General features: G+C 41.3%; 1 protein-coding gene and 1 long non-coding RNA gene across 5 annotated transcripts; one reads left to right on the top strand and one right to left on the bottom strand.

Annotated features, from left to right (window-relative positions):
- Window positions 1–15,782: 15,782 nt before the first annotated feature.
- Window positions 15,783–35,186, bottom strand: LOC112542378 (uncharacterized). 3 transcript variants are annotated; one of them, XR_003086153.1, is made up of 5 exons: window positions 35,013–35,186; window positions 23,102–23,464; window positions 20,138–20,194; window positions 18,428–18,504; window positions 15,783–16,709 (listed from the first exon to the last, which is right to left on the bottom strand). It is a non-coding gene; the product is annotated as an uncharacterized LOC112542378 (long non-coding RNA). The 3 variants fall into 3 exon arrangements; XR_003086151.2 differs by lacking the exon at window positions 35,013–35,186 and adding an exon at window positions 28,393–29,947; XR_003086152.2 differs by lacking the exon at window positions 35,013–35,186 and adding an exon at window positions 28,194–28,385.
- On the top strand, window positions 32,126–64,042 carry SLC14A1 (solute carrier family 14 member 1 (Kidd blood group)). 2 transcript variants are annotated; one of them, XM_088152745.1, is made up of 10 exons: window positions 32,126–32,263; window positions 39,658–39,841; window positions 40,233–40,377; window positions 43,517–43,706; window positions 49,005–49,133; window positions 50,032–50,224; window positions 58,109–58,256; window positions 59,421–59,555; window positions 60,649–60,698; window positions 62,276–64,042. In XM_088152745.1, the coding sequence occupies exons 2-10, from the start codon at window positions 39,668–39,670 to the stop codon at window positions 62,456–62,458; spliced, it is 1,347 nt and encodes a 448-aa protein (XP_088008871.1). In that variant the 5' UTR covers window positions 32,126–32,263; window positions 39,658–39,667; the 3' UTR covers window positions 62,459–64,042. The 2 variants fall into 2 exon arrangements, with proteins under 2 accessions (XP_088008871.1, XP_088008870.1); XM_088152744.1 differs by lacking the exon at window positions 39,658–39,841.
- Window positions 64,043–72,089: the final 8,047 nt, after the last annotated feature.

The following is a 72,089-nucleotide window of genomic DNA, read 5'->3' as shown; positions in this document are numbered from 1 at the left end:
AAAAATATCCTGGAACAAGGCAATGGCAAGACATGTCCATATTGCTGCCAAGAAACCTACATGGAGAACATATATTCACCAGAAGTCAAGCTCAACTTGAAGGAGAATTTACTGTGTGTGTTTGTTTAACTAATACATCTCTTTTGTAAATGAGCTAGCTGGGTAATCAAAGGAGCAACTGAACAAATGAAGTCCAGGCATGGTGGAAATGGTACAGTGAGGATTCATGGAAGCAAAAAAACCCCAAAAACTCTGCAGGTATATATTTGAAGGAAAGAATATATTCCTGTAAAGGAATGTCCCTGGAAGGAAATGAAAAACACTGCGAAACTTTCTGACATTTGAATGATTGCAAGAAATGGATGAAAATACAGTGTGAGGGATGTTGGAAGAAATGAAACTAATAAAATGATTTGAAAGAGACCCATCTGAATGAGCCTTTATCGTAAGAATGGTGGGAACACAAATTAGGCCAGGACTGAGAAAAATCCATTACTGTATCTGAAAGAAGTTTAATTCTACAGGGCCTTCTTCTCATTGCAACACCTAAATAAAGTACAGATTGGCCAACAATTTGTTTATATGTATGTTGGAGTACTGCTGGAATTACCAATAATACAGTAAATGATCATGTTTTGAATAGAAAGGATTTAGATGTAATTCAATCAGTATATATCATTATTCTCTGATCATGGCAGTGAATTAGATGAAATCTTTCTATGTCATAATCTGCTCTGTTCATTAATAATATCCCATCCTTCCAAAACCCTCTAAGATGAATATGACTTATATATCATAAAATCCTTTCCACAGCCATTACAACCATCATTAAATTGTTTTCCACCCCATAGTTGAAAGACATTGGATTTTAAAAAGTGAACATCTTCATCTGCTATTCCCTTTTACCTTGGTGTTAGTGGCGCTGTCCTCTTCTCTAACTTCTTTAAACATTCAAAAGTGATTTAAAAAAAAAATCAAGATCTTCAATGATCTTTCAATATACTAAGGTTTGCCTCTCAGGCAATCCCAGCATTGAGTAAGAGAACTTGGAAAGTCCAAATGAATGACAGATGCCTTCAAAAGTTTACACGTAAATCAAAATAGCCAAGAACTCTCTTACATTTCTCCAACTATTTTTTAAAAGTGGGAAGTTCAGGGCTTAGTTCCAAATTTATTTATTTATTTAATAAATCAATTATGCCTGGGCTCGTGCCCGGTTCTTAATAATATTCAACCCATCCTTCACGTGCATGTACTTGTGTGTTTATCATTTCTGTATAAGATCTGATTGTATTACGTTTTGACCGATGGATCTATTACAGTTGAAATGAGAACTCTTAGCTAAACCGATGCTTGAAGAGCTGACTCCTGGATGGAAATAATTTGCCATGGCTACTCATTTTTCTAACAAACATGGAACACACTTGAAACATCTGTTATCCTGAAATCTAGGCATTTGTTAGAATAGCTCCTCTCTTTGAATAAAACCTTTCTTTTCATCTTCATCTCGCTTATCTCATTTCTCCAACATGCAAATATTCCAATCTGCCACAATCTTTCTATAATGGTAGATAAAGAACCTGTGATATTATTATTATGATCAGCTATGAATTTATCTAGGCAGCAATTCTGGATTTCTCACTTCACAATTTCTCATTTGGCAATGAACGGAGTTTCCCAACACAGTTTATAAAATCGTTTCTTTTGCTCCACTTTCCAAAGGGTAGACAAGTCCAAATCCCACGGGGTACACTTAAAACAGTCTCCCCAACCTTGCTGATCTCCAGATGTTGGCTAGGAATTATGGAAGCTGAAGTTCAAAGTCTCCGGAAATGTACGTCCTTGGGTGTTTTTTGTGCTCAGCCCTTTCTGTAGCTGGCAAAACGGCTTCGTTCACAGGAATGTTTCCACAATCCACACCACATTGCTTTTGATCAGTTCCATGCCTGCCTTGGCTTATTAATTGAAATGTATTTTTTTACTGCTTTCGGTACATTACATTGACTGTATCTAATGAATAACAAGTTACATTTCTTCTCAGTGTTATTAACTTTCCCCCCACCCACATAACAAGTTGGAGTTCGGCTCGACTGTACACTGATAATGGCTCAGGCGGCCATCGTGACACTTGATTTTCATGTGCTCTTGTAAATGAGAAGCACTCAAAGTGACGCATTTTGATTAGCGGGCTAAACATAAAGAGACATATCAATTGGGAATGCCAAGGCAGTTCTCTGTCAAATAAATTTATCTCACCAGCAGAATTGTTCCAGCCAAATCAATGGTCTAGATCAGTGTTTCTCAAAGTTGGCAACTTTAAGATGTGTGGTCTTCAACTCCCAGTTGAAATGTCTGCCATGAAGCTTGGTAGAATGTGTGGAGATGAAGCTTGGCTATTTTAGAGGACTCAATGATTTCTTCATGAACATAGACCAAAACATGAGTCTGGTTCCACTGAATATAGCAGTGTTTCTCAAAGTTGGCCACTTTAAGCTGTGTGGACTTCAGTTCCCAGAATTCCCCAGCCAGCCATGCTGGCTAGGGAATTCTGGGAGTTGAAGTCCACACAGCTTAAAGTGGCCAACTTTGAGAAACACTGGTCTAAATCATCCTTAAGGAGAAACACTGGTCTAGATCATCCTTAAGGAGAAACACTGGTCTAGATCATCCTAGAAGGTTATCAAGCCCAGGACTTAGATAATGAAACTTTTCCTTCACTGGAAATGCAGAACAGTTCTTTGAACATTCAGATCATAGAACTCAAGATTTGGAAGAGCCAAAAAGGCCACTGAATCTAGTTCCCTCCCAAAGCAGAAATTTAATATTTTCCAGACAGATGTGAAAAAAAATTCTCCTAAGAGATATGAGAAAGGTCTGGCAGGGAAGGGTGGGGGAGGAACATTTGAAGACTAGCAGGGTTTATCTTTGAATTTTTGTTTAATTTGCCATTCTAAAAACATTATCAAAATATTAAACTGCCTAAAACGTTACCATTTTCCTGAGTCTTATTCTACCTAATCAGCTGTTCCTTTCCTTGCAAAAGGATATTATGTTTATCTCATTCTCATGCCAAGTTTAAAAGAATGGGTCATTTTCTCATAGAGCCATGACCATCCTCTTTTTCAGTGGAAAGCTGAGCTTTTTGAATTTTAGATAGCCCTGTGTTAAACTGTAACAAGGAGGAAAGTGCTTAAAGGTTGTTGTCTGAACCACATCTGACCACAAGCTGGAGCCATCTGACACACAGAAGTAAAGCACAATGTCTTCTTATTATGGTTAATACAGGTAGTCTTCCTTTAGCAATTGCCTCATTTAGTGACCATTCACAGTTATGACAGCGATGAAAAAGTAACTTTGCGACCAATCCTCGCATTTATGACCTTTGCATGGCTGTAACACAAAAGAAAGCTGAAGTCAGATCATAAGCACAGTCGTGGTTTCACTTCGCTTAACGACCGAGTTGCTGGTCCCAATTCTGGTCACTAAACGAGGACAACCAGTATTTACAGCAGATTGTTAAATTACAACCCAACCAGAAATGCGTAGCATGGTGTAGATGATTCTAATTAAGGGCATTTAAAAATATGTATAAAATCCCTCTGGACATTTATTTTCCCTGGATTCAGTGCACAGAACGATTAAATGTTCTTTTTAGGAGCACTTGACAATCTTTTAAAAAACAGAGCCCCAAAGAATGTGTGTGACTGCATGTGAGAGTGTCAGTGTGTATGTTTATGTCACTGAGGTAGAAAAAAAGAGACACAAAGAGGCCCTTTGTTTCTAACATGGTCTACATCCAAAATCTGTGACCATAATTTTGTTTATAGGAAATCCTTTATAATGTTGGTTTAGTGTTTCCATATGGAATTCTCCCAGGACTTTTTTTCCTTCTTTTTTTATTATTATTTGGATAAGGCCAGAGAAAAGTGAAGGCGCATTCCAAAGACACATACTCATTCGGGATCAGATTCAAGAGATTTTGGCAACAGTTGAAAAGCACAGATGCACCGTTTTAGGGTCTCCCGCTGTGTAACCTCAAACTGAGTCTGTCTGGTCGAAGCACTTTGTAAAATCATGAAAACCCTATTAAAGGCATGAAATAGGATACATCACATTTTTTTCCAGGCTAACTTTCCACTGAACTATCCATGAAGATTGAATTTAGCTGGCCTGTTTATACTCCTGATTGCTCTATTCTATCATATTGTTTATTGCATGATCTTGATAGCTAATAGCTGGTTCCCAGCATTCACTATTGCTATCATGCTCTTAAAAACTTGGGGTTCTGTCCCCCCTAAATATTCTTAACAACCTGCCACACATTAGTGTTGTCTGCGAAAGAGCACCCAGGCTGTGACTAGGCAGAGAAGGGATGGGCCCCATCAGCAGGGGATTGGTTCAATCTCAGGGGGTTTCATACAGATTATGGGGCAAAGCAACAAAGATACCATCAGGAGCCCAGGTTAATCAAGGGACAAACTTGCTCATCACCTATGACAAGAAATAAAATATAGGATGGAGGTTTGCAGATAGAAAATCTATTTAACAGGTGCCCATTGTCATTCTTCATAGTCTGGAACCCACTTGAGCAAGAAGTAAAATATGTCCATCACCTCAACATAGAATTCATCAGGATCCAGAGAAGTTATTGCTCAGTCCCAGTAACTCTTTTCTGTTTATCTCTTCTTACAGGACAGGATGATCATCATTATGTTTTATTTAGGAACAAATTAAGTAATTATGCACTTACCCTTTCTAAACATTCCCCTTTCTTCCTGATACAGATTTTTATTAAGAGCTCTGCTAAAGATTGGTATAAAATCCTATTTAATTACTATTTTCCAGGGTTTCTCAACCAGTGCCAACTGCTAGAACTATGGCTAGCTCGGGAATTCTGGGAGTTGAAGTCCACACAGCTTAAAGTGGCCAAGGTTGAAAAACACTGCTATATTCAGTGGAACCAGTCTCATGTTTTGGCCTATGTTCATGAAGAAATCATTGAGTCCTCTAAAATAGCCAAACTTCATCCCCACATGTTCTACCAAGCTTCATGGTAGACATTTCACCATTGTATTATTACAGATAACGTATTTTGACACACTGGACTGACACCAAAATGTTAGAGTGTATCCTCTCTCTCCTAAGATGAAGAAACCAAAGTTCAGGACTTTGCAAGCCTCTCAGCACTCCAGTGTATCCCCCAAAGTATCTAGAGCATTTCCAGTATGTGCAGGACTCTTGGAGAGGGGCATTTGGAGTAGGGTTATGGAGTGAAATGGCTCCTTTCCATTTCTGCAGAGGCTTAAGGGACCCATCTCACCTCTAACATCTCCAAAATACAGGCCAAAGTTTCTCATTTGAAATTTTAGGGGCAAGATGCCGACCCCAGCTTAATGAAGGTTTTATCTCACTTTTCAAATTCTACCTGAAGAAGCAAAATATCTGCTATAATACTGCCTGAGTCATGTAGAAATCCCTTTCTTGCTACCAACATTCCTGGAATGGGATTTAGGTGCTGTTTTCATTTAAATTGTATTCTGATGTTGACTGAAATCAAAAGGACTCTAGCAGCCCCTTTTCCATCTAACAAATATTATTAAAAGGCTTAAGCTGTTGTTAGCTGCAGCATTTAATAACATTTGTTAGTCAGAAAAGATGCTACCAGACTCCTTCAGATTTTTGCTACCATCCTCCTCCAATGTCTGCAATGATATTCATCTCCTAAGTGATATTTCGATAAATATATGGAATTTTTGTTTGTTTCTTTTTTCTTTGCCCCTGTAACTTCAGAAGCTCTTTGATATCTCCAGTGCCAACTGCTAGAACTATCAGTTAATGTTTATATTTGACCAGGTCCTTCAAGGCAGCCCTGAACCAAGGAGAGTGCTCTGGGCACCAGGATGAGGCAAGGAGAGAGTTTTCTGTATCTTGTTGCTGCTACCTGGTGGCCATCTGGATTACTGCAGCCTCACTTTCTCTTCACAAGGAGGAGGAGGAGAGTGGCCAGCAGACCTTTGGTGGACTTTGCTTCTAATATACAGTGGTACTGCTTCTGAGAAGATGGCTGACTCAGAAACAGCAGAAGAAAGCAAGGTGGTATCAGCAGCTTATGGTATCAATTTAAAAAAATATATATTCTAAGTCCATTATAATGCATTAGTCATCAAGAACTCTACTATTTAAAGTCTAAATAATAACCTGAACCTGCAGGAAAAAATAATTATAATGTTCCTCCCCCTTACCCATCCCCCATGGATGCCTCTATGTGGGTTTGAGTGTAGGTTTGTGAACATTAATATTATGTATTGATATCTTTACAATCATTTTATGCCACCTATTCTCATGACTGTGAGGGAAACAGATTATGACACCAGAGTTAAGGGGCAAACCACACCTTATAACAGGATTCCCAAACATTGGGCCTGGTCACTAAATCTGTAATTTGGAGAGAATCATGAGTTCTCTCACAAGAGGGCAAACATTAGGTTGCCCATTCAAAAAGTGACTACCTTCCCCAAATCCAAACTGAGTACAGGAGAAGGCGAAGGGGAAGGGGAAGGGGAAGGGGAAGGGGAAGGGGAAGGGGAAGGAGAAGGAGAAGGAGAAGGAGAAGGAGAAGGAGAAGGAGAAGGAGAAGGAGAAGGAGAAGGAGAAGGAGAAGGAGAAGGAGAACTTTGCCCTTGAACTTAAATACAAAGCAGAACTAAAATTAAGGTTCAAAATACAAAGCAATTTCTCAGTGGGGTTGAACCCACTCTTGTGAGACTGAAGAAGTTACAGAACCTTAGAAGCTAGAATTGGGAGAGATCCTTGAGGTAATTAAGCTCAACCTCCTGCTCAGTGCAGGAATCCAAATGAAATCCTCCAGCTTCACCTTGAATACATCCAGTGGAGGGGATCACAGCACCCATCTGGGTCACTGGTTCTACAGTATTCTCAAACTGCACTCACTGTTAGAAAGATTTTTTTAACACTGAATTGGAATCTCCTTTCCTGTAATTTAAACCTATGTCTTGCACTCCGGAGTGAGAGAAAACAGGTCTTCTCCTTCTTCTGTGTGACATCCTTTTTGGTATTTGAAGAGGGCTATTCATATCTCCGCTTTATCTTATCTTCTCAAAACTAAAACTAAACATGTCCAGTTCCTTCAATTCCTCTTAGTTTCTGGCCCTTTGATCATCCTAGTTACTGTTCCCTAAATCTGTTCCAATTTCTCTGAATTATTCTTGAAGTGTGGAGCCCCAAATTGATACAAGACTCAAGGTGGGGTCTCACCAATGTAGAATAGAGTAGAACAATTGCTTCCTGTGATTAGCTTCCCTTCTCCTTCTCCTTCTCCTTCTCCTTCTCCTTCTCCTTCTCCTTCTCCTTCTCCTTCTCCTTCTCCTGGCTTAGGCATGGATAAATTAGGATTTTGAAAACAGGGATTTCATGCTGGTCAGTTGAAATGCTTGCACCAACAGAATGTCTGAATTGTCTCTCATTTTGCTTGTCAAGTGTTAAACTGGTTAGTGAGGAACAAAAGGGAAAATGAAAAGGACACTTGGAGTCAGGGATGTCCACAGAGTACGGTCCAAAGAGTCAAGATGAAAGCCATGATGATGCAGTTAAAGCTCCATCTGTTTTTGATGTTTGTCACATGTGCAACACATATAAAATATGGGTGGAGTTTCAATTGTACTGTTGTAGCCACCATCCTGACTTTTTGGACCACACCCTGCAGACACCCCTGCTTGGAGTCATCCTTAGCTGGCTACTTTTTACATTGTGGAGTGCAACGTCTTTATTTAACCAATTACATATATCCTCCGCTTCATTACTTAATAGGGTGATGCTGCACGTACCGTGCCCACTTCAGAAATGGAGAAAGTGCTTCTGACTTTGGCCATGTAGAGCTTCTCCCTCATATTTATTACGGCAGACCCTCTTTTTTCGGGCTTCTGCGCCAGCCTCAAGAAAAAGAATTTATGGCTTAAAGGCAGTGCATCTCTTAAAGCAGACATACCCTTTTTTCAGCGTGACACAGAAGCTAAAAAAGAAAGAAAGGGGCTTCTTTATGGAAGGGCAGAGAGATGCTGTGGTTGCACTCGCATAAGATCTGGGGCACTTCCACCTAATCATTTTGGAAATGCATGTAACCCTACGACTTAATTATAATAAAGACAAATACTTTTCAAAAGAACAAGAAAATTGTCCCAGGGATGCAGAGCCAAGTATCTTTGTCCCAGCAGTGGTGTAAAGCAGTCGCCACCATCTTTAGCCCACTGAGGCTGCAAAAGTTGTAGAACTATTTATTTATTTTTTTTTAAGTCAGTTCTGGAAAGAGAAAAATATATTCAGGCTGAAAGCGGTGTGACCTCTTCTAAGTCTACAGTCCTGCTCTAAAAATGTGCCACTGTTTATGGACAGAAAACTAACATCACTCACTGCCTGGTGCAAGGGAAGGACTGTGACCTGGTGCGCTCGCACACACACACACACACACACATACACACTCCTTCTCTCTTTCCTTCCATAAAATCCAGACTCTGCTGCTCTTGATACAATTCAGCATAATTACTTTCATTACTATCTATGACTTGATTGGGGTTAGGTAAGGTTAGCCATGTAATTAAATTCATTTCTTTTGGAAGTTATCCATTAAGAAGCCCTCAGTACAAAAAGAAAACGATACACTTGTGTCTTCAGGGTTTGAGAAAGGTTTATAGATGTGTGTGTGTGTGTGTTTGTGTGTGAATACACATAGTTATGGAAATGTTTATTATTTTCTCCCTATCCTTTCCTGATTTGCCTCCCCACGCTGCTTCTGGTTTTTGTAATCTCTTGGATGGAGATTGATCCAGGAGAGGAGAAAAGCAGAGTTCTGTTTTAGGCCATTTTCTGGATATAAAAATAATAAATTAGGCAGTGGCTGGGAAAAGGTCTGTCTTGAAGTCACAAAAGCTAATGTGAAGGCAATTAATGGCTGACTTTTTATTTTTATGGACTGCAGTAAGGAGCATATGCATCTTTTTTGACATGCTAGTGCAATGATTGAGGTAGATTAAATATGCAGTTGGTCTTTCTGAAAGTAGTGAATGGACCAATCCTGTGCATTTAGCTAGAGTGGCCGGCCTCATTGGGGAAAAAAAGAAAATGAATCTTTTGTTCATTCAGTCAACTGTTCATCTCAACAGGTTTTTGGGTTTTTTTAATAATATCAGGGCCATTAGAGCCAAAGGTTAATCTATCAGCCAAGCCCTGCTGTCTTGCATTTTCCACCTGTTATTATATAAAATCTATATTTATCCACTTGTTCTATTAATCATGTTCCTTCCATTCTTCTGCACCAGGATCTTTAAGGATGGATTTGCTTGTACACAGGCTCAGCATCTGAGTTGCTTGCTGAGCAAATGGTCTGACTCGAGCGTAGTACCAGTTGATATATGCCAGCATTCCTTCCAGCCAAGTGTTCTCCAGTAGCTTTCTTTGCTCTTTGAGTTGCTAGTCATCCAGGCCAAGGGGAAACCCAAAAACATCTGTTCCTGGACTTCTCAGAGGCCTTCACTGACTTTGAAAGAAGATTGGTTTGAACCAACAGGGCTTTTCTGACGATCTGCCATTTGCATGGTCTAGAACAGCCTGCTGGCTGGGGAATTCTGGGAGTTGGAGTCCACATATCTTAAAGTTGCTGAGGTTGAGAGACCCTGGTCTAGAATCTCCCCTTGATTACAGTCCTCTCTGATTCTGGAAAATACCTGGGGATGAGCACAGAGAATACAGCCCTCATCCCTTGTTGAACTGGAAGCCCTAAAAGGAAATAGTAACAATATTTGATTGAACTCTCTTGCATTCTCCATGCAGTTGGGAACCCTGATGGTTCATGGCCTTTGAGCTTGAAAAAGCCTACCAATGGATTCAACCTTTTCCTTTCAGGGCCCAGATTCAGCAAGATGGAAGGTCTGAGTCAAGCATCTCTCTCCTTCTATCTAATTCAACTCCTACATCCTTTGAATGTCTGAAGAAGACATTCAAAGCCATATGTGAATATCATCTTTCTGGATTGCTGTTTTAATACCTCTTGCCTCCTCTGTTGCAGACCTGTGGATATTAATGGACTTCATCTCCCAACCTTTTTCACCACTGGTCATGCTGACTGCACTTAATAGGTGTTAGGTCCAACAACATGCAGATGATCACAGGTTCCTCATCCTATCCTTGGTCATTCTGCCTGCTCATCCCTTTTCTAGGTTCAGCCCAACTCAGCCAATGACCAAAGGATGCAAGTGATCAGCCAACTGTGCCCAGAGATCCACATGAATGCCCAGCTCTTGTGTGCCAGCCTGTCAATAGAGCCAATCATTGCCACAGGCTTCATCAGTATTGCCACTTGAATCTGCAAAGTACCTAAGTGTCTGCTGTAACTGTAGCTCTGTTGAGCAAATTTCTGAAATCTATTGAGTGCCCAATTATTTGAATTGTATTACAGTGCACACAGGTGCCTTTCTGCATAAGGTTTCCCCACATCACAGCAGGAGCTACACTTTAAGCCTAAATAGCATACACTTGGTTATCTCAAGGTGTTTTCTTCATTTTGCCTCCTTCTTTTTCACATGCTAATCTTCTTAAGCTGTCTGGAAAATATAAACCTCATTAATTAATGCTCTTTTGGCATCTGGCAGCGCAAGACAATCTGTGTGTGTACGTGTGTGTGTGTTTTAATGAAGATTTTAGTATAAACTTATTATCAGGAATCATAACACCGTTAAGCATTTTAAAGAAATTCCTGTGGCTTTTGTCACTATTCTCTGATGTTGCTGTCTTGGGAAAAACATCCAGAGGTATGCTGTTGGTACATAAAATATACAACCATCACTGTTGTCATTATATTTGCATGACTCCTCCTCTGGAGCCTTATCAGTGGTGGAATCCCAAAATCTCTCCTCCAACTTGCCTTATTGGTTTTCAGTTATCAAGTAAAGACTTAAATCCTGCCAATTTTTTAGAAGGGTGATATTTGAATTCTGTTTTTTATCAGAATATGTCTCATTCGCTGATGGTTTAGCTCTCTTGGAGGTGTTTCATGGAAAAGTAAAGCCATTCAATTAAGGCTTCATAGAATCATAGTGTTGGAAGAGCCATTGGATGTCTTCTAGTCCAGCCACCTCCCAGGACAGGAGTCCTCAGACCATCCCAGATAAAGGAGTGTCCAAACTTCATTTGAAATCCTCCAGTGATGGAGCATCTTCAGCTCCAGTTCTTCAAACTTCTCACCTCTGTCTTCTTGAAGATTTCATCAACTCTATCTAATCACAGAGAGCCAGTCGGGTGTAGTGGTGAAGGCACCAGACTAGAAACTGGGAGATTGTGAGTTCTAGTCCCGCCTTAGGCACAAAGCCAGCTGCGTGACCTGGGGCCAGTCACTCTATCTCAGCCCTAGGAAGGAGGCAAAGGCAAACCACTTCCAAAAATCTTGCCAAGTTCTCCAGGCAGTTTCCAGGAGTCAAAAACTGACTCGAAGGTGCACACACATGTACACACACATAACTTTCTTAGTGCTCCCTTTCCTCCCCACCCATAGATTTGTTTAGTCATTAAATTCTCATTCATTCATCAAACTATGTCAGTGTACTTCTTTCATACGAGCTACTCACTTTGGTATTCAGTCCACATCCTAGATTTCAGGAGGTTCCTCCTGGTTCATTGAAATGATGAAAGGAGTGCTGCGCCATCCCGTCACAAGCTTTTTCCGCTTTTGGATAAGCATGTATTGTCATGATGCACCTACAGAAGAGGCAAAACCTGTACCACAGCAGTGCAGTGCTGATTCCATCTGATCTCCGATCTCTTTGAACCCCTTAGTTGGCATTGCTGGTCCACCTTCATTCAACACCCATTCATTCTTAACCCTGCCTCTTCTTGTTTCACCACACACATCACTTAAGTGTCTCATTCCCACTGAGTTCAACTTTAACTTAAAGGCGTTTCTCTTGACATGCCATAGGACAAAGTGGACAGAAACACACTGTTACACGCTTGGCCTGATCTTCACATAAGAGAAACAGCACTGACCATTGCAGGAGCCTCATTTCCACCTATTCCAATTGTCGATTCCATTCTCCAAGTTTTCCAGCCATTCACTGTGCAGAAAAACAGGTTCAATCCAGGGAAAGGATACATTAGACCAGTGTTTCTCAATCTTGGCATATTTAAGATGTGTGGACTTCAACTTCCAGAATTCCCCAGCCAACACTGGGGAATCCTGGGAGTAGAAGTCTACACACTTTAAAGTGCCCAAGGTTGAGAAACACTGCATTAGACCAATGGGGTCATTTGTTGCATTTATATAACTTATTAAACTTTGCTTAGTTTTAGTTTCAGTTTCAGTTTCAATTTTAGTTTATAAGGCCATCCAACTCCCTGGTGACTCTGGATATTGTACAATTAAAACAGTAATAAAATTGAGATAAAACCCCCGAAATATCTGGAAGAATACAACCATTCCAAACAGTAAAATATAGTTTTAGCTTTACTTTTAGCTTTAGATGTAGTTTGTCAAATTTCTCAGCTCACACCACACATTAAATAGGAAGCTAATCACACTGAACTACAAAAAGCCTAACCAGGGTTAAAACTAATTGAGAGCATTCATCTGATTATGAATGGATGGGAGAATATACCTAGTGGAACCAGTGGGGAGGGTAAGATTAAACCTTTTCTGCTTACAATAATAGGAGGAAATGACAGTTATGATGACATTGGTAACATAGGCAATGGAACAATAATTCATAATAATAATATCCTCAGCTACACTATCAACTCCATGGCATATCACTAATTGCTAAAGTTAATCTCTCCTCCAACATCAGAAATAAAAAGGGAACAGACCACTTGCTAGTCACAGACCATATTTAGTTCTAAATAAATTGAAAAATACAAAAGATGGGCCCCTGCCTCTAAGAGACCCCCAAATTATGATGGGAACGGGCTGTGACTTAATTTAGGTCACCTTTCTGTGGTCCTGCTTGCTTTCATAGCAATGTCGGCGCATTAGCTCTACCTATTTCTATTTTCATCTTGGCACCCTGTTGACATTCCATGTTATTTTGTCATCGGAAACAAAGGGATTTTTGCTATTCAGTTGGTTTGCCCTTGCTTTGTCTAAAGAGGACTTTTTTAAAAAGGCTACAAGCCTGAAGTTTTCCTCTCTCTGACTGCCTTAGAAGTGTGCTTCTGCCATGGGCTGAACAAAAGATAAGATGGCTCCAGGCCCACTCTGACCTTCTCCCCAGTTATTGTATTTGCCCACCTTCTGACCTTGCACAATAGGATTGACCATAAATCAGTGAAAGAGGCTGTGCTTTAACTGCCAGATATCATATTCCTTAACGCTCCAACCCCATCTCTTGCTATTCACAAAATGGTGCATATTCACATTATCCTTCTTCCCCATTGAGCTAGAGGTATCAAAACTGGAGTGCAAGAATCTGGATGATCACCAGAGGGCAGAGCAAAGACGTACATCAAAGTTTAGCTTTTTGTTGCCACTCTGTGGCCATCCGGAGACTGACAAGCTATTTTATTTTATTTTATTTTATTTTATTTTATTTTATTTTATTTTATTTTATTTATTTTATTATTTTTTGTATTTATTTTATTATTTTCCTACTTTAATTTAATTCACTTATTTTGCTGAATATACCACCTATTATCAAATCTATCAGAATGAGGTATACAGTCCACCTTCCCTTAAGTTCTCAGGCAGAAATATACAGATGTTATAGTATGTCATGCCCCATGTATGGGGGGGGGGGATTTCTCTATTTTCATACAGCCTACATCCTGTATGGTGTTTCCAGTTATAGTAAGTGCCAGGAGGCAGTACATGACTGGTTTTATCCTTATTGGGAATCGTCAGACATACATAGCCAGATCTTATTCTATGATTAATCTCCATAGAATAAGACCTAGCTATGTATATTTGATGATTCCCAATAAGGATGAAACTGAAATGAGACCAAACTAAATTCAAAAACACTAGGGAATTCTGGAAGCTTGGCATTCAGACACATCAGCCATCTATTGACACATAGAAATAAACCACATCTACACACTATTCAAAAGAGACAATAAGAAAATTAAGAAGGAAACAAAACACATCCTCTCCAGCAACCAAAACCCAGATAAGCAGGGATTAACATCAGACAAATTATCAGGCAGAAAACAACACCCTAATCAAGGAACCACCAAGGAGTAAACCCCACCAACACTGTGAGGGCAAGCTTCTGTATATAAACAGGGAGCAAACCCCACACTCACTCGCACTGATGATGCTACCTAGTCAGGTAATGAAATGTCTGCAATCAAACAACCAAGCTCAGAGAGCACCAAGGACTCCAGAAGGATAAAACTGGTCACAAACTGCCTCCGGGTTCATATAACTGCAAAGATGCACTACCAAAGTATCTTAGTGGCTCTGTTTTTTCCTGGAATGAAAAATGAACAACACAGTGTTCATCTGGGTGCGGTACTGGATATAGAAGGGCTGATCCAGGATGGAGGAACTCAACTTTTTGAAGGAGAATGAAGAGTCTGCAAGTGAACCTGGGTACTTTCCTTGTGTGATGCATCTCCTGAATTTCTCCTGCAGCTTATAACAAGTGGCCCAACTTACACCCATGAAGGACCTGGTTGGCTCAGCTAAGGAGCTCTTACTAGAGGGCAGAAGAACATCAGACATAATGCTGAGACTATGGCAATGAATTTGTTCAACACTTTACGTCTGGCATTTGACTTGTTAAGATCAGCAAGCAAGAAAGAAGACTTCTGCCATAGTTATAATAAATGCTCAAATTAGATCTCTTTGTGATTTCTCAACTTGGGAAATTCCTTGTCTAATGTGCTTGCTTCCTGCTTACATTCTGCCCAGTGACTCTCTTCTAGCAATATTTATTCATCATTTGTTCTCATTCAATGCTGTACTAAAATCTGCCTTGCAGCGTTTTAGACATTTTCTTGCCATGTCAGAGGTTTCTGTTTTTCTATCTTATTCCCAGAGGGTTTAAGAATTTCTTCCAATTTCTCTGGGTGGTGCTCTGGAGTTGAGATGATTCTCGGAATGAAGGGGGTTTACTGCTGGTGCAGTCAAATTCTCCTAGCCTTCTTTCCTTGACCATTTTGTACTTAAGTAGAGGAATATCATCCTTCCCCTATCTGTTTCTGGAAACGTTTTCTCTGTGAAATTCTCTTCACCTTTGAAAGACATTTTGAATGCCAATTTTCTTTCTCGTAGAAAGAGAAACAGTAAGGAGGAAAATGCAGGGTTATTTTTCTGCAAAGCACTGGTTTAAAAGCAAAAATTGGGGGGGTTGCCTTTCTCAGTATGATATATATTTTAATCCTAAACTAATTTGAATTACATTCTGCTGCTAAGGAATAAAACATCTCTACCCTTTTTAGGCAGATCTGAAATTCTTCAAGACCTCACTCCACTTTTCACTATCTGGTCGGCTGCTGGATGGGGATAGGCCAATACCGTTGCTATGCTATGGAGCTGAATCATAAAGGGGAGAAGTCACTTTATTTAGAAGTCAATTTATTAATTGATTGTTAGGTAACTCTAACTAATGTAGACCCAATCTGGCTTTTCTGAAGATCGTCAAGAATAGATGGGTGGCGATGGGTCCCTCCTACAATGGGGCTGAACTTTACTTTGTTGGAGTTTTTGTAAGTTTCTTTGAACTTTGTGGGCTCGAGAGACATAAATAAACTATGGAAAATAAATGAACTATTTTGATTGGCTTTAATAGAAGCGAGAACCTTTGTTTGGTTTAGTTCTATTGTATGTCTTCACAGGTATCAGCTTTTGGGCTCAGGAGCTAAGTAGACCCATTCTTAGGACCTGGATGGGAGACTAATAGGACAAGATTTTAGGCCAGACTGGGAGATTAAAAAAACAAACAAATAACGCAATGAAAAAAACACTTCCACATTATTACATACTATATTATACAGTACAGTACTATAACATAACATTGTTCCATATCGTAGAAAACTACATGGACATATCTCAAAAGGAAGCAGACATGACTCTAAAGGAGATTTGACTTTTCTTTGCTGCCAGTGATAGATACATGAATTTCCTAGATTTTTTTTAAAGGAAAAGAATGATCTCTTCCACACAAACATCAAGAAATGTGAATTTCAATGATTTAAGATTCCTTCCCCAGACAGTGGGTGCATCAACAATTCCTAGAACTTCATTAATTTGCTAAATGACACTAAAAGGCTGAGGCAGGAGCCAGATAATATCTGGCAAAATGAACGTGGGAACTCATTTCACTTCCCGTTTTAGATTCTACAAGGACTGAAGCAAGGGAGTGCCCCTGCAAGTATCACTAAATAGCTTTCTTCCCCTTCAGATACATTATCTGGGCTGTTAGGTGAGGTTCAATACCCCTTAAGCCCATAAGTTCTTGCTCTCTTGTCCTCTTTGAAGATGTCCTCCTTGGAGATGTCCACATTCTCATGCCAGGATGGTTCCTTATTCATAGAACTCCTACAGCACCAGCAGTGGTAGTAGAATAAGGGGAGAGGCAGTAGATTTTAAAGAAGGCTTTCTAGAAGGCCTCAGAAACAACTCTCTGGGAAAAAGTTGTCTTCTCTGAAATATATTCAGTTTCTGCAGGAACACAGCTGGCAGGACAAGGGCGGGAAGCACATCAATGCAACTGTAAAACATGGTAGATTTATGGCTTGTGGCACACACTTTGCATCTAAGGCATGAAAAAAGAACTGAGCTATACTTCAACTTCAGGGGAGTTCATTACTATCAAGCACATGGTTGGCTAATTAAAAAATGGTGTATTTATGATGGCAAAAGGGAAAAAAATCAGGTTCCTGTTCAAGGTACATTGACAGTACTTTCTACTGTAAGTTTAATGAGGGCAGTAAACTGTTCTTTTGCACTGAGCAGGCTGGGAGAAAGACAAGATTATACCTACTGTAAGGTTTTCTTAAAAAGGAGAATATAACCCAGAGAGAAGGAGATCCATACTAGAATCCCAATGCATTCCAGGTTAGATATGGTTTGAGCAACTGAATCACAGAATCATTATTTTTCTCCTTGGAAAATTGGGGTGAAAACATTGGAGGGAGGGAATGCTATGTCAGATAGGAACACAATTTAACAAATAGCAACATTAACCACATAATTATATAATTACTCCGTAATATATGTTTTTAAAAAATGGCTAGGTCACACTTATTGTCTAATCCAGCCTCTCCCACTCTGATATGCTCTTTGAAACTACAATTCCCAGTATTCCTGGTTACCATAGGTAAGATTGTGATTACATGACATCAAGTTGTTGTCAGCTCTTAGAGACCACATAGATTTTCTCCATGATGACCTGTCCCTAACCTGGTCCTTCAGGTCTCCCAATGGTGCACTCCTCACCACTGTAATTGAGTCTATCCACCTTGCTGCTGGTTGTTCTCTTCTTCTCCTTCTTTCCACCTTTCCCAGCATTAGAGCCTTCTCCAGAGAGCTAGGTCTTGACATAATACTGTCTGAAGTAGGATAATTTGAGCCTGGTCATTTTTTCTTTGAGTGAGAACTTTGGATGGATTTGTTCTCTGAACCATTTGTTTCCTTGGCTACCCATGGTATTCTCAGAGGTCTTCTTCAACACCAAAGTTCAAAAGCGACAATACTCTTCCTATCCTGCTTCTTCAAAGTTCAACTTTCGTTTCCATAGAGTGTCACAGGGAATGCCATGGATTGCACGATTCTCATCTTCCATGGGTAAGAGCAGATTCTGATCTTTTATGGGTAAGAGCACACCAAGAATTCTGGGCTTGACGTTCCAGCATATCTGGAGGAGGAAGGGTGACCCACCCAGCCTGGTCTTCTCCCAACCCACAGTAGGCAATGAGCTGCTCCTAAGATACCCGCAAGCAGGGCATGGCACTTCTACTGATGTCATTGGGAGTGCAATGAGGTCTAATCTGATCTCCCAAATGAATTCAGATGATGTCCTCCCCCTTACAATGTCTCAGCTGTTAACCCAGTTCCAAACTAAATTGTTAAGATGGGATTTGCTCACCAAAATGATTAAATCTCAATGATCACGGATATATTTAATAATTTCTAAGGAGATATAAATCAATCGTGTTTCTAAATTTGGGTCTACTTGCCCCTCTTATATTCCACTTGATTGCTTGGAACATATTTTATTTATCTTTCAAGGACTGATACATTTCCCGTTGCAGTCTAAATTCATCTTTGCAAACACAGACTATAGCCCAGGAACGTACACAGTTAACTGCCTTTTTCAGCCTGATGATCTTGAAGCCTGATGTTCCAAACCATTTCCTTGCTGTTAATTCACTAGAGCAATAAATCTCTACTACAAAATTGCTTGAACTTGTCACATCGTGGACATACCTGCACCATTTGGTCCTGAAAAGAAAACAGCATCTTGTGTTGATAATAATAGCCTTTTACGTTGAGAGCTGCATTCTCTGCAAAAGAGAGGTTCTGCATTACAGGTATTCTCGGAAGAGAGGTGATACGATTCTGATTTTAAAAGCAGTGTGAAAGCAGAAGCTGAAACTCCTCTGTTGCCTTTATGGACAGAAAAAATAAAGGAAGGAACATTTTTGCTCAAAGGAATTTCAAATGGATAAATGTCTGCAAGGGGGTCAAAAAAGTCAAGATGGCAGCTATAACCATCCCCGCCCCTTTTTTTTACACACCCTGCCCCATGGACACCCTCACTGCTGAGAAACAGCTTTCAAATAGAACAAGTTAATATTACAAAAATCATGTGTAGATACAGCAAAGCTCAATGTATGGATTGGTTGGCCAAAATGGCATACGAGACCAGGTTATCTGCAGGGCTACCTTTCTCCAATTCTTGCCTGTCTCACTGGCCCTCTGGAATGATCTGCCCCCCCATATACAATTGACCCCAACCCTGTCAGCTTTTACAAAGGTATTAAAAACATGGTTCTTCCCTCCGGGGTGTTGGGGCCAAGATGACAGGAGATCTCGCCTGGTGAGGTGTAGTGGATTCTGTGGGTTCCCAATTATCTATTAATTGCAGTTGTAATTTTAATTGTTTCTGAATATTTGTGGGTTTTTTGTTTATTTTTTAATCTTATTGATGGATCCCACCCGCAGTCACATCTGTTCGAGTTGGGTGGCTCTGTAAACTTCTCAAATAAATAATAATTTTTAACATGCCTTTGTCAAGAGTTGTTCTTTAAGCAGTGATTGAAGAGTTAGAGCTTCCAAGGGATGTGATGTTAGGAAGTTCAAGAAGAGAATGAGGATAATTTCCCAGCCAAAATTTGTGGGTTTGTATATGTAAGTTTAGGGGCAGGAAAAGAACTGCATTTGATTTTTGAGTGGTATGCCAGAAGCTGAATCTCCAGGAGGAGGCAGAACTGGGACAAAGAAAATACCTTTACATTTAAATGTAATTAATTAAATGTAATTAATTTAATTTAATTAATTAATCCATAAATTAATTGTGTGTGTCCCCTGGGCTCTTCTCCAAATTATCACTGAACTGTGATTTTTCACATGAGTGAAAGGGAAAATTCTTAAATATATAGCGAACACTTTTATGAACTGTAATTAATGTTAAAAATCACAATTCAGTAATAATTTGGGGAAAGGCCAAGAGGCCGCACATAAGACATTCAGGGACCTCATACAAGTGCTCATTTGTTTGAGTATATTGAATGTCTCCAAACAAATCTGACCATAAGATGGACTTCTGTGCATGTACAAAAATCCTTTTTCCCCCCCTCAACTAAATCAAATGGATGATCCGAAGTCAATTGACTGGACCCTACAAGTTGGTTGAGAAATCTAAATGGAATCAATTCATAAATCTGAATTCGGCATTCCACTTAAATTAATTCAGTTTTTCCAAACTGAATTGGTTCCAATCCAATCCAACCTGAACTGTGTGTGTCTACTTAAATGGACGAATTCGAGAAGATGGGATAATTTCATGTTCCTACCGTGCTATGAATTCTCTTGTGTGTTGTATTTTTCTCTCTAAAAATGCATAGCGTCCTTCTGTTACATAGGATTATCGCAAAATACACATTTATCAAGTGAGATTTCGAAAAGGCTTCCTACCTTATACATCTGAAAAAGAGGAGGGCCCACCACGATCACAGTATTTGCCTTTATCTTCTGTCACCAGAGGGAGCCAGAGACAAGGTTTTAAAAGGAAAGTAAATTAAACTGTAATTTTCAATAGTTACGCTGCTCTTAATAATGTTCAGTTTTAAAAATATCTCCTTGAGTTCAGTGGTCCATGCTTCCATGTTCAGGCTTATTTAAGAAAAGTCAGCACAATTTAACTAGCAGGTGATGCACAGACTTCACCATAAGGATGCAAAGGAAAGAGATGCCTCCTACTATAACATAGGCTGTTTACAATTGTTTGGCAAAGTGCAGGCATTCCTTGATTACAGAGAGAAAGAAACAAAACTAAGCAACACAAACTGAATATTGTGATAGCTGTATAAAATTTAGATAGTAAAATGGAACATTGGACAATCCCAGCCAGTTGGGTACACCAGGGAAATGGTGTCCTTCAAAAATATCAAAACATCTGAGATTTTTGGATGAACCCTCCTCTTACAAATCTCCACACAACCTCATCCTCAGAGGTGACCCCAAACCATCACCTCTGACCTTAAGGATCATTCAACACCATCTTCATATCCAAAACGAAGAACCAGCCCCATCTCATCCTCCTGTTCTTTCCTCTCTTTCAAAAATGCGTTCACCAGAATTTGGAAGAGGATGTCTGAAAATTCAGGTGGCCTGAGAAAAAAATTGAAGGACTTTCTGGGATCTTTTTAGCCATAGTGACTCTCTTCCTTGTTCAAGGGCACAATGTTGAGATGAGCCCTTTGCTGCCCCACTGCAATGAGAGATTTAAAGAGAAGAAACAACAAAGGAGGGAGAGACGGCCCAGTTCTTTTTAGAAGGTGCATAAAGTGAGGAATGAAGTTTTGAAGACTGTGAAGGGAGTGAGGTCTTCTCCTTCAGGTTCATAGCATACAATTGAGGAATGTATGAGCTGTACGTGACATTAGAGGTCATCTAGACCAATTCTCTGCTGAGTTCAGCAATCCGCTAAACCCGACTGATGGCCATCCAGCCCTGCTTTAACAACTTGCCACCAGAGTCCACTCCTGCTCTAGGCAGACTGTTGCATTGCTTAATGTAGCTCTTATCCATCAGGAAATTCCTCCCAAGATTCAGCCTGCATCTCCTTTATTTTAATTTCAAGCTGTTGATCCAAGTCATGATGAGCAAATTTGACAAATCTTTAAATGGACTGGTTCACGAATTGGGGTGGTCATTGACTGAGAATGATATTCCTTCCTTCCCTCACTCCCTCCCTCCCTCTCTTTCTCCTTCCTTCCTTCCTTCCTTCCTTCCTTCCTCCCTTCCTCCCTTCCTTTTTCTCCTCCCTCCCTCCCTCCCTCCCTCCCTCCTTCTCCTTCATTCCACCCTCCCTCACTCCCCCTCCCCCTCTTTCTCCTTCCTTCCTTCCTTCCTTCCTTCCTTCCTTCCTTCCTTCCTTCCTTCCTTCCTTCCTTCCTTCCTTCCTTCCTTCCTTCCTTCCTTCCTTCCTTCCTTCCTTCCTTCCTTCCTTCCTTCCTTCCTTCCTTCCTTCCTCTTTAAAGTTTGCAATTTATAGGGCAGATTTCTCAACCTTTGGGTTATTTTAGAGGTTGACCCCTCAGCAGGATGTGGTGCAGAAAAATGTGTTATGGGTTTGGAAGAGCTCAGGAAAGTTTCATGGGCAAAATGTCTTACACCTTTCAAAGGCTTACATTTCCATTCCACTCCTTAAATTCCCTCCTTCTCCCCCCAAAAGTGGGGGGGGGGGGGTTAAGCAACAAAACAGAAGCTTTAAATGTCAACAGGGTATCCATTTCACCCCCCTAAAAACTCCCCACAGTTTGAAAGTTGACCCCAGCCTAATCCAATCCCCTTCTTCCCAGCCAGACTGTGTGCAGCCCCAGAGAGAAACTAATTGCTCCAGAGACTAACGCTTAGGATAGGCAACAAGGACAGACAATCAATGGTGCCTCGCAGCGGCAGGGGCAAAAAATTCAAGACAGTAACCACAGCTGCCCCACCAAAGTCCAGACCCATTTTTTTTTCCACATGTGTTATGTGAGTGCTGCATCTAAAAAGGGGTGGGTTTTTCTCTGCATGGTTGCCATTGCCTTTGACTTCTTTTACTCACCCACCCCACCCCAGACAACGTCCATAATCAAGATGGAGCCATTAGACCAGTGTTTCTCAACCTTAGCAGCTTGAAGATGTGTGGACTTCAACTCCCAGAATTCCCCAGCCAGCAACGCTGGCTGGGGGATTCTGGGAGTTGAAGTCCACACATCTTCAAGCTGCCAAGGTTGAGAAACACTGCCTTAGACCATTCTTCTGAAATCCTAGGAGAAACAGTCATTAAAACACAACCAAACTTCCATTTGAATAACCATTCGGGTATCCAAGTTGAAGCAGCCCTTTCCTAAAGATGGTGTTTTCCAGCTATGTTGAGACCATCATCTGGAGCCAAAACATCTGGAGGCCATCTGGGCCTCTCTCCCTATCTCATCTCTTTCCATTCTGGATGAGTTTACAAGATTGATAGCGGCAAACAGGAGACTGAAGCTCCATCAACGAATGGATCCCCTGTTCCAAATTATCGGGGGGGGGGGGGGTCATAAAGGTAAGTGATCTCCTCATCTGCCCAAAACTTACTATGTCGCTGGACCTCTCTGGTTATTCAAGGGAAGACATATTTCATTTGCTCAGATTACCCTATTTATGATGGTTCATCCAGAATGCGAATTTCTGCTTTGCTCACTGATCGACTTAGAATAGGAAGAGAACTCCTGATCTGCGAGAGAGACAGATCTTGCTTCTCTTCCCAGGTATTCCAAATCCTTCCCCTTAGCCAAATTTCTCCTTAACATTAACAGGTTTTATTTTAGACAAAAATAAGCCATTGGGAGCCCGGCAATACACAAATGTCATAAATAATAGCAATAATGTGGAGGATGAATTTACCTGAAACTAGTTCTGTCCTTTACAAAGAATAAGCCTTTTTCCACTCAGGTTTCATTTCATTTGAAAGATGCTTTGCTTTTGAAATTCAGAATTTGACACTGATGTGATTTCTTTTTGACATCTTGGACATTTGCTTTTTTGAAATGTTGACATGTCGTTCAAAGGAGGAGTTTGGAGAAACGCTGTCAGCCAGAACGTCAGTCATCTTGCAGCAATTGACCTGTGAGGGGGCCAAAGCCTTTGTACGAATCAGAGAACCATCAAGTGGGAAGGAATCTTAGAGGCCATCCATCTGCTTGTCTTCCGTTTCACAGGCTTCCTTCAATCCCCAGGAAGACTTCATAAACAGCTTCTTTTGTGGACCTTTGGATTGTAGGAAGGTAGTGACATTTCAAAGGGATGCAATAGGAAGTAACAGGGAATCACCTCAGTTGTAACATTGCTCAGAAATATCGCTGAGAAATTCAAAGGGATTCCCAAACAGCCTGAGAATGAGGTAGAAAAACAGAAGCCTCTTTTTCAGAGGAAAGACACATTTGGGGATAGCATTATCTGAAATATCCTGAGATTTTTCCTCCAGAAGCCACATTTGGGCCTAAGTATGACATTGTGTGTGTTCATTCAAAAAGGTTATTGACTTTGGGCCAGTCACTCTCTCCCAGCCCATCCCGCCTCACTGGGTTGTTGTTGGGGGGAAATAGAAGGTAGAAGCATGAGATGTGTACACCACTGTGAGCTGACCAAACTAAAGGCTGGATAAAAATCTGATAAATATATTGGATTTATTATTAGAGGGTGACCAGGTAAGATAAGTGATGTCACCTGCATCCTGACATCATTGATCAAATGATACCAATATTGACAAAAGTCTGTCATTTCTAGACCCCACAGGGGTGCCCCCAATTCATTGACCCATAAGTTAAACAAGTATAGTTCCCTAAAAGCCGCAAAAACAGTTAACCAAGGTTAGCGCTCTCCAAGCTTAGCACATGCAGGAAATGCAAAAGCCATGTCCAACGGTCCAGATAAAGTGAGGTGCATTTTGGGGAGGTCAAAATCTGCAAAATGGCGGGGGCAGCATCATGACTGAAGCCCCACTCATCTCGTAGGGATTTTGCTTTGCCCACTGAACTCATTCTACCTTTCCATCCTGACTCAGCCATTTGTTTTCTTGCAACGCCATCGGTAGAGAGGGAAAAAAAATTGCGGTATGAGAAATTCCTATGCCTTCCCTTGTAACATAAGAGGTTGGAGCCTTCCTAAATCATATTGTTAGAACTTTTCCCAACGTTTTGATTTGACTTTGGGACCGTTTCCTGAAATGTTTGCCTGGGATCCAAGGCTTCTGGGGCGGGGAGGGGTTGAGGAGTCAAAGAAGTCAAGATGGACCGTGTGATTGACGTCTCCCCTCCTTTGTAAGCATGTTCGATCATCCTGGGGGGGCACTCAAAAAAGTCAAGATGGCTGTTGCAACTGTGCAGTTGCATATACAAAGGGGAAGGACTTTGATTAGGCATCTGCAACCTCCAGCTTGATTTTTGACCCTTGCCATGAACACCACTGCATGGTAGATGACTGAAGTTCATATGTGACCACGAGGTGGTCGTCAATCTGTATATATTCAATCTGTTAATATATTCAGTGAACAAATTTGGGAGACAAACTGGATGGCATTTCTTGCTGTGCAAGGCTTTGACTGAAAACCCGAGTTGGCAGTCACAGAGTATATGAAACGGTTCTTAACAGGTTGTGAAATGAGCCAGCTTCATATTTATGAAACATAGACATTATTTATAGATAAGAGTTTTGTTGTCTCACAATACACTTATATTTGCAAATGTTATTGTTTGCTTAGCCTTATCAAATTCCATAAACTTTTTATTTTTACCTTTTGAACAGGAATCAAGTACTGTTTAAACTCTCCTGACTCACTGTGCGATTGGTGTAAGATTGACAAACTCTTAGTGGGTCAGGTGCCGTGGGCCTCATCTGGCTATCAACATCTGCAGGGAAATTTTTGCACAGGACTAGGAGCACAGGGGAAATCTAGCTAAGCAGTCACAGAGCCAACGCTGATTTGATGGCTTGTCATCAGTCAAATCAATCCATCAATGACACAGGGACATCATACAGTATAACCCTGGCAGGTACCAACGTTTGGTCAACCAGGCCTGTTCATCAGGAGTTAAGCCTGACTCAAGGAAATTGTAAGCCCAGTTCAGGGTCCAGCACCTACTCAACTTCGGCTCATCTCAGAAACAGTAAGCAGAGCCAGATGTGGGTAATCTTGGACAAGACAGAAAATCCAGGGCTATAGTCTAGATTGGGAGGCTGGGAACAACTTTCCAGAAGCTGGCGTTGGCCAAACACTTCTGTACTGTTGACAAGAAAAAAACCAGCATGCATTCATGTAGTCATCAGGGGTTACGCTCAACCCAACAGACTTTACCTTTACTTTATGCCAAATACATTGGTAGATTAATGGGGTGATGCATCTCCTCCATCCATACAGTATGAAAATGTGTATTTTGTTTCCGTACACATTGTGACATGGAAACGAAAACAAAGGGTTATCCACACAGGATGCCCCTACATGGTTTCTGAATCCATGCAGAAGTTGTTCATCGCTTCCTGATTTCAGGTGTAGCTCTTGATCCCAGATGAAAAAAGCAAAGAGATCTTAGGGTGTGGTTTGAAGATGTCTGACTCAGCTTTCTTGTGGATGCTAAAGGGGCTTGGAGCTTGGCTGTACCTGGGCAGAAAGATGCTTTGAAGTCTTATCCATGTCACTACAAATTTCATCATAAAGAAAAGAGGGGCTCAAGATAATAAAATAAATATGTACAGTAACATCTCCTTTGAGGTGAACTAGACTCCTGGGGAGTCATTGGATGCCTCCATACGGTTTTCCTGGCAGTGATATGGAAGTAGTTTGTCACTGCTTTCTTCTGGAATATTTGTTCAACTTCAGCCCGTCTAACCTACAGTTCTTGGTGGTCTCCTATCCAAATATTAACCCAGGCCCAATCCTGCTTCCCTTCTGTGCTCAGAGAAGGGTGGCCAAGAGCAGCCACTAGCTGAGATCAGTGTCTTTCAAAATAAATAAAATATATCAGCATTCCACCACGAGATGAAGGCAGCCTTGGAGTAAAAGAGATGACACAACCTTGCTGATGATTCACGTGACTCTAGTTCCCAGTTGGTTCATGTCTTAGTGCTGGAGGTAAGAATGACAGATGTCATCATCTAAACACATTGGGATGAGGGAAGGCTGAATCAAGGCTTAGCATTCAAACCGGTGAATTGAAACTGGTTGAGCCAAAGCTTTACTCTAATCTAGGTTGCAACAGCAGTATGAGGGTTAACGCAAGATGGAAAAGGAAGTGACCCCATTCATGCTTCAGAGGAAGACATTTCCTGGGTCAGAAGATGCTGAGCCTGCTGCATTAAAGCCAAGTTATGTTATCTTGCACAGAAAGGAATTAAACTGATAATAAAGATTGCACTTTCTCATTCATTTCTGGCTTGCTTCTCCCTATTAACTGCCTGTTGGGCCTCCTCCCTTTAATTATAGCTCAGCTGTTTTACAGGAAAGGAAACTAAGGTCATTCTTTGTGGGGCAACGGGGCTACAAAGGAATTTACTGGCTGCTCTTACGAGTCATGAACGTGCCAGAGTAACATCACGTTCTGTTACATAATACACTGTACTGTCTTGGCATTGTTGTGAAACACGCCCTGGACATTTCTCACAGGTGGAAATACAGGGAGACCAGGAGGGGGTTCATAGATTGCTGTATAAGGGAAAAATCATCAAAGGAATTGGTAGGATGCCAACAGGCATCAAGGGGTGCCCAAGATAGGGAGGAAGGTGGGCAGCAAAAATAAACAGATGTTTCAGGATCGCTCTTTTAAGTGGAGTTTGCCTGGATACCATCTGTTGGTCCTCTCATTAGAGTCAGGTGACCAGGGGCATCTGGGAGGGGGCTTCAGCTGCATGGTCACGTTGCCACTTTGACTTTTTTTTTTTTTTTTTTAGCCCTCCTGTGGCATGCCCCTGAGGTAGCCATTTCTGTAAGGAATCTGGCCTTTTTTGCCTGGCACATGTCAGCCCTTCAAGGCAGATCAGATAAGGACTACTTTTATTGTAAATGTTCAGTAAAAGAATCTTGCAAATCTGAATGTGCTTCCCCCCTTCCTCCCTTTATCTTCGTGTGAACTAGGGAGGGCCTCGTCTGAGACGTTTTCTCAGGTTACTTTCTTGCCCCAGACTCAGGCCCCTTTTATCTGACCATCGTCTTGGCAGCAGTTCTTCCTCTGGTCCCTCAAGGCCATTCCCTCTTCCCTCTACAGCAGAGGTGGATTAACTAGGAAACTGTTCCGCGGAAGCAATAAAAACACACAGAGAGACCAAAACATGGAATCTGATAGAAATTGGAACAAATTCCTCTGAGCACAGCTCTCCTTTGGGGCCTAGGGTTGCACACAACCATATCACATGCGTACGTCCACACTGGCAATGCTATATTGTGGTCACCTTCTTCAGCGCTGGATGCCATTGCATGATCTGGCAAAATACAGATGTCAATGCCAGTGGCCAAAATCTCATGCAATCACAGACTTTCCTAGAGTTCTGCAGCCTCTGAGATCTGACCTTGTTTTGTCAGAATGCCCCAAAATCACACACACTTGCCTGAAATCTCCTTGAGATCTTGCCAGAATCGTGATTTGGGGATATCTTGGTGGCCTCCCATCCAAGCATTAACCAAGTCAGACCCAGCTTATCTTTTTGAGGTTAGCCAAATTTGGCTAAGTCTGCCACCTGCTGCTCCACATAGAAAGCACACACAAGTGCGGCAACAATTTCTGGTTCATTTCTTAATTCATTTTAAAATGTTGACTTGAAACCCTTTAAAGATTAAAGACTGAGTCACTTACATCCAGCTAAATTTCCCAGAGCAATATTCACCACCACCTGCCTCGCCTAACCTCATCAAATGTCCAGGCACACCACCACAGACTGCAAACTTGCTGACCGTCGGCTCCGTGGTGGTTTTTTTTTTTAACTAGGAGGGAAATTTTTGCTGACTTACCTCTTGCACTGCTTTACGTTGCTCCATAGCACCCGACTCTGGACATACGGCAGATCAAAATAAAAACAGTGGGAGGGCAGACGGCCTGATCAGGGTCTCTCCTAATCTGTCTCTTTGAGCCCATCCAAAATAGCTCTTGAGCATGGCAAGACATGCAAGCCTCACTCTTAAAACCCAGTCTAAAAATCCATACACTTACCTAATTGATTTACGGCAGGACAGATCTGTATGCAGATATTAATATACAAGTGATATGTAAATACACAAATATAACTATATTAAGTCTCCTGTGGCAGAGGGAAATGCCTGTGTTAAACTTTTGTGACCATGGCATCAAAGTCTCTCAAGATCAAACTAAAATTCAGAGACACTGTACCAGTTTTGGGCTGTGCAAAGCTTCGAAAATAAAAATAGGTAAATTGTGCTGCCATTAGATTTGAAAACCACAAAGAGCAGAATAGAAGGGAAAAAAAGAATGACACCTTATAGATCTGGAGAAGAACCATAGGTTGCAAGAAGAAACAGTCAACCAGCCTGGACCAAACTAAGGCTGATGGTTCCTTGAGATGATGATCAGCAGGGGAAACTCACATACTTTGGGCATGTGCTATGAGTAGATAATGGCCTAGAAAAAAATGGCTACACTTGACAAGGTTGAGGGAAGGAGAAGAAATTGGGTAAGTTGGATGGACAGGCGCAAGGAGATCATTGGAAGGTCCTTAGAAGAATTATGGGTTATCACTGGTAACAAGACAAGATGGGGTGTTTTTGCCCATACAGACATCAAGAGCTAAATCTGACTCACTGGTACCTACCTATCAAACTATGTCTAATATATCTATTTAGCCTTGAATTCTGCCTCCTTCACCAAAAATATCCAAATAGACTAAATTTTGGAAACTGCTACATCACTAACCATATCCCAGAAGCCACAGATCCCTTTTTAAAATGCAAATTTGAAGCCTTGGTTGCTAAACAATTCCCATCCTTATCTTAAAATGTTCCACCAAGCAAGCTTAGACCCTTCCTTTAGATCTCTGCTATATGAAGATATAAATAATCACCCTAACAGGATCTGGGGACATTCAGTGCCTGGTTTACATGCTCCATAACCCTTATTCAGCTTCAGCCCCTGTGACATTTTGTCAAATATCTGGATATAGAAGATACCCAAAATACATTTTCTATGAGGAAAATATTGCAAAAATGCTATAAAGCACATGCACCAAAATGGTTACATTTGAGGCTAATAAAAATGCATGTGAATATTCATGCAATTATTTTTTCCCAAGTGAATTCCTAAACTACTGAACGATTTCAACAGAATGTATGGTCACAAGAGGATAATTTCATCACAACCCACATAAGCAAATTAGCCCCCATCCCAAAGTATTCATGTCATTAGTTAACTTCAGCTAAAAACATTCTTTCCCTCCTTCTACCACTTTTGTGTTTTGCTCTTCCAAACTACCAATTGCTTTTTCCTCACACATCCCGACATCTTCTCAAGAGGACAACTGCCTTCTTTTCCAATTGAGATGGGTTCCTTCTTCAAAAACGTGGAGACAACTTCCATCTATCAGGATACCTGGTCTCTTGTCCATCCCAAGGAGGAAACAGCTAGAGAGTCCCAGAATGTTATTCAGCACTTTACCATAAAGGAATGTTAGGCAAACAACCTTAATGAATGGCTTGGTGGAAACCAAGTCAACTAGTGCTACCATATCTGACCTGAATAATTTAGACCAGGGTTCCTCAACCATGGCAACTTTAAGACGGGTGGACTTCAACTTCCAGAATTCCCCAGCCAGCAAGAAGTTGAAGTCCACCCGTCTTAAAGTTGCCATGGTTGAGGAACCCTGATTTAGACTACCAGAGATGGCAGCAAAGAGCTACAGAAGACTCTTCATTTTGTGGCCATCTCGTGGTCACTCAGGTTTTTACACCCAGACACACTAGCTCTAAACCTCCATATATTTATTTGAAAGTGAGTTTCATTAATTTAGTGGGACTTATACCCAAAAAACTGCATAAGAGGTGACTGCCGTTTTCTGAAATATTTCAAATCAAAAGTGGGAACATTTTGGGTTGCCCTGATCTTCCACAGACTCCTTTAGGAATATGGCCCAGAGGCAGTGTACTGCCCCATTTAAAGTGTTGGCTTAGATCTGGAGAGACTCAGATCCAAGCCATCCTTACGCAGGAAACTCTGAATGCAGAGGAGCAGAGAGATGACCTTGGAGAAAATGTGCAGCAACTATGAGAAAACAAGGAACGGCAAGAAAGAAGATAAAGCTTGTCCAACCTTGACTCTCTTTGGTATAAGTGGAAAAGAAGGGGAAATAATGTCAAACTTTCAGGATTCTGTATTATCACCTATATCAATAACACACATCTGGGATTTCTTGAGACATCTGTTTCTCGATCTGGCCTACTCTGAAGGGCTGATAGTGAGGGTTAGTTATCCCCTCTCTCAGCCTAAGCTACTTCACAGGGTTATTGTGATGAAGATAAAACGAAGGTACATTCTTCCTGGAGAAAAAACAAGACACAACTCTAATGAATAAACAAACATGCACGTTTAACACAACACACACACATGCACACGTTCATATATGTATCCCACCCCTTTTGTCTCACACATTTCTTTCTATGCAGAGTCATGCTCAGGGATGCCTATGTCACTTACCTCCAACTTTAGCAAAAACACTATTTCAGTGCCGCTAAGCAGGAGAAATCCCCAAGAAGGCAATTTGGCCTTCAGAAAAGCATTCACGCTCCTGAGGCTCTGATAAACAGAGAAAAGTAGGCCACAGGTGTCCATGGATATTTTAACGTAGCCCACATTTTCATAGCTAATGTCTGGGGGTGAGAATGCAAAAATGTGACCCAAAAGGGGCAAGATTTTATCACATGCCTGGACAAAGACAAGAGAGAATAACTGGGGAGGACCTTGTTTATTTAACTACATTAACCCAGTTATAGGACTTACACTACAGTTTTGGGGTGTATCCTGTCCAATGTGGCAGTAAACCACTGGTTTTCAGCAATCACAGCATCCAAATTTGGTAGTATGGAAAAGTGGGCTCTGGAGTCTGTAAAAAAGGACCACATGAATACCTTGGAGCCATGAGTTGGCTACTCCTCCTTTAAAAGATCCTGAAGGCCCTTGACACTGATCTGCTCTCTCACAGAAGAGATCAAGTTATCTTGTAAAGGCAGAGACCCAGGCTAACCCCAGATCTTGTGTTACCTGAGGTGAAGAAGATGGCCTCTACTCACCTCATTCAAGTTCTTCCCAACCCAGTTGCATGCAGGTAATAATTAATATTGTGGAGTACATAGAGTGAATGGTGGTCAAGATGTTGAACAAGCCAGGGAGACCCCAGTTCATGTCTACCTTCAACCAGTTCCTCTCTCTTAACTGAAGTCTCCACAAAGTCTTGTAGTTGTGGAGATCAACTGAAGAGAGACCCTCTTTCACGTTCAATTTATAACCCCCTTGAACTGCCATTGAAAAGGAGGGATAAGAATCCAATAAACAAACACAATTGGGATTTTCTTGAACCATTTACTCTACTTCTAATCTCTCAGCCTTCTGTATAAGGGCATTGCCAATCAACAAAGTCTTCTTTCGGGCATTTCTTTTTCTAAAGCTTGATCCAACCACAGTTAATCAATTTTGAGTCCCAGAATTTTCAACAAGAGAATTGCAAGCAGCTGGATGGTGGCCAGGGCCTCAGTGTATTATATGTTTAATACCCACATGTTTTTTTGTTGTTGTTGCCATTTTGCGGGGAAAACAGGTGCAGAAAGGGAGAAAATTGGGCAAAAAGTAGAGGTGAGTAGGGAATCTGCATGAACAGCTTGGCCAAAAAGTCCATATCAGGCAAACTTTCCTGACTGCACGTGAGAATTGGGAGGAGGAAGAGGAGAACGTCCAGGCTGAGAGGTTTTGTGGAGTATATAAAGTGAAGCGGGCTGTTCTGCTATCACTGTCCTCGCACACCCTCCTTAAGCAATAAACTTGGCAGAGCCACCAAAGTCTTCCTAACCAGATACTACTGCAGGTAAGAGGATCTGCTTCACTGCTCCTTTAATGCAGCTTGAGATTTAAATTCTGTGGTTTCTCTTGAAGTTTCAATAACTCTGAGCTACCTGCTTCTTCCCCCCATTACCAGAAGATTGCAAAAATATTCTTAAAACTACAGAGAGAGTGGAATTTGGTAAAGATGCTTGGTCCCAGAATCTGGGGGGGATTCAATGATCGTTGGCATTTTTGTTGTTTTCCGTTTCTGGGGGAGTCAGCCTGTTGGACTTGGTGGGAATGCTGAGTGCCACCCTGCCCATCTCACTTTTCTGCCCCTTTTACGGGACAACAGCAAGCAACTGGTGGGAGCTGATAAGAGGCAGGAAGCCGTTCAGCTGCCAGAGAAACTGAAAAGTTTGTGACTTTTTTATTCATGCTTCATCCTCACCAAGGGCGTTGAAAGAATGGTGGGTTTATAAAGAGGTGATGATACAGCTTTCTCAAAGAAGAGATTTAACAGATCTTTGGATCAAAATTGAGGATCTTTTGTAGGTTAAGGACCAATGACAATGTTTAATTATTTTCCATGATTTTGGTAGTATTTGGAATGGTTTCAAATGGATTCATTCAGCCACGGTCACACTGAGGTTTGAACGTCAGTATTTCTTGAACAGGGTGCAAATGTAGTCCTCCTGTATCTCACAAGAGCTGCGTTGCTGAAGACATGCTCAGTAGATAAGGACAAAGGGATGCTGGTTTACTATGCTGTTTGGATTTGCTACATTTAATAATTCAATGCAGGACAGCCTACATAAAGAGCTCCTTCTCAGAAATTAGCATTTCTGAGAAGTACATGGGTGCAATTAGGTGCTAGGAAGCCTGCCCATGGGAACCATGCAGCATTCAACCACTTAATAAACCAAACATTCATAAGGAAGCCCAATTTTCTGAAGTGGGGGTGGGGTAGGGTGGGGAGGGACAATTTTCTCTAAGGACAGGCTGACAAGATGGACATGCAAGTCATAGATCTACTCCAATGCTTTTCAACCTTGGCCACTTTAAGATGTGCAGACTTCAGCTCCCAGAATTCCCTGGGAATTGAAGTCCACACAACTTAAAGTTGCCAAGGTTGAAAAAAACTGATCTAACTGCTGTTCCTTAGCAGCAGATATTGAATGCTGCATAGTTTCTGCATATAAAGTTCTATACGGTGATGATTATTAATAATCTTGCGTACATTTCATCACTTCCCTAAATCTCTCCAATCAGCTTTTCAAGGCATATAAGCAGGGAACCATTAATCTGGGGGAGATGGGTGGCATATAAATTTAATAATAAATAAAATAAAAAAATCTATACCTTGTGGTAGAGAGTTCCATAAGTTCAGCCTGTACTGCACACATCAGCAGCCCAGCTATTAAATAACTTGTTACTTGGCAAGGAGACAATGTCTGCATTATTGCAACACGCTCAATCTTGTTACTAAATTAACCATTTCCTGGGTTCATCCAATATATTGAATTGTAAATCAACAAATGGACTAAGTTTGCACAACACACTCAGCCACAAAAAAACCCCTGAGGTTAACGCTAACCAAACTTACCTAGCATGTCACGCTGGTGTTAGGTTTCTAACGGAGCTTATGAACTACGTTGTGCAAACAGAACTGGGGAGATTTGCAGGAGAAAACGAGAAGAACCCTGAGAAAGGGATGAGTGTGAAGATTTTTCCTTGTGCACCAGCTTCCCCTGCAACAACTGTTGGGGGTGCAAAGGGGAGAGGGTGTGCAAGAAAAGTCAGTCTCCTCCCAGATAGGGGAATTAGAGGTGGAAAGGAAGAACTGTACAAATCTGAGGCAAGCCAGGTTAGCTGGACTAGATGGAGAAAAAAGGGAGAAATAAGTTAGATATCTGCTTATGCTTTTGCACAGCTGCTCAGGGGCCCTGCTGGAAGTTGATTTGAGTGTCATCTTGGAAGAGAGGAGAGGGAAGGGAGCAGAGCTGTTCTGCAGGATGCGGTCAAGACAGTGACGGCAAAGTTGAGATGACAGCTCTGCCTGCTTTTTAATGCACGATGCACCCAGATTACGCTGCTAGGTCAGAGATCACCAGCAGCTTTTGCAATCTCTTCCCCCTTATTTCTAGCTGGGTTTTGTGGTCAGCAGCAATGCATCAAGTTTTTGGAAGGTGAAGGGGACAGCCTGGCTGGGACCCCATTTTTTAGCCAGGAGACATGACTAGGAATGGCATGATTAGGTCAGGCAACTATTTCTGACTTGACGTTTATGCAACTTTGGGAGAAGGGAGAGATGATGGCCTGAAAGCCGCCCCCCTCCACCCTTAAATGGGATCATCGGTCCAATTATGGGAGGGTTGGGGAGTTAAGGCAGCTCTTTTGAACTTTAATCCCTTAACAATCTCCTCCGAACGCATTAAAAGAGCGAAAGAGCAGAGCTCAGGGCCAGAAATGAGAGGTAAATGGGACTGAAAGCAGAACATTTGCAGCCTCACCCCTGTAATAACTCTCCCAATAAAACAGCAGTTCTATAAACAGCAACTTTGCTGCAGAAAACAAAACAAAGGTTTGAAAAACAAGGCATAAATAATTAAAACAAACCAAAAATAAGGTGACCACCCAGATCCAGAAACTGGGACGAATACTGGTTTAAAAGAGAATAAAAAGAATAAAAAGACTTTTAAAAAAGAAAAAAAAGAGTAAGAGCTTTAAAATCCACCTCTCTCCACAAAGCAAGTGAGAGTAATGCTAAAGCAGGGGGGCTGCTCACTAACCTTGTAGGAAACCCTGGGGAGAGCCTGGAATGCGCAGAGGGAAAGTCGAAGGATCTCCAGTTCATGCTCTGCCCTAGGATGACATTCCCTCTCTGAATTCCACAGAAAGTTTTGCACTTAAAGACAGTCAGTTAGGCAGGACAGGGATAGAGAGGGAGCAGCACTGCATGGGTGCGATCGTAAATGACAGCAATCGCGTAAGGCAGTATTTCTCAGCCTCAGCAACTTTAAGATGTGTGGACTTCAACTTCCAGAATTCTCCAGCCAGCAAGACTGGTCTAAGGGACCATATCTTTCAAGAGAGCTAATAAGCATTCAGCTACCTGGCTGTTGAGAACGATGGTGTTATTGGCACTGATAAAAAGGCAGCGTGCTAGTTCATTTATTTTCAAGGTATATGAATGGAGAGAAGGTTCCATTTCATGCAAACATCCTCACCTTCCCCCTCCTGCAAAAAAATCTGTAAACTGTCTCTCCTATCCAAAATTGGCTCCATAAATTAGCAAAATTGGCTGCACACATTGGCACATAAACTAGTAAAGTTTGTTTGCTGAGCGTTTTGGCTAATATTCATGGTACTCACGATATGTTTAAGTATGTCATTGTGCCTGGCACATATCAAGGTACAGGTAGTCCTCACTTAATGACCACAATAGGGACCAGAAAATTTGTTGTTAAGCGCGGTGAATAACTTTATTACAGTCAATTAGACCAGTACAATTGTTAAGCGCAGCATTTGTTAAGCTAGTCGCACCTGACTTTATGACCATTTTTGCAGCAGTCATTAAGCAAATCACGGCCGTCAGGCAAATCACGTGATTCCCCATTGATTTTGCTTGCCAGAAGCTGGCTGGGAAGGTCACAAATGGCAATCACGTGACCCCGGAACACTGCAATCATTGTAAGTACGAGCTGGTTGACAAGCACTCGGATCGCGATCACATGATTGCAGGGGTGCTGCAATGGTTGTAAGTGCGAGGACCAGTTGTAAGTCCTTTAGTTCAGCACTGTTGTAACTTTGAATGGTCACTAAATGAATGGTTGTTAAGGGAGGACTACCTGTATTTAGAAAAAGGATTATCCAGAGCCTGCTATTCCATGTGTGCAACCATTCTAAGGAGGAAAAGAGCATTTCCTACCTTGCATTTGAATGCAAACGTATGTAATTTTACATCTTCAAACCAATACAGAAAGCAAACATTAGTTTTCATTGAAATTGCCACTTTTCTGAATCTTGTAATGCAGTTTGCTACTTTAAAAAATATGCATGAGGGGAAAGTATGTACAGACATTCAAGTATTCAAAAAAAGTAATGTGCAAAAAGGCATTGCATGAGACAAAATTGTTGACCAAAAAAACTGCATGTTTGACAAGATTTCAGACAAAACAAAACTCTAAATTAGGCTTATTTGAAGAAGCAACATAAAAACATTTGTACAAACTTTAAAATAAACCCTGTTCCAAAGAATCAAACTTGACAGCTTTATAAAAATAAGAAATAACACTAGCATATTCACTAGTCCCAATTCCATGGATGCTTTGAGCAGAGGCAATTTTAGAAGGGCAGCACCGTAATAAAATTCCATACGTAGACCTGCATCTTGGGTCTGCTAAAGGCCACTTAAGAAGTATGTGTAATGAATGAAGAGGAGATAGGGTCAAAAATAAATGAGGGCTGAATGGACTTTGAATACAAAAGTGATGATCAGTATGAAAGAAGTGAATTGAGATGGTTTGGTCACGTGGCGGGAATAAATGAAGACTGAATGACAAAACAAAAATATGAGGGAAAAATGGATGACAAGCGGAAGGAGAAGATGAGAACATCGTGGTTGGATGGATCTGATGTGATCCTCAAAAAGAGAGGGGTGAGAAGTATAAAGAACAAAAGGTAATATATGAAGCAATGGATGGATGAGATGGAAGCCAGGATGGTTTTCAAGGATAGAAAGATGTAGAAAACTACAGTGAATGGTTACTTGGTATAAACAGGTTTTAGCTTTGTTTCATCTTCTGTCAGCCCCATTAGGTCGATTGGCCATGAAACTACACAGGTAGGCTGAAGCTACTTTTATTGAAATAGCCTACAATAATCTTGCAAGTCTGATTGTGCTGTAACTCCTCCCCCTTCTTATTTGATTATGTGCCATCAAGGCATTTTTGACTCCCAGCAACACACAGAAAGATTTTCTCCATGACCCCCTTCTTATGCTGCAGTGAATTAGGGAGGTGCCTGACTGAGCCACTTCTGAATGTTATCTGGACCTTCTGTACTTAAAATATGTTTCAGCCCCTTTGGCCTGGATAAGAATTCCTTCATATATCAAGGTCATTTTCCTTACTCTCTACAATTTCTTATCTTATGCCTTTAATTTCTTTGGTTACTATTTCTTACACTTTTCCATGTCACTCTTTACCATGAAAGGTAAATAGCATGATAGGTATATATGTACACGAGTATGGAAAGGATACTTCACCTCAACAGTTGGGGCTATGTCAAAGGATAAAGTAAGAATGGGAACCCATGATCACTAGAAACTCCAGCCAATAGAGTTAATTATCTGGATCAGGGCTACTTCATCTGATCTGCAGATATCTGAATAATCACTGGAATTAAACCTTGCTGTATCCCTTCAGTTCTAGAGATCATCTGGGTTTTTGCACACCAGATCTGGCAGGTTTAATTTGAATCATCTGGCTTACATGAATTCCCTTCTTCTACTCTGGATTCCCCAGAAGAATGCTAGAACCCAGGCATCTAGCAATTTCTAGAAAAAAAAACATTATCAAGTCCCTGAATTTTGTATTCCCCACATAAGGAGTTTAAGCAGGTTTTCTCTCTTCTAAAATGTCTCCTTGTCACTTCCTAAATACTTATTATCATGCTGGAAATATCCTACAGATTAGGCCAACAGTTTCCTTTCAAATCTCACAATTAGAAGGGGCCTTGGAAATATACATCTATTTTGGGAGCAGCCAACCTGTAGCCTATAGGCCATGAGTGGCCCACCAGCACTTGATAGGTGTCTCCCCCAATGCTATGAGATCACACTGCTGAAATGGCATCCATGTAACCTTGGACTGTCTTTAAATTTGTTTCTCCAAGTCTCTCCAACGTTCACATCCTTAAAAAATAGTAACAACAACAAACCCTAAACGCCAAGAAATAAGTTTAAAAAAAAACCTGGCCACTTTCTTCCTGTTATGACATCAGTCCCTGGATGGCTTTTGAGGTTCTTCAGAATGTCTGAAGCCTGAGCTGTCCCCCTGCACTCCCCCCCCCAGACATTAGAAATGACCCATCTGATTTAGTCCAACCATCCGCTCCATACAGAGTTGCCGTGCAGGATTTAACAATAGCACCCTAACGTGTGGCCACCCATCCTGTTTTTATGCTTTCATAAAAGAGAATCCCCACTTCTCAAGGCAGATTGTTTGCTGCTGAACAGCTGTTGCCTTTAGGAAGTTTATCCAAATATTTAGCCAAATTTTGCTTCCCTGAAATGTCTATCCTTTCATTCTAATCCTGCCTTGCGGAGCAGCAGAAATGACATTAATTCTGCCTACAGGGAGTGAGCACTTTTAGAAAGGGGGGCAATTCCATTTCCATTGGCTGGGTTCACACCACACATTTCAGCAGGTCAGGTAAAGATGTAGCAATATGCTAAACTTGGTTCGTATTACCCTTCTTGGTTTGTTTTTTGTTTTTTTTTAATTTACTGGGTTGTGCAAATCCAACCTGTTTGGTTAGTTTATGTTCAATGCAATGTGTGAACCTGAAAATAAGTTAATTCATAACCAGGTTTATCACCCGGTGTGAATGCAACCATAGCAGCCTTTATTCATATCAAACAAAGCACTTTTGAAGCATGTCATAAACTAGGGTGGAGAAACATTATACTTGTCTACTCCACCTTGCTTTTGTGCCTGAAATTTAGAGCTGGCTGCACAAAAATGTCTGAGTTAATACAGTATTAGAATCTATTCTCTCACTTCTCCCTGCTAAAAACCCTTGAAAAAGAGGTGCTTTAAATTTTATTTTAAATTTCTCCTGCTGTTGTTCATGAGCTTCCTATCGACTGCAAAGGATAATGGGAGCTGTTGGTGTGGTTTGCTTTCTCGTGACAGATCATCACCCTGAGGCCTCCCAGCCTACCCCGAATTCCCATTCTGGAAAAGCCCCCCAGGAGTCCTGGTGTCTTTTCCTGAGTTTCGGGGAAGGCTGGGGAGCTATGCAGGTTGCAGATCACTGGAGACAAGATGATAAAATGAGCGCCAAGGCAATTTCATGGGAACACACATAGACGCAACCCTTAGCAGGCTTGTTATGCAGTAAATGAAAGACAACCTCATTCCAGTTGTGAGAATTTCACCCACATCCCAGTTTTCCCTTGCCCCACTTTCATCCATCTCCAAAGAATAATTTAAAGAGATGGAAACTGCTTCGGTGTAGCGTGACCAGAGTCAGGATGGGAAAACTCCTTGACGATTGACAGGAAGGCATCCAACAGCAGAGCAGTTTTTTCCTACCATGGTTATAAAACGAAATAACATCCTGAGGAGCATTTGCCCAAGAGTCTATAAAATAATAAATCCAGGGCAGAGAGTAAGCTGTTATCCTGACTTTCTTCTCTCTGCCCTTTAGCTTACGTGCAATGCTAGGAAAGATGGATGGATGTCCTCTCAAGCTGTCCTCCCTTCCAGTCCCAACTGAGCTACCGCCAGATGGACACAAGCTTTATGACTCTGAATTTAAGTGCCAGCACTACCCAGCGTGTGCCCAAGACCCTTGTCAAAGTATGCCACTACTGAAGAGGCTGGAAGCCCAGGTAGGCATCCTTTGAAGGTGGCCTGCATCTACACTTTACCTTCAACAGCCAGGTTGATAGAGGACCATTTGGGGTAGCTAATGCAGTGTTTCTCAACCTTGGCAACTTGAAGGTGTGTGGACTTCAACTCCCAGAATTCCCCAGCCAGCAAGGCTGGCTGGGGAATTCTGGGAGGTGAAGTCCACACATCTTCAAGTTGCCAAGGTTGAAAAGTACTGCTCTAATGAACTCTGAAGGCTTTAGAGTATTCTAGCAAGTCTGTAACCCTACAACATGGCTGCTTTGCTCTGAGCTCCTTCCTGTTCTCCCATGGAAAGAAGATGCTCGTTGACTCAAGGGAAGTTCAGGAGGACACAATCAGTCAGATGCTTTGTTGCTTTTGTTTGGGCAGGATCCAAAAATCACAATGGAGATCGACGCTGCCAGAGAAAAGTCTGACAAAACACAGAAGTCAACGCAGAAAGGTTGCCAGCAAATGTGCAAAGTCCTGAGTTATGTCATGGGAGATATGAAGGTGCTTGGAGACTGGCTAAAAGGTAGGCCACATTTCTGATACCTCTACAAGAACTGATGGAAGGTCATGTGGAGGTGGGCTCACAGTGTAAAGCTGCTTAATGCCTTGATCATCACCTAGATCGGGGTTTCTCAACCTTGGCAATTTAAAGGTTGGGGAATTCTGGGAGTTAAAGCCCACATATCTTAAACCTCTTGAGGTTGAGAAACATTGATCTAGGGGATTTTTGAGGTGACATGTGCAATTTAACCACAATTATTTATTTTGGGGTGGTGACAGATTAGGGCCCTCAAATGAGGATGATTCCTTTCTGGTGTACACTGCATACCTATGTAACTTCTAGACCCACATTTTCAGTTGCTATATTTACTTTCCATAAACACCCATATAGGAAGTAAATCTTCCTGTTTGGAGTCAATCAGAGCTACGGGTCAAGAATGAGTCCTTGAGCTAGAAAGTTCTAGTCTGTTCTCTGTCCTACCCCCATTTTATGTAAACATTGCCTGTCCTGTGCATTGATGGGGGTCAGGAAAGACTCAGACTCCCTGTTTTAAGTCCAGATTCAGATATGAGGGCCCACTGAAGTTTGCATCACAAAGGAGCCCCATGGACTCCTATGCAACGTTTGCAAGTGCAGACCACTCAGGATGTGGCAACAACCTCATAATGGGATCAACCATTTTCTAGAGACTTACCAAAGTTCTGTTCCAGGAGGATGGAATAATTCCAGGAATGATGGAACATTCTGGTTTTCCATGAGGAGTGGCCATTCCTTGGGTGTCTGGCAATTTTCCATGTAAATCTTTTGGAGCTGGAAGCAGTTTGTGGTGTTCTGGGCGCATTGGAGCCCTAAAACCACCTCCAGAATGTGCAGAATGGGATGGTTTGGAGAAAGGAACAAATGTTTGTATATACTAGAGGTTCCCTTAAATTGGGTCACTGTTTCCTTCTTTCTTTCACCACCGCCTAAAGCTGTCATTGCGAGTTCTGTGATAAGCTTTAGGCTGACCGTTCTTTTACCCTATAAACATATCACAAGATATTTATTCTTAGTTTTCCTCCATAGCGCATCACTTTCCCTCTCCAAATCCCAGTCCCAAATCACGCATTCCTCCTGCCTGAACGCCATTGTGATGTTAAATTATAGACTTGGAGGGGTGTGTCACAATCCCAACACAAGCTGGCCTAGAGACGCTCAGGCCATCTGCCAACTTCAATGCGAGCAACATAAATTAGCTGTTTTGTATCTTCCGCATGAACTGCACCGCTCAATCAACTTCCCAACTGCGTGATGTTTTTGCAAAGAATAATAAATGTGTGTCATATTTTACAACCTGATTGGCAGTAAGAGCCACACCAGATGTTGCCAGAGATATACACATTGGCAGTTGTCCCAGTCCATAAACTTTCAAACAACAGAAACAAAGCCCTACTGGAATTGTTGAAGATAGGACAATTTGCTCCCCACAAATTCCTCTCTATATTTTGACCTTGCATCCTTGTTGGTGGCATTTACAACCCATTGTAATCTGATTGTAAATTAACCCATTGTCTAAGGTAGCACAGTATTTTGAACCATAAACTAACCAAATAATCCAAGTTTGCAGAACTCCCAAGTTGTATGAACTGGCCTATATATTAAAATCATCTTTCAAACCCTTTCAGCAGGTACAACACCCATTCTAAATTCACACAACCATTTTAACCAGATCGGCTGAAGACCTGAGAGTTGCATTTGAAGAGAAGTTTGGGTAGTTTTAACTGTGGGGTTTTTTGTGGCTTAGCATTTGGTGCATATCCCGGTTAGTTCGCAACTCAAGATACTGTGTGAATCCAGAAAAGGGATTAATTCAGGAATCAGCATTGGTGCATATGCAGCCATTTAGCAGTAGATGAAAACAACAACCCCTGACCGACATTGGGCAAAGATCTTCAACTGAGCCAGGGGTGTCTGCAGAGGGAGGTCAAAGAAGTCAAGATGGCAGCTGGGACCATATGATTGAAGTCCCCCCTTTTTACATGATTTGCAACATGACCCCTTAATCAAGCCTTTTAACTTTGAATCTTTTATCCCTAGATTACATGACATTATTGCTGTTGGGTTTGTTTTTTTTAAAGAAGGATTTTATTACCGTATTGTATTCTTTCATTGTATGGTGCTGATAGTTTTTATAAACCACCCAAGTAAAGATTTTTGAACTCTACACTAGAAATCCTTCAAACAAATAAGCAACTGTAACTGCACTTTCTATGAATTGTTAAGCACTTTGCCAAATATGGAAACAAATACACAACTTGCTCGGCTGGCTTATCGCTTTCAGGTCAAAGACAACTCACAGGAGAAAAGAACGTGAATTCAGAGCTCCCACACCCTATCCAGATGGTCTCTTGACCAACGATTTGTCTCGTGGATTCAGAACTCCAGTCCTTCTGTCCAACAGCATCCACATTGTGTTACTTTCATCAGAATGACAATAGTAGTGTTGCGATGTTGCAAGGCAAGCTCTGCCCCCTTTGACTGTGTGTGCTATGTTGCAATAAACCAGTGTTTCTCACCTTAGCAACTTTAAGATGTCTGGACTTCCACTCCCAGAATTCCCCAGCCAGCATGTCACCTTTTTTAGCCACTCTATATCTGCAACTTTGTTTCTTGGAGGACTGAGGAGATAGACTTTGGGAATTGTCAGAGAGGAATTTGGACAGGCTTTCAAGGTTCTGTTATAATACCCTACCATATCATCATTGTAAAGTAGCATTCTTGGAATCCCTGCCATGTCTGTTTCTGACCTGGCTTAACTTGAAGGACTGACATCAATCTTGAAAGCCCATTTCTGACTACTCCATCTTATACCAAACAAAATCAAGGTGGGGTTATTTGAAGTTTCTTTCTCATGCTTCCCTCTATTTCTGGAGAGTGTAATGAATTCTCCAAGTCCCTTCTTAACATCTCTCTCTCCCCTCCCTCCCTCCCTCCCTCCCTCCCTTCCTTCCTTCCTTCCTTCCTTCCTTCCTTCCTTCCTTCCTTCCTTCCTTCCTTCCTTCCCTCCCCAAGGCCATCTCTATATTCCTCTCCACAGGATCATCTATCCTGTATATTACCATTATCATATCATATCATAACATCATATATAAGAAACGTTGTCAGATGCTTTGTCTTTCAGATAAGCCTGTGGCCCTCCAATTTACTGACTGGATTCTGCGGGGTGTTTCTCAAGTGATGTTTGTCAACAACCCACTTAGTGGCATCATTCTGCTCATTGGGTTCCTGGTCCAGAGTCCTTGGCTGACCCTTGTGTGTTGCACTGGAGTTATTGTCTCAACTTTAACTGCTGTTATTCTAAGCCAAGAGAGGTAGGTTGACCTCTAATTTTCCTCCTCCTCCTCCTCCTCCTCCTCCTCCTCCTCCTCCTCCTCCTCCTCCTCCTCCTCCTCCAATGCTCAGTTGAAAGTCACCACTGGGTCTCTTCTAAGTAGCAACATTCATGCAGTATCAAAGACTGTCATTCTGGAAGCAGAAAGCTGAAATTCTAGGAGCAGAATTAATTTATTTCTTAGTAGGGAATAATTTATGAACACACCTCTCTGAAAACAGCCTATACTGACGATTCCTGGGTTATCCTAAATCCTCCCCAATGTTCATTTGCGTTACATGTTCATTGATAAATAACAATTTCCCCAAACCATCTGTGTTTTCCCCCCCTTTCTTTTGTTCCAGTGCCAGGGTTTCAAGCGATCGCTCGAGCACCATTTATCCCCTCACCCCTGAATTGTTCTCCTTCCAAGCCAATCAGAAATAAGACTTACTATAGGATGATGATCCACATGCTAGACAGTGACCTGAGGAAATTGCTACGAGGAGCTCAAAGCAAAAGGGAGAGGACTGTGAATGAATAAAGAAACAGTTTTACAAGAAATGCCAACCCCCCCCCCCAAAAAAAAACCCAAAAAGAAAACCCACTCCCTATGCTGTGCTCTTTGGCAGAAAAATGCGAATTGCAGTTTTTGTAATAAATCCTTTGAATAAGAATGCTAGGAATTCTTCTAAGAATAAGCACATTCCAGAATGCACGTCTACAAGTAAAAGAAAATGTGAACCTGACTTATACGACTCTTTAAAGAATGTATTCTTATTTCAAGCTGTAACAAGACTTCTAGGCCAATTTGTGTTATTCCTCCCACAAATTTCTTATACTAATCCAAGGGTTCTTAACCATTTTGAGCCATGGATCCTTTTGAGAGGCTGGTGAAACCCGTAAATCCCTTCTCAAAACAATGTATTTAAATGCACAAACTAAACTACATAGATACAGATTGCATTAAAAAGGAAGTCAGCTATGCTCAAATACAGTTATCAGACTAGGAAAAAATTGTAATGTATCCACTTCTTTATTAAACCATTAAATCCGTAAGAAGACCATGCCCCTTTTTAGGAAATAATAATTTTAGATAGTGAGATTTACTGACATTAACGAGCTTTTTTGGAGCCTAGAGGCCATAAAATACTTTGTTGCCTCCTTACGTTATTGAGTGAAAGGCTAAATTTCAGTTAATGGTTAGTGAAAATAAAGTTGCATTTTTTTCCAATCCAAGTTCATAGACACCCTCAAATATGGACCCCAGGTTAAGATTCCCTGTCTAGGATCCACCCCACTGCTATCAGCATGGCTTGTCTACTAAACTGTTCTTGATTACAGCTGGAAAAAAGGGTCTAGTAAAGTTGAACAAGTGACATTAATTCAAATAAAAGTGGTATTAATTCAATAAAACTCTGCTTCACACATCACCGTAAACCATAGTTTGCTTTAAAGTATTTGCTAAATAAAAGCTAATTGTCTGTGCTAGGCTGTGGTTTGCAAACTGTAAAAGTGGAGTTTAGATGTTATGCTATCCAAAAAAAATCTAAAAACAAATCAATTTATGACTTAGTAGGATCTCTGAACCCAGAAACTGTCCTGATATTCCATCACTTATTGGTTGGGATCGCCCAACACCTTCACTTGATTACTGAATTAATCCATTTACTCAATCCGCTAAACCATCAGGAGACCAAATATTTCCCACTAATGGGAAATATTAATTTCCCTAATTTCCCACTAATACCCTCCATAATGTTTCCCCATGAGGAGGATAATGCTGGGGAAAGTGGAAGGAAAGAGAAACACACAGACAGTGACGGGGGACAGACTCAGTTACAGCAGCAGTGGGGCGCTGTTGGAAGATCTGAAGGACCAGGTTGGGGCAGATTGTCCTGGAGAAAGCCTCTTTTTTTAAAAAAATTTTTTTTAAATATAATTGTATTAAAGCTGTTAAACAAGAAGATAAAAGCTAACACCAACTAATATAAAGTAAGAAAGAAGAAGAAAAAAGAAAGAAATCAAAGAAAAAGCAAAGAGCACAAGGAAAGAAAAGACGTTAAGAAAAAATAGAAAAGAAAAAAAAAATTAAAGAAGTGGTTTCTGACATTCTTCACAGCTATTATAAGTACAACTATATTTTAACCTCTCACTCTAACGGTAAATCATATTACTCTTTCTATAATCTACCCTGTCTAATCATTAAAACCATAAATCACAAGTTCATTTTTTTCGTTCTTGCGCAAAAAGTCCATAAGAGGCTTCCAGTCTCCAATAAATGTAGATAGTGTCTTTTCTCTAATCAAAGAAGACAATTTATCCATTTCAGCAAAATCCGTCAACTTTGCCAACCACTCCTCCATAGTGGGTCGTGTTGAATCTTTCCATCTCTGGGCATATAGTAATCTCGCCGCACTAATCATGTATTGAAATAATCTTCCATGGCTTTTTTCCTAACTGTTTGTCCATTAATCCTAAAAGGAAAAGTTCCACTCTCAACTGAATATTAATCTTTAAAATCCTCTGTATCAAAGTATGTATTTGAATCCAATTTTTTTTAGCTTTTTTACATGTCCACCAAGCATGATAAAATGTCCCTTCTTGTTGTTCACATTTCCAACATACATCTGAAGTGCTTTTATACATTCTAGATAATTTCTCTGGCATCATGTACCCTCAACTTCTTCCTTCAGATCTTTTTCCATCCTTGCAAATCCTTCTTCCATTTCCTTTTTAACTGTTGCAGTCATCTTTCTGCCAAATTCTTCAAACATGTTCTGCAATAAATCTAATGAAATGCCCTTATCTGTAATTTTCATTTGTTCTAATGAACCCCTACCTTCTTGTCCCAGTTTGGAAGCTTTCCTTGTGGTTGCCATGGTGAGAAAGTGAAAGTATGTCAATTACTATGGTAAAAGTAAAAAGCAAGCTTTTTTTTTTTTCTGTTTTGCTTCTTTCTACCTTTAATGCTTTAGTCCCAACTGGCACTCCATAGTCACAGCCATACAGTCTGGCTCATATTACTCTTATCTTCTTGTTTTATAAAATCCATCAATTATTACTGTCTTTAAAAATAAACATTCCCACGAAGGTCCATTCTGTTTGTCTAATTAATTTTACTATTTTCAAAGGCACTTTCATCAGAAAAATTATTTGTTCTATTTTTTTTAATCAGTGTCCTCTTTGTCCGTTTGAAACTTTCTTATATCACAATCTTATCAAGCTTTTTCTTTTAAATTAAAATCCTTTAAGATAGTGTGTTTCCCTCTCTCTCTCTCTCTCTCTCTCTCTCTCATTTCAAAAAGAAGGCACTTACCAAGAGTTTTTGATCTTCACTGCCATTCAGAATACAGAATATTTCTCTTAGGTTGCAAAGCAATAAAACCATAAAGTGATTAAGAAGGTGAGGCTTCTGGCAATCCAAAGGCTGCACAGCAATTTAGGGCACATTGTAAATCCTCTGCTCCCAAGCTCCTCAACCCATGATGGACCACAAGACACTAAATTCCTGCAGGTTTCTCGTGAGGAGCAGCTTTTCCAGAGCCCAAATGGTTGATCCCCCAATTTCTCCTTTCTCCGGAGAAATTTCAGTCAGCCAGAACTGTCTCCTGGCAGAAAATGCCACTGTTGTGCTGTTCCTGGTTTCCGAGCCGTTGGCAGAGACATCTAGCCAGCCGTAACCCCTCACCCGGAAGCCCTGGAGAAAATCTATCGACGTGGTCACTAAAAGTCAATGCTGACTTGATGGCTCATCATCATGAAATAAGACATGTTCGAAGGCTTAGAGCAGTGATGGTGAACCTATGTCACGCGTGTCAAAGGTGACACACCAGCATTCACCAACACCCAACAACAACTGTTCACCCTGTTTGAGTTACCAAAGAAACCAAGTTTGTTTTACCCATATTTCATTTTTGTAATTATTTGATGTTTCTTTATATAATACCTAGCACCACACATGATTGGACTGTATTTTTTTAAAATAAATTAATATGTAAAGAATTGTTTCTCTTTTGTTGGGGGGGGGGGTGACACGCCAGCAGAGTCAGATTAGGCATTTTCTGAATTTTTGACATGCCGAGCCCAAAAGGTTCGCCACCACTGGCTTAGAGCGAGGAGGAGCCCACTCACTGCCCTTTTTGTTAACGAACTGGTTCCATCATTGAACTGCCCTTAACCCAGAGAAGTTTCTCCAAATGTTCACCTGAAACCCACTTTCCTCTAATGTAAGCCAATGAGAAGAAGCCTAAATCTCTTGTCCCCCCTTCTTCAGGGTTTGGGTTTGTCTGTCTGTTTGTTGGTTTAAAGCTGGTAGAAAAGGTTACAGCAGTGAATACTATTGGCCCCACTTCTCTGTTACCTAATATTTATGGGGGGATTTCAGAAGCTGTCAATTTCCCTCAGTTTCTTTTGGCAGATCTGTTCATTTCTTTTTGAACCAGTAAATAAAATCTGATTTTAAAAAAGCATTCAGACCATATTTTGATGTACCGTGTTTTTCCGACTATAAGACAATACTTTTTTCTAAAATCCTTACGCTAAAAATTGAAGGGCGTCTTATTCAAGGAAGTCAGCTGAGGAGAGAACCACGCAGTTGCAAAACTGCCCATACTTTGTCTCTGCAAACGGGCTTCCTCCTATTGCTAGCCTCCAATCACGAGTGAAATAGCTTGACTCTGCAAACAGGCTTCCTCCAATCACGAGCCTCCAATCACGAGTGAACCTGCCCATACTGTCTCTGCAAACAGACTTCCTCCAATCACGAGCCTTATGTAACTGACGTCAGCTGATGCTGAACAAACCAATTGGAGGAAGTCTGTTTGCAGAGACAAACTATTGGCAGTTTCACTTGTGATTGAAGGTAATCAGATGCAAAAGAGCATGGAAACAGAGCTGCAGAGAGACAGTTTGGACCTCCTCCCACCGAATGTATCAGGTCAATGTTACCTAATTACTAAATAAAAATGTGTTCTGCACTATCTTTAAAATATTGATTTCTTAATTTTGGGTTGGAAAAATGGGGGCGTCTTGTACATGGGGGGGTCTTATTGACGGAAAAATACGGTACATTTCTTCAAACTTTTCTTTGCAGTTTTGCCCAATCTACCTAATACTTGCAAACGATATCCCTTAATCTGAGGCATTTTGGTGCACCCTTTCTCAACACAGGAAATGTTGAAGATACGCACATTTCAAATGGTAGCTAAGCCTGAGTTTGTGTGATGTTCAAGAATGTCCATATAGGTGTCTGCGTTCTGTATTTCCAAAGTAATTTCTCCCCATGCTTACTACACAGATCAGCAATTGCTGCTGGACTCCATGGCTACAATGGTGTCCTAGTAGGGATGCTAATGGCTGTCTTCTCAGACAAGGGTGAATATTACTGGTGGCTTCTACTTCCTGTTATTCTCATGTCCATGACCTGGTGAGTCTATAAAGATGCTCTGCAGTATTCCTCTCTTTGGCCTAATTCTACTCTGTTCTTTCTCCTGAGCTGCGTTAGAGCATTTTTCACCACCTTCAGGAAAAGATCAAGGAAATATAGCCTAACCTTGATCTCCACTGCATTCCAGATAACGTTCCTCGCATTGGGGACAGACAACTCTTACTTTACAGTGGACACTTGCTCTATTTGTATAACTTCTGGTGGGATTTTAGTGTTCCAAATCCATGGATTTATAAGTCAAACGTTTCCAACATTTTCCCTTTTGCTATTTTAGATTTTTAAAAGTCAACCGCTCACAAATGCAGGCATCCGTTACGAGCCTCAATGACATCAACATGGTGTGTATCACAACATCCCCATGCAAATGAAGCAAGGATGTCATTTGCATCACTCATGTCATGATGCCAAATGCTGCAAGTAAATCATTTGCGTTCTTTGTGCAATGATGTCACATGGCTTTTGTCTTGCTTGCCCCCACCCCTTGGCAGACTCCTATGCCAGAATGCTCAGTTATTTGTTAACAGAATAATGAATAAGCAAGCAAGCCATCATCCCCTTTGGCTTCATGGTGAATTAGGATTGGTTTTAGGTCTGGGGAGCCATATCTTCTAAAAAAAAGTTTGCTCAGAGGTATAGAAAGGGTCTGATCACATTGCAAACTGATATTGGGCTTATACTACTTGCCCTGTCTAGGTATTGCCCCCAAAAATTCTGGGAATTGTAGCTTAGGGGAGTAGCCATTGGTAAAGAAAGTCCTCATCTCTTCCTGGAGCTTCCAAGATTTTCTGAGAAGCCATCAACGTTGGTAAAGTCTGTAACATAAATGAGACTATGTTTTCTGCAATTATCTGCAATAATTCTTATTCTTCTTTTCCAGCCCTATTTTTACCAGTGCTTTAGGTTTGCTGCTCAGCAAATGGGACCTGCCAGTTTTCACGTTGCCTTTCAACCTGGCTCTGAGTCTGTTTATAGGGGCCACTGGTCATTATAATTCTTTCTTCCCTACAACGCTGATAGAACCAACCACCTCTTTGCCCAATGCCTCTTGGTCTGAAGTTCACGTGATTATGGTAAGATGATACCAGCCATGTACCCCTTGCTGTGTTCTTTGGTATGGGAGCATTTCTAAATGAGGAAGTGAAGTAGCTTCACATAAGTGTAAATACCATGTGTACATTTACCTTGATGGTTTGGTTGCTGATACACATCTACTCCTTCACTAAGCCAACTAAGGTGGCAAATCTTCATGGCATCCTCTGTCCCAATGACTAAGCATACTCACATAGGTTGTTGCACAAATTCCATTTGTATCATTGAACTTTGTGGAGAGAGGTGTTTCCCCACATGATGTTCCATTATTCCAAGCCTGTGTGGTCACCTGGAGGACCCAAGTTGGAAAGCTGAAGTAGAATTTCGGGAGTGGGGAAGATGTTTTGTTTTGTTTTTGCAGTCCATAGATGAAAGCCATCTGCCACCCATTCGTGACAGCATGCAAACACTGTACCCAACCGGTTGCTATCTCACTATACAGCCATATTCCCCAGCTTTTGATTTCTATGTCCTATTTGGGGTGCATTAATGACCCATAACGTATGCAGATCTACCTTCAGGAAATAAATGAATGAAATATTGAAAGCTCTGACTATTCCATATCATTAAAATAAGATATACCTGCAGAAAATGGTGTGCAATTTTTGCATTCATTTTGGGCCAGGAGAAATCAGGGAAGGGATCATCCTAAAGGGACAGGAATCCTTGGTGAATAAGAGTTGGGCAAGCTGTGCCTTAAGGCCACCTATGGTTCTCGGAGGCTAATTATATGATATAATTGAGAACTTCTTTCCCTGGAAGACTTATGAGCTATACGGGTTTTCCCTCTAGTTTGGTTCCTGGAAGAGACAAAGAAAATGTCAAAAAAAGAGGAAAAAAGTGTGTCAGAGAAAAAAAGGATACCTCCTGCACACTTTAGAGTCTTCCTGGCATCTATTGCTTGCTTCAACTTAACCTACTTTGTGGTCCCCAACAAATAGTTGTCCACCCTTAATTTAGGACCATACGTACTGTCAGTGGTGGGACAGACTCATCACGCTAAAGATAACCTCAAGATCACAATATTCTTTCGCTGCCTACATCCAACAACACCCTTAACTCAGGTATGGGATTAACTCACTGCCTTGAATTCCACCCTACCATAAATTAATCAAATGTATGCCATGTACTATATTATCCCAAACAAACCAAAACTAACACTAATTGTTACATACTGTGCAGGGCAGTTGCTAGTTCTTTAACTGGCCTGGGTAAATATATTGAGTGAAGGCAGCCATTAAAAATCTTAACTCAGGGATTCATCCAGTCAGAGGCAGGAGTCTGCCTCTCTTCTCAGTTAGCCCCAGCTTAAGGGAAAGGGTTTGAGGCAGCTCCCACAAGCCAGGTTTGTGGGGCTGATAGTTTACCAACCTCCCTTGACACTGAAGACATTGAAAGGGTGGATAGTTCTTGCCTTTTAGGATCAACTATCATCAGTAAAAGAACCAGTAGTCAAAAAATATATCACAGACTAGTACTTGGTAGGATAGCAATGAAGACCTTGGAAAAGATATTCAGATGTCCCATAGCAAAAGTTGGACTTTGAAGAAGCAGGATAGAAAAAGTATTGATGTTTTGAACATTGGGGGTTGGAAAAAACTGCTGAGAATATGGTGGATAGCCAAGAAACATGAATGGATCATCGAACAAATCAATCCAGAGTTCTCACTTAAGGTGCAAATCACTATGTTCAAATAATCACCTTTTAGACACATTATGAGAAGACCTAGCTCTCTGGAGAAATCTATAACACTGGGAAAGGTGGAAGAAAAAGAAGAGGAGGACAACCAACAGCAAGGTGAATAGACTTGATTACAGCAGTGATGGGTACACCATTGGAAGATCTGAAGGACCAAGTTTGGGACAGATTGTTTTGAAGAAGATCTCACTGAAGGCATCCAGTCAGTGGAAGATCTCCCTGACAATTTCTTACAGCTGCTGTTTTGGAAAGCCACATATCTCAGCATCTGATGAATTTAGTGCATGGTAGAGTTCAAACTATGATTGTTATCTCAGGTCCAGGAGCAGGGATCCATCCATTCCCAGTTGAAGCCAGGTAAACTTAGCAGTCGTCAAATAGCCGTACATGAAGACAGTTTTTCCTGCACTTTAATCCACAAAAGGTTGTTTGTTTTTCATGACTACACCAAAGCCATAGAGCAAAATGTTGGAAACCTGCCTCTTTGAGTTACATGGGAAAGTTATTACAGCACTTGACTTTTCTAGGCAGCGTCAACAGCCTAGATCCATATCTACGTAATTGGGCATAATTAACATGTTGTAACAGTGAAATCTTACTTTCTGACTTTAGAATTTTGGAGACTTTGATCTCTTGTTATACAGTTTTTAGAAAAAGCAACAATAACAGCCCAACTTGATTGGATAAAAGACCCAGTGCCACCAATAACTGGCTACCAATTCAATCTTTTTTTTTTTTAATTTGGTGTTATAGGTGTCCATAGATTAAAACAGTCTCCACCTTTGCCATTGATTATATTTATTTATTTTTCTTTTATTTTAAAAGATTTACATTTTATTTTAAAAGAGTTGAATGGCCTCCCATCTTGAAAGAATTCTGGGCTGCTCACAACAATAAAACTATAAAAAACATAAAAACATAAAAACTAAAATCCAGCACCTTGATTGACCTCTCAGGGAGGCCCAACAACTCTCTGCAGTCTCTACCACTCTACCCCAGTGCCTGATTGAAAAGCTAAGTCTTGATGGCCTTCCAGAAGGCTAGAAGGGTGGGGGCCTGCCGGATTGTAGGGGGTAGGGTGCTCCAGAAGGTAGGGCCAGCCACAGAAAAGTCACACTTCCAAGGTCCCACCTGATGACAATATTTTAGGGAAGGGACCTGGAGCATGCCCATCTGATCTGATCTACTGGAACAATCTAGTGGGATGGGCAGATACCCTCAGGGAGACGCAGTCCTGCAAATGGCCTGGTCCTATGCCAGGTAGGGCTTTAAAGGTAATAACCAGACCTTGAATTGCACCTGGAAGGAAACTGGGAGCCATTGCAGCTCACGCAACAGAGATGTAACATAGGCAAACCTAGAGGCGCCCATCACTGCATGCGCCGCTGCATTCTGGACCAGTTGCAACTTCCAGGTGGTCTTCAAGGGCAGCCCCATGTACAGCATATTGCAATAATCCAAATGGTATTGTTCGTTGTGACATCAACTCCCTTCACACAATATGTTTAACCTGGTTACTGAATTCATTCATTTTCTAGGTTGGCACATATATTGGTAATCTGCCAAGTTGGCCAAGTTCATACAACAGGCTTAGCTACATTGAGAAAAGAACCTGGCCAACATTAAGCCTGAGCTTAAAATGCTTCTGCAAATGCCACTGTATTTAATGGCTTAAGCACCTTGTGTGAACCTAGCCTCTGAGTGGTTTAAAGGACAAATTGCTAGAATAAAAGTTATAAATTTAAGGGTCAGGCTACACTAAGACTTCATACGAGTGGTCATAAGGCACTGTTCACCTGCAGATATGAACTCAAGTTTGATAACTTGCTATGCACGCAAGTGCCCACCTTTCAGATTCCCTCTGACTCATGTTCCAGAAAGACTTTAGTGTTCTACAGTGTCACATCTGTGATTGTGAATATAGATACACTCATCCTTCACCTTATCAGAATATTTGTTGAGTGCATTGTTTTTGCTGTTTTGGAAGTTGCACAGTTACAGTGTGGATTATATTATTTACAGTCTTGATCACCAGCCAGTAAGTGTTCACTCCTCCCTATTTCATCTTGATTATACCTGAAAACATGCTGAAAGTTGTTTTTCAAGGTGGGGAAAAATGAGCATGTGTTTGCAAATCATAAGGAGTTGTATCCAGTTCTATGACACAATAAAACAAAGATTTTTAAGCTAAGCTAAAAATCAAGAGGAATCTGGTAGTGCCTTTTCTGACCAATCCATTTTATTAAAAGCAAAATCTTTTGTGAGCTGTGGTTCACAAACACTTCTGCCTTTTAATAAAATTGTTCATCAGAAAAGGTGCTACCAGGCCTATTCTGATTTTTTGTTACTACAGATTTACACAGCCCTCCTACAATGTTTAACTGTGCTAGCAATGGAAAGTGATAAAAGACTTGAAAAGAACAACAAACATCTAATTTTTTTCCAGCACTTGAGATACTGGCCTGGAGAGGTGATGGAAAAAAATTCTTGGCAATAAAGCATTTGTTGGGTTGCTATAAATTGGAAGGGTATGCTTTCGTAAAAATGGGGGATGTATTTAAAACATGGGGTACTAAAAAAAAAAAAAAACCCAGTATTTTCCAGCTGGTGGTAGCACCTAGTTAATTTTGATTGAACTTGAAAAAAGCTAAGCAGGGTTAAATCTTGTTAGGACTTGGAGACTGCCAGGACATTCCTATCAACATCTCTTCTCAATTACCTTAGAACTAAGTTTATGGTCATTTTGTTTTCCTTCCTTAGCTTCTTTCATTGCTTACTCAATTATCACTAATGAAATATCTTGTATGGGAAAGGAAGGTCCAGCCTGGAGCAAAGTTCTTGTAAAACAGGCAGGACTCTGTAGATGGGAGCAACCCTGAGCTCCTCAAGCACTGTGGAAAATTACAGCTTAGACCTTAAGTCGTCAGTAGGTTTTGGAATTAAGACCAGTCGTTTCAAGCTTCTACAGGGAGAGGTATTTATGCAAGATTAACAGGTTATTAGAAATATTTTTTATTCTTATCTCGGCAAGAGTCTTCAAAAGTGAATGCCAGGGTCATGTAGAAGAACATTCCCTGATGACTTAGCCAAAGTTGTAATGAGTTTTCTGCTGTCAAGCTGAAACAGACTCAGGCACGAATCATTTCATTTAATTAAAGAATAGGCCTTTGTTTCCATGTTCAACTCATCCCTGTTCAGATGCAGAACATTAGCAGCTTGACATTAGCTGCTTGTTCAAAGGAATGGGAAGATGTACGCCAACTCCTAGGTTCAGAGTTTAGCTGACAAAAGACTAGTTTATACTTTTCTGGAACAGAACCAATCAGGCTTCAATTAACAGAGAAGCCACCAGTGAAGTTCACATCTTGAGAGGCGACCATCATGTCAAAGACTGCTGGTGCAGCAGAAGCCCCATAGTGTATAGATTGAATTCTCCCTTTTTGGAGGAAGATGAATCACAGAATCACCACGTCTACATGTTATCTCTGTAACAGAAATGAGATCTCCCCTGATCCTCCATTGTTGTTCAAAAAGTGATGCACCATCACTGAAGAATATGTATAGGATGAAGACTGAAGCACTGCCAGGAATCAGTGGAAAATGGGAATAGTTTGAGGCATGGGATCTGATATATCAATGACATCACCCACTATGGTTTATACCAGTTCTGGTTAACTGTGCCCTATTGCAAAACCATGGAAATGTGGAGAGACTGATACATTGCTTGACCAGTGGCACCATCATCCATAATGAACAGTAGCAACACTGTTCCCCACTGTGTTGTCCATTCTGCTGAGGCACCAAGATTGTGTGACAATACCCCCAGAAGTTCTGTGTTATCCTGCCCAGCTTCCCACTACCCACCCTACTCAGTGGTAGGTTCGGGCTGACTGTGGAATCAAATGCAGATGGCCTCCTGAATAATAGTTGCAACTCAGGTCAGAGGTTGCTGTTGTCCTCTTGACCTGCAGATTGGCCTCCTGGGAAAATAAAATGCTGGACTAGGTTATCCTTTGCTCTAATCCAACAAAGATGTTCCTACCTCTTGGGTCCATGCGTTGCACTAACCCATAATGATTTAATCGTTGTTGAACAATCCAAGACTGGTTGGGTTCGTATAATGTTCTAAGCCAGCAATAGGTAGCCTATAGTATTTCCAATGTCATCAAACTAGGATTCCCAACATCCGTCACCACTGGCCATGCTTCCTATGGATGCACAGAGTTATAGTTGTACACATCTGAACTGCCATAGTTTACTGCTCACTGTTGTTGTTCAGTCACTGAGTTGCTTCAAACTCTTCATGACTTGATGGATTTGTTTTGTCAGGATAGTCAATAGCTGCTTCTTTGAATTCTTGTGAGATCCTGATGATGTCATCACTGATGATATCTAACCACCCTGTGTTCTGTCGGCCTTTTAAAAATTGCTTTTGATTTTTTCCAAGCGTCAGGTTTTCTTTAATGACTCTTGCCTTTGCATGAAGCTTCCAAAATATTTAAGTTTTAGCCTCGTTATTAATGCTTCCAGCAAGAAGCCTTGTTTTACTTCAGTCTGATATTGAACGTCTTGGTCTTCTTGTGGTCCAAGGTATTCTCAACAATTGTCTTCAGCTCCAGCCACAATCCAAAAGCATCAATCTTCATTCTGCCTTTCTGATGGTCCAACTTTCACAGCCATATCTTACAACTGGGAAAATCATGGCCTTGATAATATATATCTGTGTTGTTGATGTGATTTACAGTGCTACCACTGTTCTAGGCCATAAACTAAATTTTGCAAACCACCTTGTTGCTGGGCCAGCTTTAGGCTCTGGCCAAGGGTGCCAAAGCTTAGGGGGCACCAATGCAGCCCCTTCTTCCAGAAACAAAGGCTATTCTAAAAATGCAAATCTTTGCATTGGCAGGAAGTGGTACCATCAGTCAGTGTGGCCTAGGGGCACCACATACCCTCGAGCCGGCACTGGCTGGGTTCACATACTGGGTTCATGCACTGTACTAGACCCAAATTAAATAAATAATGGTTTAGTATGAACCCAACCCAAGTGAGTTTCAGCCTGGCCAGTGATTAGCCGCCAAATTGTCAAAAACATTATGCTAATATATACAATGCCTGATGTATACATAAACATATAAATTATGTATTCTGTGTACAATAGGAATTGGTTGATATGAATTTAGCCTATTATGGGAAAGTGTGTATTTAGGAAAACAAAAAGTACCATGAAAAGCAGCACTTAGAAATATTATCTGAACGTTTCCATGGCACAGGGAGACTTCTCTATTCATGAGAATGGCCATTGGACAACCAGTCAATTCACAGGCATGAGTTTAGGGATGGGAAGGAGCACGTACATTTCAAGATGCAACAACTGACATTTTTGAGACCTCTTTGCAAGAGTTAAGGGGTCAAGCTCAGTCTGGGATCTGTTGGGAACTGGCTGCCGTTCTGAGTGGAAGTAGTCCTGGGTCAAGTCAACAGGCAAGATAAGTAAGGCCAGAGATGGTATGTGCTAAACTTGTGATCCAAAGCAGCAAATCAAGGAAGAGGAACTTATTCAGAGACCTCGTTGCAGGAGTATATTGCTCAGAACTAAACTTAGAGATTCAGAGATGGTTTTAGATCTGTAGAGACTTGGAGAGAGCAGTGGGCCTCTGCTGATGGACCATTCCAGTCATCTGAACCAATCAATTAGTCTGCTAGACTTGCAGGGGGAAAGGAGCATCGATTGAAGAGACAGAAACATGTCTACTTTGAGAAACATCTCACAGCCCGTGCCCTAAAACTGTTCATGAATGAAGCTTCTGTTTTGGGGTGAAGTCTTGTTTCTCTCCCATAATCCATAAATTCAAAGCACCCAGATCTTAAACCAGGAATATATAACCTGGTGCCCTCTGGAGGTTTTAAGCTTCATTTTCCATTCAGATATTAACTAGCAAGGGACTTATAGTCTAAAACATCTGGAAGATGATTTCACCGTCTTAAGCTATTGAAGAGACATGAGCAATATGAGAAACTATTATTACCTTGTGCTGGCAGGAATGTCCCAGAGATGGACATGGGACAAGACTTGGGGCAACTGATAATATTGACTATTTGTGAATATCACAAGGGAAGTCCTTTTGATACAACCACCAACCTTTTCTTTTTAACGCTTCTTTTGCAGCTCTTGCGGTCTATCCCAGTAGGAATTGGGCAGGTATATGGTTGCGATAACCCTTGGAGTGGTGGTATCATCATGCTGGCTCTTTTCATTTCATCCCCTCTCATCTTCAGTCATGCTGTGATTGGCTCAGCAATTGGAGTACCTGCAGGTAAAGCATCATATTATTCTGCCCAGCAACTTTCCCCAACCTGGAAGACCAAATGTTTTGGGCTATATCCAGAATTTTTACTGGCCATGTTGGTGGGGAGTTCTGAGAAAAAGATTTCAACAGTTCCAGTATCTCAAGAAGGCCAATATCTCAAGAGCTTCGTGTTGGGAAAGCTGTTCTATAGTGCCATGCATGAACCAAACTCTGGGATTATCTAGTATTTATTTATAAGATTTATTAGCAAAGGGTGGACAAACTTTGATGGCTGGAGATGACCCTTAACCTTTGAGTGTGTGGGCAGAGCATGTGGGCTAATCATCCAAACCAATCAAGACCAGAACCTTTTGGGATAAGGTATTTTCAGGAGAGTTTGGGGAGGTTTTTTTTTTTTAACTATGCTAATTTGGGAATTAATACTATTTTTGAGTATGTCCCTCTCAAGACAAGAAGGAACTATGCCACCAGGTTTCAGTAACTGTGATCAGAGGTAGCTCCAAGACCCTCCAAAGAGCAGTCTTCAAATAGGATCTGATTTTGTCAACTCCAAAAGTATCATATTCCCATCCAAGCATAAAACCAAAAAACAAACCGTCAAAATTCATAGTTGAAACCAGACAGAAACATCTGCATAATAATATACAAAGTCATTTGTAATCCAAGGTAAACAGGTGAGTCTCTTAGGGCCCACTTGAAAGCTTTTCATAATGCAACCTGGCCAAAAACCCACGAGGCATAGTGGTGAAGGTGCTAGACTAGGAGTGGGAAGACCCCAAGAAAGTTCCCTGGCTGACTCTGGGCCAGTCTTCTCTCTCAGCCCAACCTACCCCATAAGTTTGTTGTGGTGGTGAAAGAGTGAGAACTCTGGCCACCATCATGAACTCTGGAGGAAAAGATGGGATAGAAATCTAATACATAAATAAATTTCAGTTGGAACAGTAATACTCAAAATACCCTCTTTCTCATCCCTACACTGTATTTCTGTTGATGCAACCCAGGATTGCATTTGCTTCGTTTGCAGCAGCATTACCCTACTGGATCATGTTCATCCTGGGTTAAAGCTATAGGTTTAGGATAGGAGGACACCAGGAGATCTGGAGAACTTCTGTATTGCTCTATCCTCCAGGCCTCAAGCTCAGCAGGTTTTTCATCCATTTTATTTTGTAGCCCTGAGTCTGGCCTCTCCTTTGAACAAGATTTATGACGGCTTGTGGAATTACAACAGCTGCCTTTCCTGCATCGCCATAGGAGGAATGTTCTATGCCCTCACCTGGCAGACGTTTGGACTGGCAATAGCTTGTGGTAAGTAACCAGGCTCTTGCTGTTACTTACAGCACCAAAACAGGATCAGAGTATTTGGTCGAGTTCATACGACTTGCTAAACCCAGATGAATAAATACAATTGCTTTGTTCACCTCCACATCATGGTCCAACCAGTAGACCATATTCTAGTTCGGTGGGATGGCCTGTTGCACACCTCCCAGGTCACAACAGGAATGGCTGAACCTCAAACTACTGAACGTGATTTTAGCCTGGATGTGGTACGAACCCTGCCTTGGATTAGCTTTTCTGTCCCAACGGCCAAGCAGTTGGACCAAGACAAGACTTTAGCTGTCAGCCGGCCAAATCAAAGCACTCAAGTGGAGGGGAAAAGTTCAGGGAACAGAGGAACTTAATGGCTGTGCTTTAGCAAATCACTATTTTATTTTATTTTATTTATTTTATTTTTGTGGCTTAGCATACGGTCCAAACCCAGCAGCCCATTTGATGTTTACGGTTCAATGTCTTGTAGGAACCCACCCAAAATGGCTTAATTTGGCAATCAGGTTGTGGGAGAGCGATCGTTCTGTAATGCCATTGCACCTTGGGGCAAAGGTAACAGAAAAAACAGACCAGATCAGATGTAGCCATATGTGATCGGTTTGGTTCTGGCTCAATACAATGGATAAGCCATTGTTTACGGCTTCTTGGGATGTGAGCTCAGCCAACCATGGTCTAGCATGATGGACGGGCCTAACATAGACAGCTTGTTGTGTTGCAAATGCATTGGGAAAGTGCTTTCACAACCCATACCCAGAGGGGCATCCTCAGAGGAGGGTCAAAAAAGTCAAGATGGCAGCCGCACCTGTGCAGTCAAGCCCCACTCCTTTTTTGCGTGTGCTGAGGGCAAGACATGTAATAGGAGGGGGCATCGAGCATGTAATCAAGGTATCATCTTGACTATTTTAATCCCCCCTTACCCCCCCCCCCACTGTAGAAGCCCTGCATGCACGTCTCTGATTTAAGCCTCCTTAAAAGGAATTAACAGATCAGAGTCTCTTTGACTCCCTAACCCCTTACTATTTCAGGGTCTCCTATGGCAAATAATAAGATTATTTTTTTTTTCTTTTTGCAGCCTTTTTTACCAGCTACGTGGGAGAAGCTATGGGCCGTATGTTTTCTGTGGTACGTTGCTGATAATCAAGGAACGAGGACTGATTTGTATCAATTTATTGTCATTTATTCTTTGCACCATCTCACTTTTGGGGGGGGGGACTCAAGGTGATTTAAATGGAGGGGTCTGTCTTATTTTAACCTCACAGCAGCCCACCTGCGAGGTGTGTTTCACCAAGAATGATTGATGCGCCCAAAGTCACCCAGCCTAGCCGAGACGGAGCCTCAATCACTCCATTCCAAGTGCAGCATTTTAATCACCATCATTAGTCTTTCTCCTGTTAATCTTAATTCCCCCTTTGCAAGAAAAGACAAAACATTAATACAAATATATTGTCTTTGTTTTCGAAGGAGGCAGTTTCCCCTGCCTGTGGAACAGGAAGGGCACCATTTTACCCTCTGCAAAATGGCATTTTTGGTTGGATGACCCCATTCAGAAAATACAAACAGGAATTGAGGACAGAATCGAGAATGTGCTAAAACAGTATTTTTCAAACTGGGCCACTTCAAAAACCACCATGCTAAACTAACCTCTGAGACTCAGACCTTAAAGAGAAAGACTTCCTTTAAATTAAGGAAGAATAACTTAATTGATTCGTTAGCATCTGATTCACTAGCCTAACTTTCTAGCCAGGAACATCTAGGGAGGAGGGGGTCAAAAAAGTCAATATGGTAGCTGCAACCATGTGATCGAAGCCTTGGTCCTTTGCAATGTGCATTGTTACACACATAAAAAAGGAGCAGGGTTTTGGTCACACAACTGTGGCTGACATCTTGCCTTTTTTCACACACATACACCCTGTAAATGCCCCAGTTCCTAGCTGGTTCTATAACTTCCAAAGGGGTATGGGGCGTGTGTTACAAAAAAAGAAAATCTCTTCTCCTCCTTTCCCCAGTTCTGACATTATTTTCATATAATTCATATGAAACATATGAATTCATATAACCATATTATTGGTTCCCTACACTTTCTCCAATATAAAATGATGGGAAGATCAGTAAATCTTGATCTGACTCAGTAAATAGCCTTGGCTAGCTAAATGGGTTGCAAAAAGAATCATCGATAGTAATCGCTTTGCCAGCCAGGGATATTAAAGCTAGAATTCTCAACATCCTTCATTTTTACGCATGCTAAGTAGGACTTCTGGGAGCTGAAGTTCATCAACTTCTGTAGGCTGTTCTTGCGGTACAAAACGAAGGATGGAACGCTATTAAAATATAATGCAACGTCTCATGAGTATAGTAAGTCTGGGCTAGGGATAAGATAACATGAAATTGCATCAAGGCTCTGTAGTACAGCATCCTTTCCCCACAAATGTTTTGAGTAAGTCCCAGAGTAGGACAGTAGGTTCAGGTTTCTCCATAGAAGTTTATGTTCCAAATCATTCTTCATTTGATATAGTTGTCAATGCAGTAGATATCTTCCATTGTTGCTCTTGTTTAATTCCAAAAGTTGTGTAGCACTTCATAAGTTTACGACACATGTAAAAAAGGGGGCAGGCTTTGATCACATGGTTGTGGCCACCCTCTTGATTTTGTGCAACCTCCCAAAAAAACTTCTGAGATGTTGCTGGTCTTTTCCTTTCCAGTTTGGGATGCCAGTGGGGACATGGCCTTTCTGCTTATCATCGCTCACCTTCCTGCTCTTAGTAACCACCAATGAGGCCATCTTCAAACTGCCTCTCTCCAAAGTCACCTACCCAGAAGCCAACCGGGCATATTATTTGGCGAGGAAGAGATCGTGCCCTGAATCCACTTGTGACAAAGTGTAACAGACTAAATCAAAGGAAAGAGTTTATCTTCACAAGTAGGACCTTCCCGAGGAAGAACAGAACCGTAAACAACCACTTAGTTTTCAGTGGGCAGTTTGTCCTTCTGGGTTGTAGATATCTTCACTTGGATCAATAAGGTTCAACGTTCAGGACATTCTTCAGTCAGAAGTGAATGCAATATCTGATTCATCCGGAAAGGAACATAATATTTGTCAGACAAATAAGAGTTTAGACAGCGGGATTCAGCTCTTGAAGCAACATCTGATCCCATTGATTTTTAATCACATTAAAACATCTACAAGGACATTTGTTAACCAAAGCAGGAAGAGATGTTTCAGATGAGATCCAGACTTCATTATAGTTCGACCAGCAAAATCAATGGAGTTTAAGTTAGTGAATCTTTGATCCCACCGATTTCAGTGGGATTACATTAAATATGATGAAGTCTGGAAGATCCAAACCATTCTTTGTATAAAGAAGAGAAATTATTAGGTTTCCATTTACAAACTTAGCTGTTACCTGCAAACTATGACTATTTTATATGAAGTCTGATAAGATATGTTTACAGTATCCTCTAATTCCTAGCATTATAGAGTGTAGCGAGTAGCCATTGCTAGAGCAAAGTTTATATGAAGAAGGCTTTGGAGCCCTTGGTGCTCTCTAAGCTTGGTTTGCTTGCAGACATTTCATTACCCGACTAGGTAACATCATCAGTGCTAGTGAGTGTGGTGTTTGCTCCCTGTTTATATACAGTATCTTGCCCTGCCAGTATTGGTGGGGGTGTGGTTTTCTCCTTAGTAGTTCCTTGATTGGTGGATGAATAATAAAGACATAATGAAATGCCTGCAGGCAAAGAATCACGCACCAAGGACTCCACAGTTCAACCCTGAGTTACATATATTCTCTTCTATTGGAAGAAGGCTTTTCATATATCATATATCAATGTGTTCTCAATTTAAAAACCAAAAATGTATACATGGGGTAGCTGAACAGTGAAGACACAGTTAATCTAGACTATGTGATCATGAGTCAGCTCCTTTTCTAAGCAACATGAGAAATGCTTGGGCAGATTAGTGACCAGACAGGCAGTTCTCCTCCCAACTTCTTTTTGTATGCTGTCCCAAAAGGATAGATCGGATGAGAAGCTGACAGTGACAAGGCAGAACACTGATCAGATTGGGATACTCTTGTGTTTATCAGAGGAGTCTCTGCAAGTTGTGATCCTTGGCAGATCCCACCAAACTCTGACACCTGATGCTAGCCCTAATACCATCTCTCCAAACCATGATTTATAAATGAGCTTGAATCATGGTTTGAAGACCATGATTCATTTGGGGCATCTTAGCAAAGTAGAGTTGGGGAGAAGCATACAGAAAGTGAACAAGGGAAACTCAAGAAAAGCATGCTTTGGAGGTCCCAGTTTATGATATCCAACTCACTGGAGTCATTATATGAGCTAGGCAGCCTTGAATAATATTTATCAACCAACATGTATCTACTGTACTTTATTGTGTTACTACAAGTGTAATGAATGTGTTTTAGGTTTTTATTTTTTCTGGGTGTCAAATAAGCGATAGCAAAATGCATGAAGTGTAAAATGTTTCCTTCTTTTTCATGGACTGCTTTGTCCTTCACCCTTCTAGACCGTATGGTAATCAGCCAGCACCAATTCTGTCTTAAAAGCTGCTCCCTTGTTTTAGGCTCTGAGTTGTTTTAAACAGCTTTTCTTCTAGGGCAATACATCTAAGGGGCAGAAGCTAAATCAAAGTTGTTACACGTACACGAAAGATAGATCAAAGCTGGACTGTTAGCTACATCCCAATGCTTTGTCATAAGAGAAAGAAATAGGTAGAGTCAGATGCAAAGACTTTTTCAGCAGTGCAACACTGGGATTAATATAGCAGAGGTACATTATTGTAACCACTCTGAATAATGCTTTTTTCAGTCACGTTGTCATCCCTGGATGTGTCAAAGAAGAATAGCCTCTCAGCACAAAGCTGGCTTTACTGGATACTAGACAACCTGTGACCCATTGGGTCCTTGTTTCAGAGATATTTCCTTACCAGATCCCTCAATGCCTTCAACAATGGCAGAACTTCTAATGTACTGCCTCCCGTGAAAAAGTTCTTAAAAATTCAGGGAGATATTCAGAGATGTATCTGCCTTGGAAATTCCCCAGGTCATTCATATTGAGTTGTATAGCACAGTCAAACATCAGGAGCTGACCACAGGAAATGTTTTATGACATTTTGCATTATGTCGTAAAATGTTTATTATGTTTATGGCATAATATGTTTTATAAAATTTGCCAAATTTCAATTCCATGGGAGTCACGGGTCCCGGATTTTGGACGAATTCTGTAAGTTAGCCCATTTGAGGTACCTTGGTTCAAAAATTGTTGGGCTATGACACACTGTTTTGCCCAGTTAAAGGTTACAAATAAACAGACACAAGAGTTTTAGTAGTAAAGCTATGGCTGGGTTGGGGAATTCTGGGAATTGAAGTCCACACATCATAAAGTTGCTAAGGTTGAGAAACACTGATATAGATATGTCTATAGGATATGTCACAGTGGCATAGGGTTCCTTTCACAGTGTCTTTGTAGCACTCGCATGGTCAACCTCGAGGTCTCTTCCCAGACTCCAGTACACAATAAAGCAACTAGTGAGGCATACGGTGGTCATCCATTCTGATGACGTATCCCACCCACCATATCTGGGCTCTGATAATCAGAATGCTGGTGGGCTCTGCGAGATCCAAGACCTCCAGGTTGGAGACATGGTCTTGCCAACAAAGGCCAAGGATGGAGCAGAGAGTGTGCATGTGAAATTTCTCCAGTTACTTAATGTGCCTTCAGAACAGAGTCCAGGACTCACATCCATATAGGAGAGAAGGGATAACCACAGCTCTGTAGACTTTCAGCATTGTGCAGATACGGATGTTGTATTGATTAGTACCCCAGTGCCTGGCTGGCCTTGTTCATCCTGGGGTCCTGCTTATCCAAAGACCCATTGCTTGAGATGATGCTTCTCAAGTATTTGAAGCTGTTTACATTTGTCAGCTGGGTGTCATCAACAGTGATTTTTGATTCTATGGGGTTGGTATCTGGCACAGACTGTTAAAGTACTTCAGTCTTGTTCAGGCTGATAGGCTGAAGAACATAGCAGCATCTGAGAATTTGTTCAGCATCAACTGTAGATCACTGTCTTTGTGCACCAGGAGTGCACAGTCATCAGCAAAGAGGGTTTCTTGGATGACTGTATGGAGGAACTTAGTCCATTCGTTCAAGCAAACAGCACATGACAACATGCAAGCGAAGAACAGATTGAACAAACTACTCTACCAAATTCTACCAAAAAAACACAACTCTACCAGAAAAAAAAAAAAAAAACCTCCACCAAAGGACAATTCACCACTTCATGTGACAGCATGTTCCACTGGTGTTAGCTCATATAGTGAGGAACTTCCTCCTGATATCTAGCCTGAACCTCTTTCTTTGTAATTTTAATCTATGGCTTCTGGTTCTACTCTCTGGAGCAATCAAGAATAAGCCCACTCCCTCTGCTGTGTAACAAACTTTGACATGTTTGAAGACCGTTATTCTAGAAGGCATCATCACCTCTAGAACACATGATTTCTCTTTAAGGTTAGTAATTCTTGAGGAAAGTGAGAAGAAGCCCATGTAATTCTAGTTTTTAAAAAATGATTTTCAGGAAGGATATGGAAAATGATATGCCAGCTATTTTGAAGTTCAATCTGGACAAAAATGCAGAAAGTATTATTAAAGAAGAAATAATCCAAGCTGTAGAATGACAAATATTTCTGGAAAAAGAGCCAACATAGCTTCTGCAAAGGTAAGTTTTCTCCAGCTTAGTTTCTGAAGTTCTTGGGGATGTATCAACAAGCATGTAGAGAAGATGATTGAATAGATATTGTATCTTGGGATTTTAAAAGGTCCTTAAACAAAGACTTCTGGATAAACGCAGAAGCCAAGTGATGAAAATATGGATGCTGTTATAGATTGGCAGCTGATTAAAGAAGAGGAAATAGAGACTAGAAATACATTAATAACATTCAAGTTGCAGAAACTTTCAAATTGGTGTCTCTCAAGGATCACTCATCGGACTTAGGAGTCAGAATTCACCACTTGTGTATTAATGTCCTGGAATTTGGAGAAGTAAAATTAAAAAGAATTTGCAAAGCGATCCAAAGAGATAAACAGCACATGCACTTTACCATGCAAAGTGGTTCACACTGGCGCACGCGCACGCACACACACACACAAATCCAGGTTTTACATGTAGTTTAATAAGGTCTGAACTTCAGTAAGGGGCATTCGTAAAGGAATCATTGTCACACACGCATCACCCATAAAAAAGGGGTGTGTCCTCAGTCACATAATCCTGGCTCCCCTCTTGGTTTGCTTGTTGTTGCTGTTGTTTGACACAACCCTGGCTGATGCCCCTGCTTCCATGTTTGTGAACTTCCCAGATGCATCTGGTTGACCACAGCATGAGATCCAGTGCTGGACTTGCCTCCACATTTGTAGAGAGTCAGGGAGATGACCTTGAGGGAATTAGGCAAGAACTGTTTTAGAAGCAAAGAGGGCCGAAACATTCTTTAAGCCCTGGGAAACAAGATAGTCTTCAGAAGAGACTGATTCAGGATCCTTCCTGATTCACTGGGATATAAGAGGGAGGGAAAGCACAATCAGGCTTGTAAGGTCCTGTTACTATAGCCTAACTCAATAAAGTAGAATTTTATTCTTCTGGTGGAGTCTGTTTCCTGACCTTGTCTACCTCAAAGGACTGACCACATTCTTCTTATGATCTTAGGATATTTTGCATCCAGACTACCACTCTGAACTTGTCTCTGAAAACCATGCACGTTGCATGTGTACTTAAAATAAATGTATGTATAGCAAAGTGTATGTGTAAGAATGCAGTCATCTGAAAAACGGTGTGGTCAGATATCTGAAAAGATCTTAGTTACATCTTCTTGGAGCAGCAATCTCAATCTGAACTGAAAAAGATTGATAGGGTTTAGAGTTCAACAGTTATGAATATGTTTAATTTTAAAAATGTTGGTGGTAAGGATTCCAGGCAGACTGTAACAAAGGGAGCGAGAGATCTGAACGTGTGGAATTTTACAACAGCACTAATGAAGTTTCATGTTCCACACCCAAGTAAATGAGTTATAGTGCTATTTATTTTCAAAATCAGATTTCTTATACCCACACACACTCTTCTTCTAGTGTTGCCAACTATGTTAAATTGTATTTATTATTCTCTTGAATATTCTACTCCAAAATCAGTCTTTCCTTCCTGCTTGCTAAACTTAACTTCATAAGACAGATAGCATTGTGACATCAAATGTTTGTTTTAGAGACCAGTCTAGAATTCCTTGATTTTATTGTCATGGTACACTGTCTACTGTAGCTTTTATTGTATCTGTGTTTTATTGACACAAAGCGACCTGCAGAGGAAGTGCTGAAAGGCCATCTGTCAGGGATGCTGGAGTCATGAATTATTGCCCTGGGCAAGGAGTTCAACTACATGATCTTCCAGGTCCCTTCCAAGCCTACATTCTATGTCTCCATGAAACCAAATTGATGCTACACGGCCTTCGGTCTGCAACTTTTTCACATGAAGCCTGCTGGTATTTCTATACAGAAAGTTGCAATCTTGAAAACACACATACTGTACCCGCTGCAGCCAGTCACTCATCTAAGAGTATTTCTTTCATGAAATGTGTTCCCCCCATTTGGTTGAAGCTCATGGGGGCCCATACAAGTCAGGGACAAACCTACATTTTATGAGGAGGGAGAAGGTGTCAGCTCCATTAGGTAGACCAGATCAGAAAACCAACTCCAGAGAAAGACCAGAACCACACTTTATTGATAATAACAGATCCTTGCAAGTCTGATTGTGCCAAACCTCCTCCTCCTTTTTATACTTCAGAGAATTAGGGAGGTGTCTGCCTGAGTCACTTCCAAATATTATCTCGTTGCTCTGGACTGGAAATATTTCAGCCCCTTTTGCCTAGATAAGAGTTCTTGCATATTTCCATCAAAGTCATGTTCCTTACTCTCCACAGAAGGCACCAGTGAGCAGGGATCAGTACTGTTGTGCAGATGTTGAGGCCAACCTTGGTGTAGAGGCCAAAGGCCAACCTGTGGTAATTTCTGTCTCTGCTTCCATTCACCACCATCTCTTCATTCCTGTGCAAGCAAGAAAGGTAAGAATGAAGCAACATCTTCTAACTTCGGTTGCTATCCTCCAGATATACTGGGCTACAAATATGAAACAGGGATACTAAACCTTCCAGTATTTTGGAATTTCAATGTCCATAAAATGAAAGAATAAAGAATATCTAGATTAGGAATGGGGGAATGTTGTCTATGGAAGGTAAAGATCCATGAGGTGGGGAAAAAGGCTTTTAATGGTAAAGAAGGTGGAGGATCCCTAGATGTTGCTGAACTAGTTCCCAGAATCCCTCCACATTAACCATGGACAGTTGGGAGCTGGGATTCAGGACCATCTGGAGCACATCATTTCTTATTAGGGCTATGTTCATATTGCAGTTATTTGGAGGAAATGATTCAGACCTTGTGCAAATGCCGATACAGGATCTCTCTGCTATTCATTAAAGCAGCCGTGTCCTTTCTATGCTCCCAACAAACCATGAAGAAAAATGCCACTGTAAAACTGCTCTAATGAGCTGACTCAGTAAAATAGTGGCTTCTTTCTTCAGGCATGTGCAGAAGCCTTAAAAAAAAAAGGCTGCTTTAATTATTTTTATATATTTCTTAGATTTACATTGCACTGTTCCTGCAAGTGGCTTACATGGAAACCATCCTTCACTTCAATCCTGCAACAACAACTCATTGAAGTAGATTGAGCTAACAGACAGTAACTGGCTCAGAGTCATCCATAAGCTTCTGTGGCTGAAGGCAGACTTGAACCCAGCTCTCCCCAGTCCTGGGTGAACATTGATACCACTACACCATAGTACTGGCAGGAGGTGTTATGTGCCTGCAACATCCTACAAAACTGGTTACTTTTGTAGTCCGTTTAAGCTTATTGTGTGAATGTTGGTTATGTGTGGGTTTCCTGCCTCAAAATGGCATGAAATTCTTCATCAGTTGTCAGAGAAGTCTCCAGGGGACACAACGAAATATGTTTTTCGGGGGGGGGGGGGTCTGGTACCATCCTGTGGCCACAGTTTGCTCATTCCTGTTTTAAAGGATTAGACCAAGTGTGCCAAATGTCATCTTCTTGCTACTGCAATTGAATAATTTGGCAGCAGCCAAAATCAGTAGGCAGAAACACATTTCACCTTCTATTTGTGAAATAACCTCCAAGATTATTTTTCTGCTCTGGTTTTAATCTCCTGTTTTCCCCTTAAGTCCCCCCAAAGGCTTCTGTCTGTTTTGGTTGGAGTGCTTTATTTCCTTACAGGCTAATGGCCCAGTTCATGGGTTACTTCAACGCGGAAGGAGTGCCCCTCAAATGAGTTAATAGTTGCCCTAATTCTAATACTTTCTTCACTAGTCATGCTGAAATGGTACAGAGACTATAATGTTTGCCCAGCATATAGAAGATTACCAGTTCAAAACCCCACAGATTTTTTGTTAATTACTATTTTTCTTTTTCTGAGTTAGCTAGGTTTTCCCCTGGACTTTTTTTTTTAAAATAATGAGAAACCCAAGGGTTTGCAGTTTTATTGTTTATCTAGGCTCCTGAAATAAAAGAAGCAAAATAGTTTTACCTCAGGTGACTGGAGAAATGATAAAACAATGCCCCTTGGACTTACTTTAGAAAAAAAAGAAAGAGATGAGGGGAAAAACTAGTTAGCTCAGGAAAAGAAAAATAGTAATTTAAACAAAAAGTGTTTCTCCCTGTTTTTGAATCAGTAAACATCTAAATGTTAGGGAAAGGTCACAGCCGCTGTGTTGTTTCAGACCTGCTAGGAAAGGGAGGTATAGAGGGTATTAGAGTCACTTAGGTGAGATGGGCAGCCATACAAATTGAATAAATAAATAAATTAAAATGCAATACAGTAATATATATATATTCCCCTCTCACCCCTATGGGTGGTACGTGTCTTCCTCAATCTTGGGTCCTCTACCAGAGGCCTGGGAGTTGGAGGGTTCTGCACAGTATCTTAGCTGTTCCTAGCACTGCACTCTTCTGGACAGAGAGCTCTGATGTTGTTCCTGGGATCTGTTGGAGCCATTCTCCCAGCTTAGGAGTCATGGCCCCAAGTGCTCCTACCACCACTGGCCCTGGTACTTCTCCAACTTCTCATGCTCCTTCTTCCTGAGGTTGCTGTCACTTGGCACTGCTACATCTATCACTACTGCTGTCTTCTGGTCTTTGTCTACTACCACAATGTCTGGTTGATTGGCCGGTACCTGCCTGTCCGTCTAGATCTGGAAGTCCCACAGGATCTTAGCCCTGTTGTTCTCCATGACCTTCTGTGGAATCTCCCATCTGGACTTGGGGGGGTCTAGCCCATACACTGTGCAGATGTTCCTGTACACAATGCCAGCTACTTGGTTGTGCTGTTCAGTATATGCTGTTCCTGCCTGCATCTTACACCCTGCCACTATGTGTTGGACTGTCTCTGAGGCCTCTTTGCACAATCTGCACCTTGGGTCCTGTCTAGCGTGGTAGACCTCTGCTTCTATGGATCTGGTGCTTAGTGCCTGTTCTTGTGCTGCTATGATCAGTGCCTCAGTGCTGTCTCTTAGTCCGGCCCTTTCCAGCCACTGATAGGATTTCCCAGTGTTAGCCACCTCAGCTATCCATCAATGGTACATCCCATGCAGGGGCTTGTCTTGCCATGATATTTCCTCCACTTGAACTTCCTCCCATGTCTGCTGCTGCCTGAGGCATTCTCTCAGCAGCTCATCTCAGGGTGCCATCTTACTGATGTACTCCTGGATGCTCCAGGTTTTGTCCAGGACAGTGGCTTGACATTCATCAGACCCCACCCGCCCTCTTTGTGGCTGGTGTACAGTCTCTGGGTGTTGGACTTGGGGTGGAAACCTCTGTACATTGTGAGGAGCTTCCAGGCCTTCACATCGGCAGCCTCCATGTCCTTCTTTGGCCAGCTCACTATACCGGCAGGGTATCTGATGACTGGCAGGGCATACATGTTGATGGCATGGATCTTGTTCTTCCCATTGAGCTGGCTCTTCAGGACCTGTCTTATCCTTTGGTGGTACTTGGATGTTGCTGTCTTCCTTACCTCCTCATCATGGTTCCCATGTGACTGTGGGACACCAACGTATTTATAGCTGGTCTCTATGTCTACTATGTGGCCCACTGGTAGTTCCACTCCATTGGTCTTAACTACCTTCCCTCTCTTTACTATCATCCTGCCACACTTCTCCAGTCTGAATGACATCCCAATATCCTCGCTGTAGATCCATGTCAAGTGGATCAGTGAGTCGATGTCTCGTTCACTCTTAGCATACAGCTTGATGTCATCCATGTAGAGAAGGTGGCTGATGGTGATTCCACTCTTGAACTTGTACCCATATCCAGTCCTTGTGATTAACTGGCTGAGGGGGTTTAAGCCTATGCAGAACAGCAGTGGGGATAGTGCATCACCTTGGTAAATG

The sequence above is a fragment of the Python bivittatus genome, unplaced genomic scaffold, assembly GCF_059951505.1.
Source record: "Python bivittatus isolate LINGU-HERP-01145 unplaced genomic scaffold, Pbiv_v1 ctg000570_np1212, whole genome shotgun sequence".
NCBI classification, from domain to species: Eukaryota; Metazoa; Chordata; class Lepidosauria; order Squamata; family Pythonidae; genus Python; species Python bivittatus.
Note: the sequence above shows the minus strand (reverse complement) of the source record. Positions and strands in the feature narration are given on the sequence as shown.

What these genes read in the sequence shown, in the direction of transcription:
- SLC14A1 (XM_088152745.1), top strand. Translation starts at nt 39,668, where the DNA reads ATGCTAGGAAAGATGGATGGATGTCCTCTCAAGCTGTCCTCCCTTCCA. An exon ending in AGCAATTGGAGTACCTGCAG is followed by an intron (nt 58,257 to 59,420) that starts GTAAAGCATCAT and finishes TTTATTTTGTAG; the next exon opens with CCCTGAGTCTGGCCTCTCCT. An exon ending in TGGGCCGTATGTTTTCTGTG is followed by an intron (nt 60,699 to 62,275) that starts GTACGTTGCTGA and finishes TTTCCTTTCCAG; the next exon opens with TTTGGGATGCCAGTGGGGAC.